Genomic DNA, 64032 nt, shown 5'->3' with positions numbered 1-64032 from the left:
TCCCACAGACATGAGCACGGTTTCAGGGGGTACCCACATGGATGACCTCAGTCTCCACATCCTCCAAGTCAGAATCAGGCCATGGAGGCCACTTGCCTAAAACCTGTTGCTGTTTGTTGTAAATGGGGCCGCATGGCCCTCAGCCCCAGCTGTGCGGAGACACTGCTATCAGCATGTTCCAGGCTCTCAGGCAAGGTCTCCCCACAGGCTGAGGGCACTCAACACTTGTCCTGGAATGTGCGGAACAGAACTGCGCCAGCTGAGGTCACTCTACTGCCCTAGCCACGCTTCTTGGCATGCAAGGCAAATTGAAACTGTTGTCTGTGCGTCTCTTTTGTTTTATTTTGGTTAAGCATCACTAATATTTACCAGCCTTACCATTCTATTTCTCATGGTGTTGGGAATTGACCCCCAGGCCTTATGCATGCTCAGCCAGCATGTTCCAGCATGCCACACCAGTGTTCATCCTCTCCATTTGCAGAGTACAGCTCAGGGGTATCAAGTCATCCCCACCACCACAATCCCTCCTCCGATCGCTTTATCTGCTAAAACTGAAGCTCTGCACCCCGGGACAGTAGCTCCCTATTCTCTCCTCTGCCCAGCCCCCGCACCCATCACTCTGCCTTCTATTTCTACGATTTGACAAGTGTAATCATGTACTGTTTGTGACTGACTTAAGTCTTCAAGGCTCCTTCGTGTTCAGCAGGCATCACACTAGCTCTTTTAAGCTGAACAATCGTCCACTGTACCAATTAACACTGTCCGAGTGCTCACCCAGAACTCATCTGTCTCTGGTGTCAATTACAGTAGATAACCACGGTCCAAAAACATTACCTGGAAAATTCCAGAAATGAGTAATTCTCAGATTTGGAATTGTGTGCGTTTCGGAGGAGTCTCACTAAATCGCTTCTTATATTCTTCACCATCCCACATATGTTGGGAACATAAGGGTGTCTTTGTCCTACATGTTCATGTTATTAGGGACATCGTAAGGGTTTGTGTTGTTGGATCTGCCTCTGTAATATCGCAGTTCTTGTGTTCAAGGAGGAAGGCGACAGTGTCCCAATGCTGTATCACAACACCCACGTTCTTCTCCTCAGTCCAGCTCACCTTCCTTGCATCATCCCGCAGCACCACACGTAGTATTGTGTGGGTGCAGAGAGATCTCTGAGAGATGGATTCCACATTTAAGAACTGTATTTTGTTATAATTGTCATTAGTTATTATTGTTAATCTCTTGCTGTGCCTGATCTATAAAACAAACATTGTATTTGTGTATACATTTTTTTTAAAGCTTATAGTGGCTGGGGAGATGGCTCAGGGGTTAAGAGCTATTGCTGTTCCTCCAGAGGACCTGGGTTCCATCCCCTACACCTACATTGGGGACTCATCAGTGCCTATAGCTCCAGCTCCAGGGGATCCAACATCCTTTTCTGGCCTTAGGCGACACTAGGCACCCACACACATGTGGCAGGCACACAGACACATGTCCCACAGACACATACAGGTATATATAAATTAAACTAAAATACATCTTTAAAAAAATAAGGAAAAATTGTATTTTATGATTTGGTTCTGGGAGCTCTGTAATCTAGAGATTACAGATCCTTTCTTTTGTAATAGACTCAACTATCAGTAGACACTGGGTTTACTCCTTCAGCTGCTATGAATGAAGCTGCTGTGATCATCACCTCGGGTTGCTGTCTGAGTGTATGTGCATTTTGACCCTCTGGCTGTTTGTGAAAATTGTTGCTAATATCCACATGCTTGTCCAGTTTCCATTTCACTGCTAATGTGTAGATTTATAGGCTCATTCCACAGCAGCAGGAAAGATCCTGTTTATGGCTGTGTGTGTGTGTGTGTGTGTGTGTGTGTGTGTGTGTGTGTGTGTGTGTGAGGGGGGGGGGGGATGTCTCACTATATAGCCCAGGGTGGCCTGAAATGTCACAAACTTGCAGCAATCCTTCTGTGGTAGATTTCCCACTGCTGGGATTTCAGGCATATGCCACTGTGCCCAGCCAGAAGACTCCAGTTTTTGTTTTGTTTTGTTGTTTTTGTTTTTGTTTTTTTTTAATTTATTTACTTTTATTTTATGTGCATTGGTGTTTTGCCTGCAGGTCAGATCTTTGAGTTACAGACAGTTGTGAGCTGCCATGTGGGTGCTGGGATTTGAACCCGGGTCTGTTGGGAGAGCAGCCAGGGCCCTTAACCACTGTGCCATCTTTCCAGCCCCAAGACTCCAGTTTTTGAAAGGGTATTGAACGTGAATTTGGCCTAACGTGTGATCGTCCAGGAGAATGATCCTGTGCTCTTGGCTGTGTGCACGTGCTGAGGCCACCGAGGGTCTCTCTGTGTCTAGCAGGTCCAGCTGATTCACAGTCCTGCGCTAACTGGTTCACATCCTGAGTTTCCTCAAGGAGCTCCTGGGTGGTGTTTCTATCCACTGTTGAGAGTCAGCCGTCAGACCCTCATCTATGACTATACGGCGATCTCTTCCTTCTGATCTTTCCCTTTCTCCCCATCTGCCTTGGTCTCTCTGGTTCCCTGCACACAGTCAGATGTCACTTACGGATGCAATTGGTCTGGGAACTGCATTATCTCTACATCACATTATTGTGCAGACACTGTAGTGTGTTTACAGAAACTAAGACGGCTGTGATGTCACCTGGTGATATAATCTTATAGGACCATAAGCCGCTATACCGTCTGTTCTGGACTATCATCAGTATGCAGTGTGTGACTGTGCATTTGTGATTTTTACATCTTCTTCCTGCCCTAAACTTTTAATCGTCTATTAGACTGCAATACAGCCACCTTGGTTTGGTTACTTTTTGCATAGAATATATTTTCCAATGTTTCTAATTTCAGCTTCTTTATTTCATTTTATCTGATGGCTCTCCTGAAACTGGCATGCACATGGATCTCATTTCTTAACCAATTTACCAATGTCTGCTTTCAATAAGAGGGTTTAACTCAGGTACACTTCAATTAATCCTCAATTAATTACTGAGAGGAAACCCTTGCTCTCTTAGCTTTAGCTGTCAACTTGATACAGTCTAGAGTCACCTGAGAAAGGAGTCTCAGCTGAGAGAAGTCTGGATCATATTGACCTGTAGGCTTGTGTGTGTGTGTGTGTGTGTGTGTGTGTGTGTGTGTGTGTGTGTGTGTTTATCTTCATTGTTAATTGATAAACGAAGGCCCAATCAACATAGGTGGCATCATTCCCTGGGCAGGAAGCCCTGGGCTGGATGAGAAAGCCAGCTAAGCAGGTGCCTGTGAGCAAGCTAGTGTGCAGCGTCCTCTGTGGTCTCTGCTTCAGCTACTGCCCCGACTCCCCTTATTGATGGCCTGTGACCTGGAAGTGTAAGCTGAAGTCAACCCTTTCCTCCCCAGAGTCTCTTCTGGTCCAAGGGTTCACATCACAGCAATAGAGAGCAAGCGAGGCCGCTGCCTCCTCCGCTTCACTTCTTTATTTCCGCGCTCCTTTTGTCTCCGCTTCACGGCCCCATCTCTGCCTTTCTGCACTGCTCAGTGTTCCTCTTTAATTCTCTTTACTTTCGTACATTTTATTTGCTTTTCATTCTTTACCTCGGGGATTAAGTCAACATCTTTTAAAGCTCGTTATTAGGATGTATACATGGGGTGGGGAGAGGACATGCCCCTGAGCGAATATAGAGGTCAGAGGATAACTTCTGGGGTTCGGGTCTCATCTTCCACCTTGTTGGGGGCAGAGTCTTGCTTGCTGTTTCTGCCACCATACACACTCCAGGAGAGCTGGCCAGGGAGCTTCCAGGTGTAATCAATGCCTAAAACTTACAAAAACCTTGTTTGAGTGGCAATTTACTTTCTGTGGTATACCAACTCTGTGCATTTGACCTCTGTGGGGGCCTCCCCTACTGTCCTGTTATTATTGCCACGGATAGCGTATCTGTACATCTTATATTGTGAACACAGATTTGTAATCATTGTTTCATGCATTGGCGTTTGCAGCCAGACAGGCAAAAAGAAAGGAATTACAATCCTGGAGCACACTAACACTTTTATTCATGGCGTTGTTACCGTGCCCTGTGCTCACCTCTCTGACTTTGAGTCAACAGCTCACATCATCTCTTTTCAGCCCGGGGAACTCCCTCTACCATGCCTTGTAAGGCAAGTCCACTGATAGTGATTCCCTTCAGCTTTTTTCTGGAAATGTCCTGCTTTTTCCTTAATTCCTGAAGGATAATTTTTCTTGACGAAATTTGGATGACATTCTTCAGGATTTGCATATGTATCTTCTGGTCTCCACAGTCTCTGATGGGAAGTTAACTGTTAATCTCATCATGGTTCCCTTGTGTGCAAAGGATGAATGCTTCGCTATACTTTTTTTTTTAATTCTCACTGCAGTTCCCTCTGTCTTCAGTGCCCCCAAGAACCACCTGTGGCCCACTGTAAGCCTGGAGCCCTCTGGGAGCACAAGCTAATAAGTCTCAAGCCGGCTCTGGGTGCTGGGAGAGACTGAGTGGGGGGGGCTCTTCCTTAGAGCTCCCCCTCATTTCGGATCCTCTTCCCTAGAAGGCGTCCTTCAAACTCCCTCCTCCTCCTCCTCCTCCTCCTCCTCCTCCTCCTCCTCCTCCTCCTCCTCCTCCTCCTCCTCCTCCGAGTGTCCCCTCCTCCCCGGGGTGGATCCTCCTCCTCAGAGTGTCCCCTCCTCCTCCAGTGCCCTCCTCTTCAGAGTTGCTGCTCCTCACAGCACCCCCTCCTCCTCCTCTGAGTGGATCCTGCCCAGAGCTCTTCTTCCTCAGAGCTCCTCCTCCGGTTCCTGCTGGGCTCCCGACACCTCTTGCCTCTCCTGGCTGGGCTTCAGAACACACCGGTAAAGGCGGAGCTTGCAAGTCTGCCCCTCTGCTGCAGGAGAGGTGCGAGGCGGGCCCCCACCCCAGCCCCTGAGCGGGGGCGACCCTGGAACTAGAGCGGGGGGGGGGGGGGGGGGGGGGGGCAGTCCCTCCCCTTTGGGCGGGGTGCTGCTCCCCGCTGGAGTGAGCAGATGGGAACCCCAGGGCCTCTTGTCCCCTGAGGGAGGATGGAGTAAGCAGTTTTGGTTGTCCCAAGCTGAGGCTAGGATGCCAGAACCACCCTGGGCCTAAGAAAGAGCAGGTTCCTGGGGCTCACCCAGGAAGTCACGGAGCCCGGGAATCCGCCTGTAGCCAGGCCTCAGGGCTGAGGACCTCTGTTCTGCAGCAAGCAGGGTGGAGACCTGACCCTGGGCCTTTGCATAACTTGCCCTTTGGAGTGTATTCTGGACCTTGTGAGCACAGGCAGTACCTAAGCAAACCAGCCCTCTCTCCACAGACTCTGCTTCTTGCCCTTTGGGGTGGAGGAAGGTTGAGAAGTTAGGATGGGGCTGGTGAGTGGACCCGTGCCAGCCCCGCTTGCACCCACTGCCCCTGAATGTTGTTGTCGGTGACTCTTAGAGGACCCACTCCCATTATAATTAATTAGGAAAAACTAAAAGAAATCTACGCTGAGCCAAAATCCCAGCACTCGGAGGCAGGAGCAAGAGGATCTCTGTGAGTTCCAGGACAGCCTGGTCTACATGTCTACATGTGAGTTCCAGGACAGCCAGAACTACATAGTGAGACCTTGTCTCAAAACAAACAAGAAAAGCAAAGAAAACAAGAAATTCTACACTGGACATACAAGGAGTTTTACAGTCCACGACCACAGACCACCAACTAGAATGCACAGTTAATATCCTGTTGTACTTTATCATGGTTACCTCCACCCAGGCGGCCCAGGCGGCCCATCCTGTTCCTGTTGGGGTGTCAAGTCAGCAGCACACACTGGTACATTCCCCCCTGAAACAGTCAAGCACGCATCTCATCTCTAGAGCCTTAGAATTCTTTTTTTTTTTTTTTTTGGTTTTTCGAGACAGGGTTTCTCTGTGTAGCTTTGCGGCCTTCCTGGGACTCACTTGGTAGCCCAGGCTGGCCTCGAACTCACAGAGATCCGCCTGGCTCTGCCTCCCGAGTGCTGGGATTAAAGGCGTGCGCCACCAACGCCCGGCAAGCCTTAGAATTCTTTCATCGGTTAGTGACAGAAGTCCTAGAGATTCAGTTTCCTTTCAATTGTTGGTTTTGTGTTATTGAGACAGATTTCATACTGCTGCCCAGGCTGGCCTCGAAATCCATACAATCCTCCTGCCTCAGGCTCCCAAATGCTGAGGTTACAAGCTACCTTGCGTATCTTAACCCTGAAGTTTTTCAAGTATTTCTGCCTCCCAGCCCCGAGGATGTGAAGGGGTTGGAGTCTTATTTTCTGTGGGGCTGTGTCTGTGGGATCTGGGAAGTTAGACTAGGACCCCGAGGAGGATGGAAAAGCAGCTGTCCACCATTTGGCTTGATCCTGAGAACAGACATGGAGTGTGCAGATGATGTTTCAAAGAACAAAACGTTGTGTAATAATTCTTACGGAACAAAATGTTTCAAGAGGGAGTGAATGGAGTGTTTTCCAAAAGCCCCAGCGGCCCATGTTGGCAGTGACTGAAGTGGGTCATCGGCCTGGGTGCTCTTTGTTAGGCCTTTCCACTGTTAGCTTGCCTGGTTTGAATCTGCTGGCTCCATGTGTGATTTCTAAGCTCTAGGGCACAGTTGGCAAGTTCACGCTGGTGATGAATTAGAGGTTACGGCTTTGAGACCGTTGGGTCCAAGTACTTTCGTGCTCAGCTACAAAACGCCGACCCCCTCACCCTATTCAGCTGTCTGAGAGGGAGAGAAGAGACATGCCCTGTGGAATGTGTCTCCACTGTCAGAAATACCGTTCAAAGGGCAGGGTCGTCTCTTTACTCATAGAAGATAGAGTTTGGGGATGTGACAGTTAGCGTCTGGACATTTTATGATGCTGCCTATGCCCTGAACATAGACAGGCTTGTGAGAAGGCAGCACTCAGGATGCTCAGTGGAAGACTGTGTCCTACCGTGGGGAGAAGAGGCCTGGCTGTCCAGTGGTTGTGCTGGGATATGTCTTGTGCCCCCACAAGGGTACTTGGAAATAGACTATTAAAATGGAAGTGCTCCAGTTTCTAGGACACCACACGGGCTTCTGTCCCTCTCTCTGCCCAGTCAGAGTTCTCCCATATGTAGTCTCTTTCGGGGGAGGGGGGATTGGTGGGAGCATTGGAGTATCGTGCTGCACAGTGGAAGAAGCCCTATATCCCCTCTGCTCCAGCAGGGTTGCCTACTCAGGGAAGACACTCATCCCAACCCCGAGCCTGGGACCCTGCTGGGTCTTGTCACTCACTGCCTATCCTGCTCTGTAACTCATCAGGCAACCCTCTGGGGTTTAAAAGTAGGATCCTGGGACCATGACGCCTAGATGCAGTGTTGACAGACCACACAGGAGGTCCCATTCTGTCATTTTAAAACTGGCTGACAAGGCAGGTGCCTTCCCAGAGCCTTGATGGCCACATCTGTGATAGGTGAAGAGCTACATTTAGGCCAGGCGAAGACCTGTGTCTGCTGGGTGCGAGGCATCCAATTTCCCTTGACTCTAGACATAGCAACATCAATGGGAAACCATGCAACGTGGCGAAGAGGGCCAACGACATTCTGATCCTTTCCATAAAAGCAGTTGTGATGCACTTTGGCAATATTGGATCATCTTCCCAAACACGTCTCTTGTCACCACCTTGGGGTTCTTGACCTGTGAGTGCTATAAGCCCGCTGGTCTACCTGTTGGGTGGGACAGCATGGCTACTGTAAGGAGGCACCGTGAGTGTTTGGTTAAAATTGTGTGTGTGGAGTAATGTATTCAATAACTGTTAATGCCCTCTGAATCCGGATCCAGTTCCTGGGTTTGGATTTTTCCTTCAAAGAGAAAGAGGCCGGGATAGTTGACATAGCTAGACTAGATACAGGGGTCACCTTGATTTTCGGATTTCAGAAGCATTCTAACCTGTTGGTATTTCAGGGGAGGGGCACTTAGTGAATTAAGAACAACAGCCTCACCATTTGCAGGGACAGACAGATTTGTGTGCAGTGTGTATGTGCTCAGTACCGACTCGGCCACCTTACTTGTCATCCAAGGCAACAACAGTACAGACCTGGTTCTCGCAGCCAGAGAAGCAGGCAGAGTTTCTAAGTGACTTCTTCAAGGTCGCCAAATAACTCAGCTGTTGGAAACAATAGAGGCGGGGTGCAGGGGGGGGGGGGGGACACATGGGGAGAGAAACTTGAGCAACTTGGGCTTTCTCCCTTGGCGCTGTGACTTCTACTCAGTGATGTTGATTGTAATTCAACAAAGGACGCTTTCTTCCTGTTTGGATCTTTGCCCATAAACAAGGAGTTTTCATAAAAGGCCAATGGAATGTATCTTGGTCGCAGACAGCCATGATCTAGTTTAGAGGCGGTGAGCTTTTTAGGTTAGGAGTATGGGAAGCTAATGTTAAACTCACTGACTTGCAAACTTGTACAGATGGTACAGAGAAATATGATCTTTATTCGAGTGGGGGCGGGGTGGGCAGTGATGGGTCTGGTTCACAGACTTTCCTCCAAATTTTGATGATTAACAGAGATAGTGGGCCTGGGAGCTTCCTGCAGCGTGCAATTACTAGTGTTTGCCAAGCGTTCAAGGTTTAAGGGGATGAGAGACGTCTGGACTGGCTTTTGGCCGTCCAGTTTGATGAGTAGCATGTAGGAAACTGAAACGGGGCCTGTGGGATAGGGAGACACCACTCGGGAGTCCAGCCAAGCTGTGGTGCTTGTCCACTGGCTCAGTTCATGGTACCTGTGCTCCTTGATTCTCTGGAGAACCTGCCTCTAAGTAATGTCACGGGCATCCATGCCCGGACGCTCCAGCTGGGAAGCAAGCCCTGAATCACGACTTCCTAATTCCCTATACCATCAGTGGCCATTGCCCTGGACCTACAGTTTGCTGCCATTCCTCCTGAAGAGCTGTTGTATAACAGTTTTCCTGGGGAGATGCAATTCAGACACACGCACACGCGCACGTGCACACGCACACACACACACACACACACACACACACACACACACACCTGCTCACCCCAGAAGCGGAGCGCACAACAGACCAAACTAACACCCCAGCATTAGTGATGAGCTAATGGGTTTCCACTGGAGTTACTAAGAGGAGTGTGGGGTGAGGGGTTACTTACAAGGAACAGGGTTGAGGTAAAAGCAGCCGCACCGCCTAAAAGTCCACCCCAACAAAGTAGTTCACGTTTTCTGGCCCAGTCTTGAACTTGTTGACCTGTGGGGGAGGGGAGCTACTGTCCAGAAGGAAAAACCTTCTAGGCCTCTGTCTCAAGTGGCTTTGTCTTGGCCTTTGTCTTGGGTCAGGAGGGTGAGACAGACAGAGAGCAGGAGTGTGCCATCTTTACCATCTGTCTCCTGTCTGTCAGGAGTCTAATTCTTAGTCCCTCACGTACATACACATGCACACATCTTCAGTTCAGGTAACACAGAAACCATACAGCTACAGGAGAAAACAACACATTTATCTTTTTTCTCCCCAAGATACAAGGGGTATATTGTAAATCGGTCCTTTCTAGAAATGCTTGGTTTCCCATATTTGAATTGTCTTGCAAGTCTATGGACTCTCTAGGGTCGCTCAGTCTCCTCACGTGGGGGATTTCTCACGTACCCATTCTGGGGTCACTCAACCTCCCCCTACCTAGAGGTTTCTCATGACCTCTTACCATCCCCAACCACAAAGGCTTACTGGGTTCCTTCATTGACTTTTCATTCTCTGACCCATATAGGAGACTTTTTTTGTTGCCATGGTTAAAGCAGAGGCCAGCGGATCTCTGTGAGTTCAAGGCCAGCCTGGTCTACAAATTGGGTTCCAGGACATCCAGGACTGTTACACAGAGAAACCCTGTGTGTGGGGGGGAAGCGGGGGTCCCCTTTCCTTCCTAGGTTTGCACATGAAGTATCCCCTAAAAGGCCTCCTGCCCTGAAGTCGTGGTCCCCTGGGCGGTGGTACTATTGGGAGGTGGCTGGCCCATGAGGGCTTCAGTCTAATCAATGGGTTAATCCATTGATGAGTTCATTGCTGAATGGACCACTGGGAAGAACGGCTGGGTTGGAGGTAGTCAGTTACTGAGGTTGCGTCTTTGAGAGGTACATCTTGTCCCTGGAGCTTCCCTTCTCTCCTTCCCACCGCCATGAGAGGCACTTTGCTCTGCCACGTGCTCTCCATACTGTACGTTCCGTCTAGCCACAGCCCCACAGCAGTGGAGCAGGTTGACATGGAGTGAGACAAACCGGGCGCCAAAATCAATCTTTTTAGGTTTTCCTCTTGGCATTTGTCACAGAAACAAAAAGCCAAGGAGCAATCATGTCTCCAGAGTAGCCACACGGTAGTGCTTGAAATGTCCAGTTTTAAAATCATGAGGCAGGCCAAAAAAAAGAGCCAGGACGGATAGTCCATATGTAGGGAAATAAGCAGTGAGGGTAAACTGTCCCTGATGTTGATGTCACTGGGCAAAGACTTTAGATCAGCTCACTGAATCTGTTCAAAATGCTTTAAAAAAAAAAAAAAAAAGTCTTCAAAAAGTCAAAGATTGGGGCTGGAGAGATGGCTCTGTGGTCAAAAGTACTGGCTGTTCTTCCAGAGGATCCAGGATCAATTCCCAGCACCCGCATGAAAGCTCACAACTATCTGTTAACTCCAGTTCCAGGGGATCCAATGTCTTCTTTAGGCCTTGGCAGGCACCAGGCACGTACATGGTGCACAGACATACCTGCCAGCATTCACCCATACTCCTACAAACAAATTTTTTTTTAAGACAAAAGTATTAAACAAATACCAGTCATGAGCAGAGACCAAAAGAAATTCTGTAGTTGAGAATGAATAACCAAAATGTAAATCCCTTCAGAGTCTCAAGAGCAGATACGGGGAGTCAGAAGTGAGAGTCAGTCAGTACAGAGACTGTCAACCAAGAGTCCACGCCCCGAGGGGCAGGAATTAACAATGAAGAGGAAACGTAGTGATCCGGAAACCTTTATAGACACTAACTTCCATACAGTGCAGGCCCAGTTAGAAATGTGATGGAGCAGCTGGCGCCTTAGAGGTGCACGCCTCTAGTCCCAGCACTCAGGAGGCAGAGGCAGGTGGATCTCTGTGAGTCTGGGCCAGCCTGGGCTACAAAGCAAGTTCCAGAACAGCCAGAGTTGTCACATAGAGAAACCCTGTCTCAAAAGAATTTGATGAAGCCATTAATCTGTGTGTATAAGAAGTTCCTCTATGGTGCTGAATTTAAATTTTCAGCTTGATCTCATCTATAATCTCTTCTTTTTTTTTTTTTTTTTTTTTGGTTTTTCGAGACAGGGTTTCTCTGTGTAGCTTTGTGCCTGTCCTGGAACTCACTTGGTAGCCCAGGCTGGCCTCGAACTCACAGAGATCCGCCTGGCTCTGCCTCCCGAGTGCTGGGATTAAAGGCGTGCGCCACCACCGCCCGGCCTCTCTTCTTTTTTTTTAAGATTTATTTATTATGTATACAGTATTCTGCCTACCTGCCAGAAGAGGGCACCAGATCTCATTACAGATGGTTGTGAGCCACCATGTTGTTGCTGGGAATTGAACTCAGGACCTCTGGTAGAACAGCCAGTGCTCTTAACCTCTGAGCCATCTCTCCAGCCCCCTATGATCTCTTAAGATGCACCTCTCTGAGTGTTTATATGAGGAGTTTCTAATGAGGTTTAACTAAGGCAAGACATCCACTACCCGGTTGTTGGTGGTACCATCCCGTGGGCTGGAGCTACAGACTGAATAAAAAGGATAAAAGCAAGCTGGGAATCCATATTCATCTCCTTCTGCTACCTGACTGTGTGACTCTCCTTCTGCCAACTGGCTGTTGGGGGCCAGCTGTCTCGGGCTCTGGCCACCACGACTTTGAGGTGCCCCGCCTCCAGGCTTTCCCATCATGATGGACTGTGCCCTCACATTGTGAACCAAAATGAACCCCGTTTCCCCTGTTGACTCTTGACAGGTATTTCCTTACAGATTTGAGAAAAGTAACTAATGGAAACTCCTAGGAGAGCTATGTCTGTAGAGTTTTAACCCAGCTATCTATCAAAAAAAAAAAAAAACAGAGGCGGGCAGTGGTGGCGCACGCCTTTAATCCCAGCACTCGGGAGGCAGAGGCAGGCAGATCTCTGTGAGTTCGAGGCCAGCCTGGTCTACAGAGCAAGATCCAGGAAAAGGTGCAAAGCTATACAGAGAAACCCTGTCTCAAAAAACCAAAAAAAAAAAAAAAAAAAAACAGAAATCTGAGAGCAAGAAAGAAGTGACTCCCCATGGCGAGGGCCATCAACAGCATTAGCATCTGGTTTGTAATGACAATTAGAGTCAGGTGTGACATTGTCCCTCCAGAAGTGGCTAGAGATGTCGTAGACTAGAGTGTGTAGAAGGGTCTTCTGGGTGCCACCAGCTGCTGCTTTCTGACACTCCGATGTGACTTGCTGGGACCAGCCGTGTGGAGCCATGTGCCTCGCTGGGAGCTGCCTCCCGACGAGAGGCAGCCTGGGCATCAGAAGCAGGGCTCTTGGGACCAGCTGTGCATCCCACAGATTTGATGGGGGTGTGTCTGAGCACGTGAGTGGGTGTGTGCCTGGAGTATGTCTGTGCTGCCTCAGGGTGGTGTTGGTGGGTGTGGGAGGGTGTGTTGTGCGTGTGGGAAGACCTGGGGAACTGAACCAGTAAGCAGACTTCGGTGATTAGGCACTTCAGGGAGTCTGTCTCACGTGTGCAGTCTGAGGCCAAGGAAAGAGATTCTAGCTTAAGGGGGACACTGAGCCAGAGGGGTTTTTTAGGTAAGAAATTTATTGGGTTATTAATGCCATAGACAGCTGCACAGTGGGGACTAGGAGGAGCGATCAGGGCCACATGGCAGAGTGACAGTCCCTTCTTACACATTTTAGAGAAAGGAGGAAGGATGGTAGATCTAAGTTAAATTAGGCTTGCAGCTGGCCATTGCCAGGGGTAACCAGTGAATGGTCAGTTCAGAAAGGTCAGGTGATCAATAAGCATGTTTCCTGGACAGCCATTCTTGGGGGGGGGGGGGCAGTAAAGCAGGAAGAATCTAGGCAAACAAGTTACTTAAGTTCTAAAAACCAAATTCCTGCAGTCACCCGAGTTGTCAGAGTTCAACCAATGTGGAGCTTTACAAAATGGCACAGCCCTATCAGAAGTAGCTGTCTATAGCTTGCGCTTGGCCGCGCGCATCCCCTAAAGCTTCATGTGTTATCATTTAATCCCTGCTGTGCGGTATTGAGATGGAAACTTTACATCTACGGTAGTTAAAGGTGGAAATAACTATTTGAAAATAGGTTTAGATGAGGCCATTAGGGTAGAGCCTGTGGTTGAATCCAGGTGGTCTAGGAGAGGAACAGTGCCCCCCACACACATAGGCTTCCTGTTCCTTTTTTTTTTTTTTTTCTTTTGGTTTTTTCGAGACAGGGTTTCTCTGTGTAGCTTTGCACCTTTCCTGGAACTCACTCTGTAGTCCAGGTGGGCCTCAAACTCACAGAGATCCGCCTGCCTCTACCTCCCGAGTGCTAGGATTAAAGGCGTGCCCCACCACCGCCACCACCGCCCGGCTGGCTTCCAGGCTGGCTTCCTGTTTCTTGTCATGTAATGCCGTCTGGACTTGACCACCAGGAGGGAGCCCTGGGGCCTCCAGAGCCATAAGCCAAAGTAAACCTAAGGTTTAATTACATTGTAGGTGTGTGCACATGCATGAACCCATGCAGAGGTCAGAGAACAATTTATGGGAGTCGATTATCTCCTTCCACTGTGTGGGTCCTGGGGTCAAACTCAGATTGTCAGCCTTAGAGGAAAGTGCCTTTGCCCACTAAGCCATCTTGCCAGCCTCCCTCTTGATAAAATAGCTTGCCTTAAGTATTTTCTCACAGTTTTATGAATGTGTTAATCCCCCTCATCTCCCGTGCTTCCTGTCACATGCTCCCTCAGATTACTAGGGCCTCCATGAGGCTCCATGCAAAAGTGGATGACACATGGTCAGACGAGGACCCGTCAGGGTTGGGCAAGTGCCTTGAGGGAAAACAAAGACATGCTGGGGACAGCCTGCACCATATTAGGGGTGTGAGTGAGCCAATGGGAAGAAGTCAGGGCTTGGTTTCAAACTCTTTTGTTGTTTGAGACCTGGTCTCACACCATAGCTCAGGCTAGACTCAAACAGCAATCCTCCTTGCCCCCGCCACCCAAATGCTGGAATTACAGAGGTGAGTCACCACACCCAGCTCCAGACCATGGTTCTGTGGGGAGCTGGGGCTAAGCTCAGGAGTATCAGAAAGTTGGAGAAGTTCTGTTACTTCACCTCCCTACCCTGGGAAAGTATCTGGGCAAGAAAGGGGAGGCCTGTGTCGCTGCCCCTGCCTCTGCCTGGTTCTTCTGGCTGCACAGAAGACATAGCGGCGTGGCTCAAAGCAGAGGGCAAAGGTCAGTCTCTGTTTCTTTAGAAGGGTATAGCCCTGAATGTTCAGACGCCCAGGATGTGATAAGTGCCCTCCTGTGCCAGGTATCTGGAGCGTGGAAGGCTGAATGTGTGCCCTGAGGTGCCTAGGGTCAGCATGGCATCCATAGGGTGGGCTGCTGGTCAGGGAAACACTGTCGGTAGCCTGGTCTTGACCATCTTCTGCCCCTAGAGTACCTGATGCACTGATACCAGTCATCAGCTACTGCCCTCCTCCCAGGGCCCCTCACTCACCTGCATGGTCCATTCCAGGCACCTGGCCCCACAGCCCAGTGTCCTGTGGTGTCATTCAGGCCCTCACTCACTACCAGCAAAGTCCTCCAATGAAGCCTCCAGGAAAGTCCCACTCCAGATGGAAGTATCCGCAAGCCTCTCTCTGAGTTCTGCTGTCTGTATACCTCCTCTCGACCAAGGGCTTGAGCAGGGGGTGCATCTGTCATCTGCCCATGGATCTCCCAGTACCCAGACAAGCACAACCAGTGTGCTAAGCTCCCATGGTTCCCCCAGGTTTCTGTCCCCTTCCCCTGCATCAGCTCCTGAGGACTTAGGGGACAGGGACATCTAAGGCTACCATTGCCCCTGGCCTGCCTTGCCCCTCCTTGTACTCTGCACTGGAAACACAGCAGCTTGGCTTTAAGGCAGAGGGCAAAGGGCAGCACTGGCTCCTTTCTAAGGAACTGGCCTGGGCCAGGTGAGTGCCTGGTGTGATAATACTGTTTTTCCCCGGTCCTAGGTGGCTGGAGTGAGGACCAAGAGGTGTTTCCCGAGAAACCCAGAGAGCAGCAGGACAGCCATGAGGCTGCTGACGGGGACTGAGCTGTGGTCCGTGGCCATATTCATGGTCATCTTCCTGCTTCTGGTGGACCTAATGCACCGGCGCCAGCGCTGGACTGCCCGCTACCCACCAGGCCCTGTGCCCCTGCCTGTGCTCGGGAACCTGATGCAGGTGGACTTCCAGAATATGCCAGCGGGCTTCCAAAAAGTAAGGGAATTGTTAGAGGTCAGGAGAGGCCATGGGGAACCCCCATCAGAACACAGTGGATGGTAGTGCAACCACATGCTGGACAGGAGCTGGCCCCCAGGAGAAAGCAAGTTGAGAGTCTCCCTTCCTTTGGGGAGAGTGGTGTAGGACCTGAGGATACCCTAAACTTCCCAAAGGCAATGGCCAGGAGGTGGGATGGGACTTAACAGCCAGTTTGAGATCCAGTCACATGACAAGATATAGTGGGTGGTGGTGCTGGAGTTGTGTCCTAATTCCAACATGCCTTTAATTGGGGATCTAAGGCAGGTGGGTTATAAATTCCAGGCCACCTTAAGGTACATAATGAATCTATCTCTAAAACCAAAATTTGAGAGCCAGGTGTCACGGTGATGCATGCCTCTGACCCCAGCCCTCGGGAGGCAGAGTCCCAGGCTAGCCCATGCTATATAATGAGACCATTTCAAAAACAAACTCTAAAATTTTTAAAGGAAAAAAAGCCCAATACAGTGGTACAGACCTTTAATCCCAGCACTCAGAGGAGGCAAAAGCAAGCAAATCTCTGTGCATTCAACACCAGCTTGGCATACATAGCTAGTTCCAAGCCAGCCCTGGCTACATACTGAGAGCTTGGCTCCAACACACACACACACACACACACACACACACACACACACACACACACACACACACACACACTAAAAATAAAAGGAAAATCAAGTTATGCAGACCTCACATTCCTTCTCATTCCACCAGAGGGAAATGTTTTGAGACTATGGGAGAGGCCGTGATCCTGAACCAGCGTTTCTGTCAGGAAATCAAAGTTGAGGAAGATGTGGCGGCTGGCTTCCACTCTTTTGCCAGCTCAGATTCTCAGACTCCCCACTTACACCCATGATCCTTAGTTTCCTCATCCAGACATGAGGATGCTAGTGTGACACCTGCAAGATCATGGCGGGGTGGCTGATAAGAGGCCAGGGCGGTTCCCCAGACAAATAATACCAGACTCCATCCTTCTGCGAGGCTCACGACTGGACCTCCCCTGCCAAGTCCCATACAGTCCAGCTAAGCACGGGACTCCAGGCTGGCCAGTAATGCGCTCACTCCTTGCCTACAGCTGCGATGCCGCTTTGGGGACCTGTTCAGCCTCCAGCTGGCCTTTGAGTCGGTGGTTGTGCTGAACGGGCTGACAGCCCTGCGTGAGGCGCTGGTGAGATACAGCGAGGACACCGCTGACCGGCCGCCGCTGCATACCAATGACCACTTGGGCTTTGGGCCGCGCTCTCAAGGCAAGTGCACAAAGTGACAGAAGTGGTGGGGAACGGGGGCTAGAGAGGGCTCAGGGACTAGAGACAGCCCGGGACCTAATTGCAGGGGAGGGACAGGCGCAGAGAAAAGACAACCGAGGCCGGTGGCTAAAAGGCGGACAAAGGATCTTTTTTTGTTTGTTTGTTTTTTTGTTTTTTGTTTTTCGAGACAGGGTTTCTCTGTGTAGCTTTGCGCCTTTCCTGGAACTCACTTGGTAGCCCAGGCTGGCCTCGAACTCACAGAGATCCACCTGGCTCTGCCTCCCGAGTGCTGGGATCTTATAGTAGTGATACAGTGGGACCTGAGCAGAAAAGAGGACTGGGTCTCAGGCCTAAGTTTGGTCCCCCAGGTGTGGTCCTAGCGCAGTACGGGTCTGCCTGGCGTCAGCAGCGGCGCTTCTCCGTGTCCACCTTCCGTCACTTTGGCCTGGGCAAGAAGTCACTGGAGCAGTGGGTGACTGAGGAGGCCAGATGCCTCTGTGCTGCCTTCACTGACTATTCCGGTAGGTGATGGATTGGTGGGTCCAAGTGGAGACAGACAGCACCCACCCTGACCGGCCTTTCCCCTCGCAGGACGCCCTTTCAGCCCCAACGCTCTCCTGGACAAAGCAGTGTGTAACGTGATCGCTTCCCTCCTCTACGCCTGCCGCTTTGAGTACGATGACCCGCGCTTCATCAGGCTACTGGACCTCCTGAAAGAGACTCTTAAGGAGGAAGCTGGCTTCCTGCCCATGGTGAGGGGATCAGGGGCGTCTGTACCCAGATAACTTCATACTGTGGGGCCTCTCAGGAAGATGATCCAGGAGAGGGCTTTCTGGGAGGAGCTGGACAAATGTCAATGGGCAGGGGCAGGATAGACTGAGGTCAAGTGCTTGGAAATGGTGAGTGCCTGTGGAGGCCACGCACGTCTGAAATTTCCACAGTATGATAGCCCTTGTGGAAACTCAGGGCAAAAAGGAAGGTTAGAGGCTGGGATTGGGAGGGGGACTATGTCACTAGTCTACCCTGGAGGAGGCTGGGACCCACAGCACAGGAAGCACCCAGGTCCCTCTCTTGGTCCCTCTCTGTTGGTCACAGTTCCTGAATGTGTTCCCGGTACTCCTGCACATCCCAGGGCTGCCTGGCAAGGTCTTCTCTGGGAAAAAGGCCTTCATGGCCATTCTGGATGAGCTGCTAACTGAGCACAAGACAACCCGGGACCCTGCCCAGCCACCCCGAGACCTGACTGATGCCTTCCTGGCAGAGGTGGAGAAGGTGAGGGGCAGCTGATAACATGGGGCCAGAGGCTGTGGGCTGCCATCCTGTGTATCACCAAGTGCCTCAGCCCCTGGGCTGCCTGGGGGACAATGGGAGGCCATTGAGGGACTTCCTCTCCCCACTGAATCTACCCTTTCTGCCTGGCCCCAGGCCAAGGGGAACCCTGAGAGCAGCTTCAATGATGAGAACCTGCGTATAGTGGTGGCTGACTTGTTCATGGCGGGGATGGTGACCTCTTCGACCACACTGGCCTGGGCCCTGCTGCTCATGATCCTGCACCCGGATGTGCAGCGTGAGTCTGGCTAGGGCTGGGAAGAAAGAAGAGGGAGGGGAGAGGCACCCTCCTTAAGCTTACTTGGGACACATGTGGCTTCCAGCACTGACTTGACCCAGACTCCAGCAAGGGTGATGGCCAACTTTCTCCCATGGACCCAGCCCTTAACACAGAAGTAGTAGAGGGATAAGAGGCAGCTGCCTGGGGCTCCTTAACTGAGGGGATGCTGTTTCTCCAGACCGCGTCCACCAGGAGATCGATGAAGTCATAGGGCAGGCACGGTGTCCAGAGATGGCAGACCAGGCCCGCATGCCCTACACCAATGCTGTCATTCATGAGGTGCAGCGATTTGGGGACATCCTTCCACTTGGTGTGCCTCACAAGACATCTCGTGACATTGAAATTCAGGGCTTCCTCATCCCGAAGGTAGGCCTGGGGCCCGCTAATATCCAGTCAGCGTTACCAGCCAGCTAGTGGCCTGAGCTGCCCAGTTAAGAAGGACTGGAATCTGGGCTATCCAATTCTCAACTCCACAGTACCAGCTTCCCCTGGGGAGTATGGGAAGCAGAACAAGAATTGCACACCAGAACCCCAGCTAGAAAACCATGCAAGCTAAAACATGGCTGGGGCGGTTGTAGCAGCCACTACCTACAAGTACAGGTGACGGTGTATATACCGATGTCACTTGTCACTTACCCCTGTCATAGCATCAAAGAGGGCTGAGAAGCTTCTAGGGCTGAGGTTACATGAAAGTGGGTGAGGGAGAGACTGTGCATGTGGTCATGGTGACCCCATTCCAGTCCATGTTCACACCATGTGCCTCCTGCCAGGGAACAACCCTCATCACCAACCTGTCCTCCGTGCTGAAGGATGAGACTGTCTGGGAGAAGCCCCTCCAGTTCCACCCTGAACACTTCCTGGATGCCCAGGGCCGCTTTGTGAAGCATGAGGCCTTCATGCCATTCTCAGCAGGTCCTGTGGGGTGCCTGGCTCCATGTCTCTTCCCAGGGGGCCTTGGAGGGTGGAGCATCCATCAGGCCCCAGACTGACTGAGCCCCTCTCCCACCCACAGGCCGCAGAGCATGCCTGGGGGAGCCTCTGGCCCGCATGGAGCTCTTCCTCTTCTTCACCTGCCTCCTGCAGCGCTTTAGCTTCTCGGTGCCTGATGGACAGCCCCGGCCCAGCGACCGTGGGGTCTTTGGTGCTCTGACAACCCCATCGCCCTACCAGCTCTGTGTTTTACCCCGCTAAGAGGGGGTACGAAATCTCATTCGCTACCCTGCTGGGGTCCTAATGTGCAATGTATCATTTTACTCTGAACTAAATCATCCCCGTGAGACCTCCAGGCTGTAATGGACCTCAGCAGCCTCCCCTTGGACCTTTCCAACCCCCTACTTATTCTTACAAGACCATTTGACCCCAATGGAAGGACTGGTCTGTTGAGCCTCAGAGAATGACAGCTGCCCTTGCCTTTTCCCCTGCCCTCACATTTCTCACCCAAATTGATCATGTTTATACACAGATGCCAACATCTGGAAGGAGGGCCAGAAAGGACTGCTGGTAGGTGACAGTGTAAGTCACATAGAAGGGAAGGGCAGGATTCCTCCTAGAAGCCCCCATTTCAGACTCACTTCCACCCGCCACACAGCTGGAGCTAACTGCTCAGTGAGCATCATCACATCTATTGCTGAACTTCTTCCATGACATCCCAGAGATGTAGAGAAGTCAGGGAGGCTGAAAGTGATATGCCAGGTTAAGTGCCCAAGGTTAGCCATTGGGTACCAGGCGCTTCCCTAAAAGGCTTTGTGGGAGTCCAGAAGGGGGTTACCTCCCAAGCTTCTTAGTCACCACTAATTCTCGGACCTGTCAGGGTTACTGCTGTTCAGGCCCCTGCATAGTGAGAAGGTGCTTCTGAAACCAGGCTTGGTAGAACCAGCAACTCAGTGTCATAACAGGCTCCCAGACCTTAGCAGGCCCCCAGACCTTAGCACAACCGTCTCCATGATGGAGACGCCGCCAGTTTATTCAGGCCATAAAACTCAACACACTGACTGCACCTCTTGCTGTAATGAAAACAAAGACCCAATCCTTCCAAGTCCATAGTTCTGGGGAAGTCTCTAATTGTCCTAACCTTGTTTTTTGGCTTCTGTAGCTCTGCTTCTGGCTAACTGTTCTTGTTAACTGATCTATATCAACCCACGATATAGCTTTTGTACTTAAAAGCTCACCCTGAAAAAGGCTCGGGACTGCACTGGGATCGTGAACGCCCAGTGTAGTCTCCAACCGGCTAACAAAGACTTTCTATTAGCTTAAACTTGTACCTGAGTAGTCTTCCCTAGTGGACACCCCACAGCGTTTCTGGAGGTTCCACCAAGATCCCCAGAGACCAGGCTTTGAGACATTGGGGGTCTCAGATCCCCTCAGAGCAGGGAAGAGTGCAGGGGTCAAGGAACTCCTAAGGGGTACACAACCTGAAGACAGTCCAGGGCCCTATGACTCCCTTTGATCGATCGCTGCCTAAAGTTTTGGAGGAGTCTGACACCTCCACCTCAAAAAGGAAACAAATTCTAAAGTCACCTGGTCTGGTACCTGCGGAGGTAAGTCTGGTTAAGGTGCTTTCTGTTAGAGTATAAAGAAGCATTGATGATCCAGTGTCTGGGACCCATGTGAGGTACCACCAGACTCCCCTGGGCTGCTCAGGTGGATGAATGTGTAGTGGCTACCCTGATTGTCTTTCTTTGTGTTTCTGTCAGGTCTGCTGACTGGAGAAACATCTAAAACGGAAGGGGAATGATGCTGCCCACGGCTACCCCAGTCCTCCTTCCATGGCCCACAACTTCCCGAAGGCTCCCAGGCAATGCTGGCAGTAATGGCGGCCATGAGGCCCACCTAAATCTAGGTTCCTGACCTCCCCATGAACAACAAGCTGTCCCCATTCCCCTCTTTGTGGGGGCAAGTACCACGGGCTCCCCTGTAATTGAAACTTCAGCCCTAGTTATGAGGAATGAAAACTTTTTAAAAACACAGTACTCAAGTAAACATAGACTTGGGCCACCTAAAAATTCTGCTTCCAGTGTGGAAACCCAGTTAGAGTCTTTAGCTGAGGTTGTTCTTCAGAATGAAGAGGAACCGGACCTCCTCTTTATGAGACAAGGAGGGTTCTATATAACACTAAAAAATAAATAAATAAAACAAAAAACTTGTTACTTCTCTGCCAGCCAATCAGAGATAAAAAGATTCAGCCACTGTCAAAAATAACCTTTAAAAAAAGAAACACAAGAAGAGAGACATCAACTGGTACCAGTATTTGTTCTCGACCCCTGGCTAACTACTACACTTAAGGTCATGGCTGGTCATTAATCCTTTTGCTCCTAGCTCTCACTATAAGATCCTGATTCTTCAACTGCCTACTTAGAAAACAAATTCTGTTAAACTATTAATGCTAATGAGACAATATAACCCCGATCTCCCAGATGAGTCCACGATTTGACTCATGCCTGTAGAACCAATGGGGAATGTAACAGGCTCCTAGGCCTTAGCACAACTGACACCATGATGGAAGTGCCATTCAGGAACCCAGCATGCAGACAGCAATCCCTGCCACAAAGACCATCCACAGTAGGAAACAGCTATAACACCTTGCCCTGCATTTTTTATATCCCCTCAGAGTTTGGAATGAAAGTTTCCTGCTGAAAGACTACACTTCCCAGCTCCCTTTGCAGACTACGGAAGTCATTTCCACCCCCATAAGAGACCAAATCCCATCTTCTGTAGACATTTTGGCCATCCACACATGTGGGTGACAAGATGCCCCCTCCCTGTGAATAAACACAGTCCCACCTAAGGTCAGACCAAGCTCGCCTGCCCGCCTTCCTTCCTTCCTTCCTTCCTTCCTTCCTTCCTTCCTTCCTTCCTTCCTTCCGCCCTTCTCTCTCCCTCCAGCTGTTTTTAAATAATCTAACACTTGGGAAGACAGGGATGAGCCCCGATACCTACAGGCCTGCCATAGGAAGAGAAGTCAAGCTTGGGGCCCATAGTCAATGAGATGGGCAGAGAACAAGGTGGTGGCGTGGGCATCGGAGAAAAAGAAACCGTTGGAACCTCACTGTGTGCCGTGGTATTACTGGCCTCGTCTTTGACTTTTCCCTCTTCTACTCAGAGGAAGCTACACCAGATTGCCTCCCTGCTCTGACTCCTGGGCTCTGACCCTTGCCAGTGTACCATCTCCCACTATGGGGGATGGTGTCAACTTGACAGGCTCTAGAATCACCCAGGAGACAAATCACGGGGCGTGTCTGAGGAGTTTCTAGATTAACTGAGGTGGGAGGGACCACCCTCAATGTGGTCCTCCCACGGGCTTGGGTGCAGGGCTGAATCAAAAGGAGAAAGGAAGTAGACAACCAACAATCCACCTCTTTCTGCTTCCTGATGATAGACGCAATGTGAGCCACCACTTCATGCTTCTGCTGCTGTGCCTTTCCCCACCACGTTGAACTACACCCTCAAACCGAGAGGCAAATAAACCCTTCCTTCCTGCAGTTTCTGTTGCCTGCCGGGTGTTTTGTCCCGGCACCACAGAGTAACTAGTGCACCTGCCGAGAGCTGGCATTGCTGTCTGTCACATCCCCTCATCGCACAGTACCTGAGCTGAGCTGAGCACAGGGATCGCGCCCAAGAGTGCCTAAGCATCATCTGCTTCCCTGACACGTTAGTGCAGTGGGTAACATTCTGAGACTTAGATGCATAAACACTTAGAGCAGAGAGCCTGAGGTATATTTCCCCCAGAGGGGTCAGCAGTACTGCAGCTAGGGTCCCTGCCACTGTTCCCCTTGGGGGCGGTGTAGCTCACATCTCAGCAACATCTGGACTCTAGCACTGTGTCAAAGGGCTGGCCTGGGCCCCTGTGGGTCACTGAAGAATGCCCGCTAGGTTAGAGAACAGGAGGTATGGCCCTGCAGCTGGTGGGGGAGAGCATGAATATCCCAAGGCAGCTTTGGGGCCCTGAAAATAAGACCGCTAGGCTTTCAGAAGGCGCAGATACGGGCTTTACTGGATCCTTTCTCATTTGTGGTTCTGCACTTTGGGGGTGTCAGAGGCTGCAAGCCACCCCACCCAGAACTTTCTCGGGAAATGCAAGACCCAGCCCCTGAACTTTTCATCCTTGCTCTCTACCACAGAAGCCTCTAAAGCACAAACAGGTGGGCCCTGTGGGTCACTTGCTGAGAGAAAAATTCACTCAGCACCAAGGACCCCCTAATGCCTGGGGACCATTCATTTGGTTCCAGTCAACACACAAGGAAGTAAGAGGTCACGGGAGGCTCACTCGGGTAGGTCAAGCCTTCTAGCTACCTGGTATTTCTCCCTCTCCTTGCCAGTTCAGGAGGGTCTGGGAGGGAAGGACCTGTATCCCTGACAGGTCTGACAGGTGTCACAGATGGGGAACAAGGACAGTCTTGTTACAACAGGATTGGGCGGCCATCTCGCCAGATAGATATACACCAACTTCCTGTTCCACATTTCCCCTTTCCTGCGATGGGGAAGAGAGGCCCAGCAATGGGAGGAGTCAGAGTTGGTACAGATGGGGGAACTGTAGCCTGGCTCCCAGAAATTTGGGGGAGCCAGGATTCAGACCCATTCCCTGATTGTGCCAGGTTTGCTACCTCTCGGCACCACACAGAGCTCCTTGACCTACCAGGATGACAACTCTAGCTAGTAGTTTTGGATTGAGCTGGTCCCCAGGGCCTCCTTGTCCCATAGCCCCCCATCTATATCCTGCAGTGGTCCATGGCATCTCAAGAGAATTCATGATGGTGATATTCTGGCATCTGATATCTCCTTATCTCCCAGCCTAGGGTCCCCGAAAACTGTTCTTCCTCAATAATAATGAGGCTAGTTCTTTGCTCACTAGAGGACCTCACTTGCCCTTCCTCCTGAGACATGATGCCGGTCTCCTTGGGGGTAGCATCACTCCATCCTCCCATTTCCCTTGTGGTCATGGCCTTCAAGGAGAATCAAGCAGGTAGAATATGATGAGCACCAAGGCCCTCAGGACACCTCATGCTTCCTGTTCTCACACTTGCAGTGTTAGCCTTTTGCTTTTCCTGAGATTTTCCTGTGGTAAATTGATGAGTTCTCCTCAATGGGACCTGCTCTTACTCCTGGGACCCTCTGCCAGCCATGATCTGTGCGCCACAGCCCAACTTTTCCAGAGAAGCCTCACATGCCCCTAATGCTTCTTTCTTCCCACCCCTGACCTTACATCTCTACAGAAGGAGAGATGATACAGAGCTGTGAATAGTCCCTCCCCCATACCTCCCCCTACCTCTCCTCTTCCCCAGATCCACTCCTCCTCCTTTCCCTTCAGAAAAGGGCAGGCCTCCCAGGGATATCAACCAAACATGGCATATCAAGTTATAATAAGACTGGGCTCATCCCCTCATATTAAGGCTGGATGAAACAACCCAGTAGGAGGAATAGGACCCCAAAAGCAGGAAAAAAAGTCAGAGACAGCCCCCATTCCCACTGCTAGTAGTCTCACATTACACCAAACACAACTATGAAATATATGCAGAGGACCTAGGTCAGACGGATACAGACTCCCTGGTTGTCCGTTCCGTCTCTGTGAGCCTCTGAGAGCCCTGGTTAGGAGACTCTGGGCTATTTTCTTATGGTGTCATTAACCCCTCTTGCTCCTACAATCCTTCCTCGGCCTCTTCCACAGGATTCCCTGAGCTCCACCTAATGTTTGGCTGTGGGTCTTTGCATCTGCTCCTGTCAGTTGCTGGATGAAACCTCTCTGATGAAAATTATGCTAGGCTCTACTCTACAAGTATAGCAGAGTATCTTTATTTTTTTTTTTTTCCTGATTGTGTTTGGTTCTATCCTAGGCCTCTGGGCTATCCAAGACTCTGGTTCCTGGCCCTCCAGGCAGTGTCAGACATGGGCTCCCTCTTGTGGAATGGGTCTCAAGTTAGACCAGGCATTGGTTGGCCACTCCCACAAGTTCTGTGCCATCTTTACCCCAGCACATCTTGCAGGCAGGACAAATTGTAGGTTGAAGGTTTTGTGGCTGAGTTGGTGCCCCAATCCCTCCACTGGAAGCCTTGCCTGGTTACAGAAGATGGCCAGTTAAGGCTTTGCATCCCCCATTACCAGGAGTCTTTCCTAGGATCACCCTTGTGGATTTCTGGGAGTTTCCATGGCACTAGGTTTCTGCCTCACCCTTGAAATGCCCCCCAATTCTAGTCATCTCTCCCAGTACTCTCTCCCTCCACCCCACCACCTGATCCCTCCAGTTCATATCCCCACCTGCCCCCAGTCCACCCTTGAAATCTATTCCATTTCCCCTTCCCAGGGAGATATATGCGCTGTACCCTCTTAAGCCTTCCTTGTTATTTAGTCTCTCTGGGTCTGAGTAGTACAGCATGATTGTCCTTTAGAATTTGGGGGATCACTTATGTAAAAATATAAAATGTTTCAGGGATTTGTGTGTCATCCTCGCACAGGGACCATGCCAATCTTCTCTGTATCGTTCCAATTTTACTTTATATGCTACTGAAGCAAGCACAAGTCTTGATAAATTTTAAAGATTTTTTTTTTAATTTGGGGGGTGGGGGGGGAACATGTGTTCAGATGCTCAACAGGGACCAGAAAAGAGTACTGGATCTCCTAGAGCTAGAGTTGAGTTATGGTGGTTTGTGAACCACCCAACATGGGACTCTACCGAAAGTTCCAGGTTAGCCAGGTTAAAAAATAAAGGAGGAGAAAGAAAAAAGAAGGAAAGAAAAAAATTCATAAAGCAAAGCTCATCAGTAATATGGTGGTTTGGCCCCCACAGTCTCATCCCTAGTTGGTGGAACTGTTCTGGAAAGGATTAGGAGGTGTGGCTTGTTGGAGAAGATGTGTTACTAGAGGCAGGCTTTGAGGTTTCAAAGTCCCAGGCCATGCCCAGTGTCTGTTTGTCTCCAACCTGTGGATAAGATGTAAGCTCTCAGCTACTGCTTCAGTGCCATGCTTGCCTGCCTGCTGCCATGCTCCCCGCCACAACGGTCATGAACTAACTCCCTGAAACTGTACGTAAGCTCCCAGCTAAATGCTTTCTTTTATAGGCTGCCTTGGTCATGGTGTCTTCACAGCAACAGAACAGTGACTAGGACAAGTAGTGAACAGACAAACCAATGATTATTAAATGCTGTGTGCTGAGCATAGTTGTGCGTGTTGTACTTTGACTGGACGTACTGTAAGTTTGTTTACACTACCACAAAGATATCCATAATGCATGGTGCAGTTACTAGATTAGAGTGTCATGAGGCAGTAATTTTCAACTCTATCATATAGCATAGGATTACAGCTGTATATATGGAACATTACTGTATAGATTTGTGTGCGTGTTTGTCCATATGAGGGTATGCATGAAAGCAAAGGTCAGTCTCTGATGTCCTTCCTTAGGAGCCATCCATTTTTTTTGAGACAGGGTCTCTCACTGGGACCTGAGACTTCCTGATTAGGCTCCATTGAACAACAATCAAACCCCATGGACCTACTTGTCTCCACATTCCCTGCAGACCATCAATTCCAGCCTTTTACACTGGGGAATGGATTTGAAATCAGTTCCTCATGCTTGCACAGTGTGCTGGCTGGTTTTATGTCAACTCGACACAGGCTAGAGTCATCAGAGAAGGAGCCTCCACTGAGAAAATGCCTCCGTAAGATCCAGTTGTAAGGAATTTTTTAATTCATCTATTTATTTTACATCCTGGCAGCATAAGGCATGTTTTAAATTAATGATCAATGGGAGAGGGCCCAGCCCATTCTGCGTGGTGCCATACCTGGGCTGCTGGTCCTGGGTTCTATAAGAAAGCAGGCTGAGCAAGCTATGGGAAGCAAGCCAGTAAGCAGCACCCCTCCATGGCCTCTGTATCAGCTCCTGCCTCCAGGTTCCTGCCCTGTTTGAGTTCCTGCCCTGACTTCCTTTGGTGATGAACAGCAGCAATGTGGAAGTGTAAGCTGAATAAACCCTTTCCTCCCCAGCTTGCTCTTTGGTCATGGTGTTTCACTGCAGCAATAAAAACCCTAACCGAGACACATAAGAAGTCCTCTGCTGACTGAACTATCTCCTCCAGTTCCTGTATACAGGGATTGTATACCCATTAAAATATACAAATACGGGCTGGCAGGATAGCTCCATGGGCAAAGGCATTTACCACCAAGCCTGATGACCTGAATTCAACCCCTGGGACCACATGGAAAACTCTTGAAAGTTGTCTTCACACACACACACACACACACACACACACACACACACACACACACACACACACAAATACAATATACAAATGTGTTTCAAAATAGTAAATGGAAGCCGGGCGGTGGTGGCACATGCCTTTAATCCCAGCACTCGGGAGGCAGAGCCAGGCGGATCTCTGTGAGTTCGAGGCCAGCCTGGGCTACCTAGTGAGTTCCAGGAAAGGCGCAAAGCTACACAGAGAAACCCTGTCTTGAAAAACCAAAAAAAAAAAAAAAAAAAATAGTAAATGGAAAATATCCCCTATCCCTTGACAAGCTAAAAACTGGGTGATACAGGGCCATACCTACACCAGCTGGAGTCACACTCAAGGTCAGCACCCATCTGCTTAACCTGTGCCTTGCTTTTCCTCAATGCTTTCCAAGTTCCTGTCAACTGAACTTTCAGGCAAAGACAGTGGCTTCTACTCAGGAGTCAGGCAGTGAGATGATCTGTGTGTCAAGTGACTGGGATTCTGTACCGTTTCCTTGCCTGGAAAATAAGAATGCTAACAACACCTACCTCCGCTATGAGATTAAACGCCATTACACACTTAGGGTACCACTTGTCGTGGTAGCCGTTTCTTTTTTCTTTACACTTGATGTGCAGTGATAACCTCAATGAGACATGCCAGCAAAGCCAGAGGTGCTCAGAATAGATGACTTAAGGATCCTTTGAGCTTCTACACTTTGGGATGGAAAATTCCTTGTCTAAAACAGAGCTGATTAAGCTAGGTGTAATGGCACCCAGTGCTAAGGAGGTTGAGCGGGCATCAGGAGTGTAAGCCAACCTGGGCTACATAGCGAGTTCCTGTCTCAAAAAATGCAACCACAGGGGCTGGAGAGAAGGCCCAGAGGTTAAGCACACTGGCTGCTTTTCCAGAGGATCTGGGTTCCATTCCCAGCTCCACAAAGTATCTCACAACCGTCAGTTCCAGGGGAGTCCATTGCCTTCTTCTGGCCTCCACGGGCACCAAAAACACACGTGGTGCACAGACATACAAGCATGCAAAACACCCATACACATTAAAAAAAAAAAAAAAAAAAAAGACAACCACAGCCAGGTGCAGTGGGCACAAACCTGCAGAGGCAGAGAAGTCACTGCAAGTTCTGAGGCCAGCGGCGAGTTCCAATCAGACAACAATGAAAAGCAATGACAATAAGTACAATTTAAAAATAAATAAATAACTAGAAATGGAGCTATTACTACAATCGGCCTCCCGGGGCTGAGAAACGCCAAAAAGTTCCATCGAGATGGCGCTTTTGCTACCTACAGCATGTCTGGAAGAAACAGTTTTTCGAAAACACATACACAGTCTATGCAGTAGTATATACTGTTACTGCGAGAAGACCGCCACGGCCGCCAGGCGCCGAAGGAGCAAACTTTTGGGAAGGCTTGGGCGTCGCGCATCAGACCGCCGACGGACGCCTCGACGCTGCGCCCCCTGGTGGCTCCGTGAGCCTTGCCGCGGAGGAGCACGCCCTTCGCAAGGCCCGTCTTTCGTAGAGGCTTCCAGCCAATCCGAGAGTCCCCGTCCAGCCAACCCCCCGCCCACTCGTACCGTAGAGGGCGGGGCGTCGCGTCACGTAGCACAGCGCATGCGCGCGCTGAGGGGGCGGGGCTCCCTCGGCAAGATGGCGGCCAGCGGCTTGCGGCAGGCTGCGGTTGCAGCCAGCACCACCGTGAAGCCTATTTTCAGTCGCGACCTGAACGAGGCCAAGCGGAGGGTGCGCGAGCTCTACCGCGCTTGGTATCGGGAGGTGCCGAACACTGGTGAGAGGCAGGGGTGCATCCAGGGCCCTGAGGCACCTGCCCAAGGTCTCACGGCCAAGCTGAGGTCACCGACTAGGGCAGAAACGATTCCTGGGCTTCGAGGGAAGAGGGTCACTCGTGGCAGAAGTGCCCCATACCGAGACAGAGCTTCCGAGCGATCTAGTCGCTTTGGTGGCTTTGGTTCCTGTATTTCTTACCAAGCCCCTGGGAGGGGAGAGCAGGGACTGTGAGTGACTCTTAATTGTAGCACACCGAGAGACAGATTGACGGGTCCGGCGTCCAGAGCTAGCCCCGAGAGCTTCTGGAACCCAGGGTCAACTTACAGTTCCAGAAAATGTCCCAGATGCTCATTGGATTTTGTAACCAAACGTTTTGACGAAGGACTTGAAGTTACCCAATCCCCATTCTGGAAAACAAACCTGGACCATAGGAGGGAAACGACATGGCCAAGGTCATCCAGTAGCTTCCTGGCGAAATGGCCTCTCAAGTCCCCTATCTTTCTCACTCAGCTTGCTCTAGTATTTTGAAGTCTAATCCCTACTGCTCCAGAACACTTTTCCCTTAGAGAGTCTCATCTGTTCACCTGATGTGGGGCCTTGAATGCAGACTGTTATCTTGATATCTCCGTCAGTGCTGTCACTGTGCTGGATTTTAAAAGGGGGCGAGAGTTCAGATGTCAGGGACATCTTTTGTTGTTGAGTAGACGTGTATTTAACTTGGACCACCACAGCTGATCTGAGGGGGAAGGCATTTTCCAGTGAGTGACAGACAGCACCATGGCACACCTCAGAGCTGCTGAGAGGCAGAGCAGCACTTTCCCCAGGTTCTGCCCTTTATTAGCTGTGTGACCTTGGGTAAGATTGTCCATTTGTGCTGTTTGCTCATCTGTGAAATGGGTATAATACTGTCTTCTTCAGGGAGTTACTTTATTAAATAGGTTACTATAGTAACTGACATAAAGTTTGGAGAAGGCACTCATGGGGGGCGGGGGTGTGGATTCCTCATAGTTCTTAGAACAGACTGGAATGAAACACCAAAACCAACCTCAGGCCCATGTTTACCTGAGAGCAGCTATACAACATTGAGCACTTCAGTCTCTCTAGGTCTGATGCTTCACAAACAGTAAGATTCTAAATTCCAGGTTCTGTATCAGTGTGCATTTGTTAAGTGTCATCTTACAGTCCCATTTTTTTGTTCTTTTCTGAAATTCCTGTGTAGACTGACCAGCTTGCTGAGAATCTGAATTTGTAGTGTTTACCATTTCTATGATCACTGAATTTGAGTATAATGAAGGACTTGAACTTGATTTAGACACAGCATGACCCTAATTAATGGTTTTCAGAGATTATGATGATGTTTTGGGGGGTTACTATTTTTTGGTGGTTTGTGTGTGTGTGTGTGTGTGTGTGTGTGTGTGTGTGTGTGTGTGTGTGTGTGTGTGACTTTTTGTTGTTTTGTTTTTCTGAGGCAGGGTCTCACTTTGTAGCCTTGGCTGTCCTGGAACTTGCTATGTAGACCAGGCAGGCCTTAAACTCATAGAGATCCATCTGCCTCTGTGTGCCACCACACTGGGCTTGTTTTTGTTTTTGTTAGGGTTTTCCCTAAACCATTGGTCCATCAGCCTGAGTTCCCAATGCTAGAATTACAGGCATGTGCCACCGTTGCTGGCTGGTTGCAGTTCTATAGATCAGGATGAACATGTCACAAGAATGCCAGAGCACAAGGTAACCTCATTAACTGAATATACTGATCTCCTTAACCATATGTCTGAAAACCCTTGATATTCTGTCTCTTAGTCTTGTATGCCTCGGTCACCCTGCCCTTCCATCCAACACTTAATAATCCTTTTGTATTCTTGATGACATCAGCAAATCTGCTAAAGGCAGCTAAAGGCTGCATGTCAGGGGATGAAAGTGACTCAAATCTGATTTTCTTTTGAAACAATATCTTTCTGTGTATCCATGGGACCATACAGGCCTACGCTAACCTCCAATTTATAGGCTGGGTATACAGGCATGTTACCACTCAGTAAGTCCAGTTTACAACCTGTTTTCCAAAGGACACCCATGTGGCACATTAAGTTCAGTCACTAAGTTTGTGCAGCTGTTTTAGGCACTGACGTAATGGATTGCTGAATATTGTGACTTATAAAATATCTATTATTATGTTTTAAAGTGTGTGTGTGCGCGCGCAGGTAAGTGCAGTATTGGCAGAGGCCAGAGGCATGTATCCCCTGAAGCTGGAGTTACAGGTGTTTTTGAGTTGCCTGATATGGGTGCTGGAAATTGGAACTCAGGTCCTCTGGAAAAGCAGTATGTGCTGTTAACAGCTGAGCCACCTCTTCAGGCCACCACCACCCCTTTTAAGGGGAGAAAAGTTTACTTTGCCATTTCAGTCCATTCTGTTGAGGGGTGGGGGTAGAGTGGTTCATGGCTCCATGATGGCAGCAGTGTATGGCAGAGCTGAGCATCTCTGCAGTCGGAGATGACTGTCTCAATCTCCACGAAGGCCTAGAGGTGTGAAGCTCAGATCTCCTCTTCCACATAGTCTAATTATTTGACTAAAGCCTTCCCTCCCTGCACAAACACTTAGCAATACCCCTCAACTCTCGAATTCATGTAGTACTTAAAACTACACTACATTATTTTATGTAAATTTCAACTCTGGCATCTTATTTTGCTGGTTATTCTATAAAATAATATGGCAGGAATATTCCTCAGTGATAGGGCTCTCACCTAACATGTGAGAGGCCCTAGATTCTGTCCCAACGCCCCACACACACACACACACACACACAGAGCACATGGGCACATCTGTACTCCCAGCTTCTCTGGAGGCGGAGTCAAGAGCACTGAGCTCCAGGTTGGGCAGTTTAGCCTGACCTGTCCAGGCTGAGGTTGGGCTGTGTGGGAGCCCCTTGGACATGTTCACTGAACATCTACTAAAAACATGTTTAAATGGTCTAATTTCTAGAGTCATCATGTGTTCTCTTTAGTGCACTGCTTCCAGCTGGACATCACCGTGAAACAGGGACGGGATAAAGTCCGAGAAATGTTCATGAAGAATGCGCATGTCACAGACCCCAGAGTGGTTGATCTCCTGGTCATTAAGGTAACTGACCCTCTCTGATGAACTTAAAAGATCCGCCAGGTTGTCTTGTACTTCTGAGTCTTCAAGTGAATACTGCCTCTATTAAAACACAGCTGCTGCCAGGCAGTGGTGGTGCACGCCTTTAATTCCAGCACTCATAGGCAGAGGCAGGTTGATCTCTGTGAGGACAGCCTGGTCTACAGAGAGTTCAGTACAGCCAGGGCTACAGAGAGAAACCCTGTCTTGAACCCCCAACTCAAAAAAAAGGACAGCTGCTGACTTAGCAGCCGTTGCTGGTTCCGGGTTCAATGGAGGTCACCATTTCTTTTCTTTTTAAAGCCACTGTAACTCTGGTTGGTCCTGAGATCCACCTGCCTCTGCCTCCCAAGTACCAGAATTAAAGCCATGGAGGTCTCCACTTTTGAGACATTCATTGTGTAGCCTGGGCTGGCATCAGACATCCTCTTGCCTCAGCCTCCAAATAAGCTTGTGAGATTGCTGAAGGGGAAATCCACCAGGGCCTTGCATTTTGTGACTTTAACGATGGCAAGCAGGAAGGATGCCACCCCTGGAAGTCACTGTCTCACCTGTATGCCAACCACCAGAAGAGGAAGGCAGGATGGCTTTGGGTATGGTACAAATGAAGTCGAATTGTGGCCCTTGTGTTTCCCAGGCCAGTCATGTTCCATCAGTAGTAGGAAATACCACAGAACTGTTACATAAAAGCATGAAGTTAAACCAATCATGTTGCACAGTCCTAGGGACCTGGAGTCTTCTGGAACCTGTAGTTACTTCCGACTGAAAGGCCTCGGGTCAGAGTCCCACTACCCTCCAAATACAGACACTTGCCTTAGAAGAGTTACTCATCTAAGGCAGTAAAAGTCCATACCACACAGAGTACTGACCTTCAGTGTTGTGCTCTTCATCTGACGGCTTGAACTGACCACTTTTCCTTCATATGCACAGGGAAAGATGGAGCTCCAGGAAACCATCAAGGTGTGGAAGCAGCGGACACACATTATGCGTTTTTTCCATGAAACAGAAACACCGAGGCCAAAGGACTTCCTGTCCAAGTTCTATGCTGGCCATGACCCATGAGGTCACCCCAGGGGAAGGTGCATGTTAATATTTAATTATTTTAGAGTACAAATAAACTCATTATTTGATGGCTGTTTTGTGACAACTTGCACTGGTAAACCCATTTCCTGTGGTCTCTCACTTGTTGCCTAAGTATGTGTGGCCTTAGTGTGCATGCCATGTTTACTCCCTTTTCCTGGAGTATGGTGCTTGCTGTCAACTGTATCAGATCCTTGCATGGGGAAGCAGGAAGGGATAAGGCTTCTTCTCTGTCCAGGTTCTGTCACAGTAGATACGAAGCTGGTGACTTAGTTACTGTAGTTGTACTTACTGTGTATGTACTTACTTATGTTATTGTAGTTGCACTTCCAAGATTGGGCATCTTGTCAAGGCTTTTCCTATCAGAGGCAACAGAGCCCACACTATGGAGATAGCCCACACTATGGATGCTCAAATACTTAGAAGCACTGGTCCTTAAAAATGCAATTAACTTCCTACTCATTGGACTCAATGCAAACAGAACAGAATCATCCTACTACTCTGCACTTTTTTCCCCAAACACGATCTCATGTAGCCAAGGAAAGCGGCATTCTCACTATAGCCAGGGATGACCTTGAACTACCAATGTTCTTGCTTCTTGCTTCTACCTCCTTCCCTGGACAGTCCTGAATGCTGGAGAAAGGTACTCAAGAGTCTTTAGATATAATTACTGAGTGATCCCACAGCACCAAGGATCCCTGCCCCCAGGGGCTCAAGTTTTACAAAATATTCTAACTATTAAGAAGTAACAAGCCGGGCGGGGTGGCGCACGCCTTTAATCCCAGCACTCGGGAGGCAGAGCCAGGTGGATCTCTGTGAGTTCAAGGCCAGCCTGGTCTACTGAGCGAGATCCAGGAAAGGCGCAAAGCTACACAGAGAAACCCTGTCTCGGAAAAACTAAAAAAAAAAAAAAAAAAAAAAAAAAAAAAAAAAACAAGTAACAAAACTACACATTTGGCACATGGCAACCCCTCCAGGCTTAAGGCTGTTGTTAGCCTAAGTGGCTTTGAGGAAAGTTTCTGCTGGACTTTTGTAAAGTAAAAAAATGTTTAAAAATCTCAGGGTAGAGGGTGGTTAAGAGCATTTGCTGCTCTTGCAGAGGACCAGAGTTGGTTCCCAGCACCTACATGAGGCAGCTCATAACCACCTTTAACTCCAGCTCCAGGAGGGCCATATGCCTTTGGCCTCCAAGAGCACCACAAACAGATATAGTTAAAAATAATTAGAAGAAAAAGGTTCTCGGTCCCCCTTGATGACGTCTGTGGTTGTGTAACAGCCAGGATGTCCTGACTCTTAATAAGTAAGAGGCTTCTTGGATATAGAAGAGAAACAACAAAGTGCAACTGAGCCTACTGGGAGCGAGAAACGGGAACAGCCATTCAGTCATACACAGCTCATATTTATTACGTTACTCGTAGTTGGCTTGCTTGTTATTTCCAGTGCTCTGTCTGTGGACAGCACACTTGAGGGAAGCTCCCAAAGCATAGGGTTCTGGGCTGTTGTCACAAACCGTGAGGTAAGGCTGAGGGCCTTCCTGACCCTTCTGCCAATAGGGAAGGAGCCGAGCATGCCACCACTTCGTCTGTTAGTGCTTTCTCCTTTCTGTACTTCTTCTCCATGCCCTGTAAGAAAGGCAAGCATCAGTCACTTTTTTTAAAAGACAGTCTCATGTAGCCCAGGGTAGACTCAAACTCACTGCAGCCAAGGATGACCTTGAACTTGTCCCTGCCTCCACCTCCCCAGAGCTGGGATTACTGGTGTGTGCCACTAGGCCTGAGGTATTTTCTCTTCTGCTTTCTGAGATAAGGTGGTCTTTTACCAAGGCTATCCTTGAGTTCTGCCTCCACTTCTTGGGACGGGGATCAGAAAAGCTGGCAATACCACACCAGGCTTTAGCAACAGTCACTTTCAAATAGGAGGTAAAGGGAGATGTAGCAAAGACAACGAAGAATGGGTGGAGTTAAGACAGAGTAGAACAATGGGCCTATACTTGGAGGTGGGTTAGAATGTGGGCAACTCAAGAAATGACTCCTGGGGCTGGAAAGATGGCTCATCCAATCAGCACATACTTATCTGGCAGAAGACCAGAGTTCAGTTCTACCTGAAATGGCTCACAGCTACCTGTAACTCCAGCTGCAAGGGACCTAACAGTCTCCTGGCCTCCATGAGTACTGTATTTGTACACATAGGCACATAAGTAAATGTTAATAATAATAAAACGATGACTCCTGCAGAGAGCCCACTCTGAAACAACCACAGAAGACATGGCCCTCAAGGTTACTTCCTCCTATGGTTGGGAATATGGAAGATAAAAATGACCTAGAAGGTATGACCAGATCACGACAAGAATGCCAGGCAGAGACACAGGAGTGTCCTTGCCTGTGACAGTCTAGCCATGCAGCACACATTACAGCACAGGAAAGCTGAATGGGAAGAGCACTGGGAGCCCTAAGGGTTTGTGAGCAGGACACTGGCTAGGCCAGAGCACAGTGGTAGAACTGTTACTGAACAGGGCGCACATCTTTAATCCCAGCGCTCAGGAGACAGGCAGGCCAATCTCTGTGAGTTTGAAGCCAGCCTGGTCTATATAGTGAGTTGTAGGACAGCCAGAGCTAACTATCTCAAACAAACAAACAAACCTGACAGCACTGAGGATTTGCTAGTTGCCTTTTAAAAATTACTTATATATGTGTTTGCCATGTGTGTGGGTGCCCACAGAGGCCAGAAGAAGGTGGTGTATCCCCTGCAGCTAGAGTTAGAGGTGGTTGTGAGCTGCCCAAAGTGGGTGCTGGGACTAGAACTCAGGTCCTCTGCAAGGGCTAATGGCTGAGCCATCTCTCCCACCCCCTGCCAGTTTCTAAATTTCAGTATGAAGCTGCTGGCCTCACTAACTTGGTCAAGAACCCTGGATGCCAAGACCTAACTTTGCTGTCAACCTCAGACACCAATTTCAGAGCTCTTGTCCTGATGCATCTGTAAAAATCCTATAAGATTCCCTGCATCCATCTCAGGACTGAAGGTCCTGCTCTGCATCCCTCCACCCTTTTCCCCATAGTCCCTTTTTATTTGTATTGCTTCATTCCCTTTACCCCCCTCATAATTTACTGTTTTACCCCTTCATCTCTGAGGCAGAGATTACATGACTTGTATAAAGTATAAAGCATATTAAGTCAAGAAAATGTTGGTTGACTGAATGAAGGTACATCAAGGACAACAGAAAAGCTAGCTAGGATCTTAACCTAGTTGTAAGAGATAAGAGTGAATCTGTTAGTCAAGTTACCGCCATCCAACATAGGAGAAAGACAAAAAGTCTGAAGTGGGTGAACTCATTGAGTCTTCTGCCCTGAATGTCCAAATGCTGCTGCAGGCCAGACTGCATCACAGATCAGACGCTCCACCCTACTCTTGTTCCTGTCCAATTAGGGGAAAGGCAGGTCTTACCTGTTAATCGTCATCGTCGTCATCCTCTGGAACAAAAATGTCATGCTCCTCAAGTAAAGCAGCAAAGTTCTTGCTAATGAGTGTCCCAACATAGAGAAAAGGGATCACAATGGAGAAGACACGGAGGAGACCAAAGGACATCTGCAGAGAGAGGTGTGCTGTAAGCACTGGAGACCAGCAGCTGCATCTCAAGCCCTAGACCTCAGGGGCATTCCTCCAATGACCCCAGATCCAGACAACAACTGATGGTTAAAGTCTTTGGAAAAATTCAGAGCAACAAAGAGACAAAGTGAGTTTTGTGGCCATCAAAATCGATACCAGAAAGAAAAGCATAAAGTTAAACTAAATTTAGGAAAATAAGTAACTAAAAATTAGGGCACAACCAATTCCTTGCAAAACCCATAAACAAGTGGGTGGAGCACTAGCATGGCTAGACTGTGATCAGATCTACACACATAAAAGTGAGTTTCAGGGGCTGGAGAGATGGCTCAGTGGTTAAGAGCACTGGCTGTTCCTCCAGAAGACCTGGGTTTGATTCTCAGCACCCACGTGGACTTTCATAAGCAAGTAACTCCAGTTCCATAGAACACCACACCCTCTTCCGGCCTCTGTGGACATCTGGCACTTAAGTGCTGCAGACATACATTCAGGCAAAACACCCACACACATAAAAAAAATGAGTTACAAAAGGATGTGCAGTGAAGGGTTCTTCCACACAGTTCTCTTTTGAGTAACTGGTTCCTGCTGCCTGAGAAACTGTCACATTAAACTTTAAAAACACGAAAAGACAGAGTGGCCTGGGGGAAGCCGGTGACATTTCACTGGCATTTGCTTTCTGGTTCCCTAGCTGTGCCTTTTTATAAAGCAGCTGCACCTTCCTACTTCTTGCTGTGAACCCTGACTGCCGTCAACTGTGAGTACAGGTCAGACTACCTCTAGATTTCGTTTTCCCTTCAACTCTACACAACCCTGCAGTCACCAAAGCACACCTTTGGTCTACGAGACTTTACATTTTCCTTAGGGGCACTGAGGGCAAATATCAGCGTTTGGTGGTGGAAAAAACAAAACAAAACAGGACGTGGCCCCTGGTTGTCAAGACCTAACTCTGCTACCAGCTTCGGACGCCAGCTGTGCCCCGATTCACCTGTTAAAAACCCTTCTGTAAGATTCTCTGCACACTTCTCAGGACAGAAGGGCCTGCTCCGCGTCTTTACTAAGTATATTACTTCCGCATTCCCTGCTCACTTCTTCAGGATTGTTTTATCCCATCACCTCTGAGGCAGAGATTGCATGACCTGTATAATTCGACACAGTCGACTCTTCTTCTGGCCCTAGAAGATGGGTCATTGCGCCCCTCAAGATAAGACGGTGCACGTCCCGCTGCTGCCTTCCAGCTTGTGTCCAGGAACCCAGCTTAACATTTTCCTCCACCTGTCAAAGTCCGCAACCCAACTGCGCACAATTGAGTCTTAGGTCCACAACCCAATCCATGTCAATACTGTGATTGGCCTGTGCGCCTGTCAATCAGCACAGACCACACTCATTTTTCCCCAGTGACTGGCCTCGATCCCTTTGCCCCGCCTCTAGTCAGACACTCACTTTCACCGGCTTGGGCAAAATGGCTCCGCTGCGAGTCACGATGACTGACCTCGACGGTACCAGGCTGCGACCTGAGCTACCCGGTACGGCGGAAACATCGCCACCTCTCGTCCCCCTCGGCCCGCTCCAGAGAGGCCCTGGTCGGACTGCTATCCGGGCCAGCCGGCAAGCCGCTGCGGACGCCATCTCCAGCTCCGCCCCTCGCAGGGATCCACACCCCGCACGTCCGGGGCAGCCCTCTCGCAGAAGACCCGCCTCCAAGCCTCGCGAGACTCTGGACATACACGGGAAACGCAGCCCTCACGCCTGCGCAGTGCCCGCGTTCCTGTCGCGGGGGGAAAGCCCTCGGCGCCCGCCCGGCGTGGTGACGTCAGAAGGACAACGACGCCCCTCCCGGGCTCCGGAGGGCGGGGCCGTCCGTCTGGGGCTCCCTTTGTAAAGGTGTTAGTGACCTTCACCACTTAAAGACTTGAATTAATTAAGAAACCGAAATGTATCATGAAAAACTTTACTTGGTATTTGAATTTATAAAAAGAAATTGTAACAATAAAAAGTTAACGAGAGCCCATAGCGTCTGTGAGCATTCGAACCACAGGTTCTGTGGGCAGCAAGCTTCTCATACAGGGCTAAGGAGCAAGCAAGCAGCGGGATTGGCCTGCTGGAGGTAGTACCAGCAAGGCAGGTTCCCGGACTCACTCGGTTGCTAGCCTCGGACACCGGCTTCGCAGCTCCGACTCCTGACTCTTCATTTGTAAACATAGATTATAATAACTAAAATGAATAATTTTATGAGAGGAGCCCAGTCTAGTAAAAAAAAAAAACCCACTATGTAGTCAAGGATGTCTTTGAATTCCTGGTCCTCCTCTACCTCCTTCGCTACCACACCCTGCAAACTTTGCTGTTCTGATTATAAGGAAAACAACAAAATTGAAGCCAGATGTGCTAGCACAAGGGGCTAGGCTGGCAGGCCTTCCCACCAGGTCCTGCTACAAAACAAATAACAAAAGCAAGGTGGGCGTGATGGCTCCTATCTAGAATCCCAGCACCTGCAAAGCTAAGAATGAGTTCCAGGCCTGTAAGGGCTACAGAGTGAGACCCAGTCTCCAAAAACCAAACTATTTAAAGAACGAACACTAACTACTGTAGTAATAAAGTTAGCAAAGGCGGAGTACCTGTGCGTACAATCAAGGGCAGTTGGCTATGATGCTACAAGCAGGCCTGAGAAACATGGCTGGCATCACAGGAACTGGCCCTGGCCAAGAAGACCATGGAACTCAGTCTCCTGGAGGCCAAAGTTTGGCCTTTAGGCCTGGATAAATTTTGATCAGGCTGCCCCAAGGCCCCAGATAGGGAAAGAAGGGAGGTCAGGAAGAGGCAGACTTTGTTTGGGAAGGGGGTATAGCTCTACAAGCCCCACATTTTCCCAGAGTCACTGTCACTGCACCTATATAAAGGGGACAGATGGGCCTGACTTTTGGCTCTGTAGGCCCAGCCATTTGGCCTCTCAGAACAGAAGAAAAGGATACTTGGCATGATACATGGGAGAGTAGCCATGAGGGTTCTTGGCAGACAAGCCTTGGGAAACAAGCGATCGGTGACAGGGTCTCTAGGAGTGGCCCTGAACAACGGATCGGGAAGGGTTGCTCCTGTATAAAGGCTGCCTGCCTCTCCCAGGGCAATGTCCATCCAGCACTCTACATTGACAAGGGGGAAGGGGAGAGAAGAAATCCCCCGTTAGCACCTGAAGAGCCTCTCCTACCGAGAGCCCTACCCAAACCATGTCAATTTCAGTCCTCAAGCAACTTCTGCAGTCACCTCTGGCATGTAGATGCCCAAGACTTCTTGTTTTGGAAATTACGGCTAGAGTGTCCTGCAGGGGCAGGGGAGCACAGCCCCCTTCCTGCATCACCTTATGTTCCCATCAGTCACCTGGCCTTTCCAGGCCTCAGAACACACACACACACACACACACACACACACACACACACACACACACACACAAAACATGGGAAATGAGTAAACATTTAACTCCTGAAGTACTGACCCCGGCATCCCAACCAGCAGGACAGGGCCACAGCTCAGAGGTCCTGGCTCAGGGGCTGTTCTGTTGCTTGCTCTCTGGCTGGCTCCCACTGGCCCTCTGCTGCCATCCTCGCCTCAGCTCCATAATCTCCTTCCCATACCAGTCATGCAGGGTAGAGAAACAGGAGGTCTCAGGGGACACAGGGCTCTGTCCCCTGCTTAGGAGGAGGCTGGCAGGGCCCTGTAACTCCCACTCAGTCAAATCCCGACCCACTGGCCTGCTCCCCTTTTCTTCCACAGAATCATTGGAGTTTCGGTCCCTGGGGAGAAAGTGGCCATTCTCAGGGCCTGGAGCCCGTCGGTCAGGTGGCTGAGGCTTACTGCAGCTGGCAACAGACTTCTGGGACACACAGCGATGCAAGGCCAGGCTCTGACGGGCATTCTGCAACTGGCTCTCCAGTTCTCGTACGACAAGTCGCATGTAGCCAAAGCTGGCTCGGGACAGTGCCTTCACCCAGGCCTCCTGGGCAACCTGCCCATCCGCGGCCAGCAGGTGTGGGCGCACTCCAGGGGCATCAAAGCGAATGGCGAAGGCAAATTCCTCGGGCACAGGAGCCTCAGCCAGCTCCACCGTGCAGCCCTCCAATACCACCAGGCTCAGAGGGGCCCGGCTTTCTCTACTCTCGAAACAGAATAGCAGGTTGCCCTTGAGAACAAACCAGCATCTTCGGCCAGCACCACTGGAAGTAGGGGGGGTCCCTGGTCCTCCCCAAGTACGAAGGAAGCCAGTGTGGTCTGCTGGAGAATCGCTCAGAGCATAGTGGGCCACACTCCTCTTGTTCAGCTTCATGGCTCCCACAAGAATGCTGAGATAGAGAGATGGTAGCTCAGAAGCCCTGCGGCCCAGTCCTGTGGCTCCTATTGCAGCTCTCAGACTTCATCTGTGAAGGAGACTGACTAGTCTTCCTTGCCATTCATCTCAAAGGTCATGTACGGGTCACAAAAAAAAAACAACAACTGGATATCAAAAAACTGTAATAGAAAAGACAGTAATTATATCAAAAGAACAAGAATGAAATATTGTTTCTGCTCTTTTGGGGGACCCACCACCCATCTCCCAAATAAATCACACATGGAGGCTTATTCTTACTTATAAATGCCCGACCTTAGCTTGGCTTGTTTCTTGCCAGCTTTCCTTAACTTAAATTACCCGTCCATCTTTTGCCTCTGGGCTTTTCCTGTTCTCTTATTTCTGTAAATCTTACTCCGTGGCTTGCTGGGTGGCTGGGTGGCTAGCCCCTGGAGTCCTCTTCCTTCTCTGGCTCCTAGATCTCTTCTCCTCCCAGATTCTCCTTCTATATATTCTCTCTGCCTGCTAGCCCTGCCCATTCTTTCTCCTGCCTTGCCATTGGCCATTCAGTTCTTTATTAGACCATCAAGTGTTCTAGACAGACAGAGTAACACAGCTTCACAGGGCTAAACAAATGCAACATAAACAAAAGAAGCACACCTTCAAATAATATTCTATACAATGGCAGAACATTGGCATGGTGGTTTTTTGTTTGCTTGTTTGTTTTTTAAAGACAGGGTTTCAGGTAGCCCAGGCTGCTCTCTAACTCACTATGTATCCAAGGATGCTCTTGAGCTGATCCAACTGTCTCCACCTTCCCAGTCCTGGGACTGCACACCTGCTGCCATGCTCAGGTCCCCTGACCTTCCTGGGCCCCTACCAGTCTCTCAGTGGTGTCCAGCCCACCTTAATAAGAACCTGTGATTTCAGAGCCACATGGAGGCAGAAGGGCCAGCCAGTGACGGGTCAAAGGCGACCTGCTCTATAAACTCCAGTGGCACTGGGGACACGGAAGACATACCCACCAAATTCTCTTTCGCCAAGGCTCCTTATAGAGCAGCTGAACCGGCAGGGGTCATATAATGAAGGAGGAGCTGCACACGGTCTCACACTTTCTAGGTGGGGTCTTGTTGGTGACACACTTATCAGAAAAGCCTACAGAGGGGACAGGGTGGCCTCTTATCTAACCACACAGCTCAGCCACATGTTTCCCACCCAGGGAGCTTGCAACACAGTTCTCAAAGAACGTGAGAATTGCTGTTCTAATGCCAGCACTCCTGCAGGAAGCCCTGCCTCTCTGTTTGAATGCCCCACTCATCCCCCAGGGCAACTGTCTCTTGACTGTAGCTATGAGCCCCCTGAGGCTAGGTAGGTCAGTGAAGTGCCAGCCAAGGCTTTTCCTTCTAGCACTTGTTATCACAGTATGGCAGAAACCTCTCCTGGTTGCTGCTTATCCACAGTGGCTTGTTCTAAGGTCAGCTGGCCAGCAGTCCTCCATTTGTGGCTTTGTCCCTTTCTCCAACTCCCCCCACCCCCTGCCGCCGTCGCCAATGTTTTCATTTATCACTGTCCCCATTTGCAGGACGTCTGTCACCATAGCTTAACTGCCCAGTCTATCACTTAAGCTTGATTGCCCAGTAACCTCCAATGATCAGCCCTGTGCAGACTTGTTGAATTCATGGGAATACATCAGTGGACAAAACTAGGTCCCCGTCCTCCTGAAATCTACTTGGCAGCTGGAGAGACACGCAGTAAGCAAATACAGTTAAATAAATAATGACTTAAGCAGTGAGTGATGAAATCGCAGCCAGGATGGGCGAGGGGAAGGAGAAGGGTTCCAAAGAGAAGCAAGCAGGCCCGGAATAGAGGAAGAGGCCGTTTTAGCCGCAGCCCTTCGTGGGCCCCACCGAGGGGCTGAGCCCACGGGCGCCTGGAGATGAGGCCTCGCCCTGGGACGGCCCTGGTGCCTGGGTCCCTGGATCCCGCCCGGGCTCTCCAGCCACGTCCACAGCCACGCCCTCCAGGTCACCTCCTCCCGGAGCCCGCCCGGCCCTCCTCTCTCACCTCCAGAACCCGAGCCTGGCTTGTCCGGTGTGATGCGGTCGCCCCCAGCTCCGAATCCCCAGCCTCCGCCCGGGCGGCGAACGTGGCCGAGGGAGCGGGGAGACCCCGCCCGTGAAGCTCGTGTTACCGCCCCGGCCTCTCCCCGCCCAGTACCCACCAGGCCTTGGGATCTGCAAAGTCGTCTCAGCACGCACACCGGAGGGAAACTGAGGCCCTGGAGGGTGGGGACCCGCCTGAGTCGCAGGACTTGTCGGTGAAGGATGGCCTCGAATCCCGAGCACAAACCTCAGGCTACCCACAGGCCTCCAGCCCACCACCGAAGGAGAATTCGGGTGTCCTATTTTTCCCACGAAAGTTCCCCCTTATCGGCCATCCAGTCCCACCCCACCCCGGCACAGCCAAGCCTGGCAAGTCATCTGATAGGGCGCTTCCTAGGGCGAGCTCCTATAGAGCCTGCAAAACCTGCCGAGTTTCTCAACCAAGTCCTTGGGTCAGCCCCATCTCTGCCTCTCGAAATTGGCCATTACGGCTTCTATCACCCGCCGGTGCGGGTCTGCAGTCCACTTGTGGTCCCGAGGCTCTACCTGGTGTCTGTCCATCCAAAGGCTTGCAGGGAGGACGGCGGGAGAGCAGGCAGGATTCCCAGAAGCCCTGAAGGCAAACGCGTTCAAATGCCTGCCCAGGAGCTTGTGGCTTCTCACCTCAACCTCTGCTTTGCAGTTCCTGAAGTCCAGAGGGCCCTTTCTTCTCACCCTACCCCCACCGCTAGCCTCAGGGCTCCTTGACATTTAGGTCTCAGCTCTGAGGTCCCCTGCCTGACCTCACAATGTAGAGAGAGAAGCATAGGCTACACCCTGCTTTGAGTTACGCTGGATGGTTTCTTGTGGGCTGCAGTGGGTGTTTGTTATTGTTGTTGTTTACGAACTTTTCTTCAATTAATAGTATCGTCTAGAGTGAAAAAAATGTTACAAGGTGAAAATTGCCTGGGGAAATGGAGCACGGGCTTCTCAGGGTGGGAAGCTTGTGGTTTAAATAGAATGGTCGGAGTAGACCTCACTTTGACAAATAATTAAGGGATATGAGGGTGTCAGCATTCTAGGCAGAGAGGACAGCTAGTCCAAAGGACCCCCACCCCACTCCAGGGCTGCTGTATTGGAAAAGCCACAAGGAGGGCAATGAGGAAAAGATGACAGCCGGAAACAGGACCAAAAGGTAGGGCTTCGAAAAGCCATTGCTCCAAACTAAGAGTGTAGACGAACCGGCTTGAGAGGCGTGGCCAGGACTGGCTGGGCTTCTCTTTAGGTTATTTTACTGTATGAGTGGTTTTGCCTGCATGGATGTCTGTGTGCACCGTGTGCATGCCCGGTGGCGTCGGAGTTCGGAAGAGGGTGTCAGTCAGATCCCCTGATCACCATGTGAGTCCAGACACCGAACCCATGTCCTCTGCAAGAGCGACAAGTGCTCTTAAGCACTGAGCCATCTCTCCAGCCCACAAAGCTGAGTTTTCAAGGTTTGCCTTGGCTGCTGTGGAGAAAGTAACCTTAGCTGGAAGCAGGAAGTCACTGAGGGGCTTCTGTGAATCATCCAGACAATATGTGATGAGCCCAGCCTTGCAGTGTGAGACAACTGAAGGTAGAGAGCACAGGATTTGGGGAGAATTATATGTGAAGGACAAGGAAAAAAGTAGAATGTACTGAGCATTGGGCTGCAGCACAGAGAAGTAAGTTTGCCTGAATTGTGGAAGATGGCATTGTTCGTTAGGGACCGGTTATGATTACCATCAGTGTGAAGGCATCCAGAAATAGCATAGGCACAGGCCTATGTTCCATAAATAACTGAATGAATGAATGAATTTGGGGAGCGGGTGGGCGAATAACCCCTTGAGTGTCAGATGGAGGGGAGGGGACAGCCTCCTAACTTTTCGAGGGCTGAAATCCCACCCAGCCTCCTCACTACCGGTTTTTGAGCAGTTAAGGGCCAGGTTTCTGGGCTGTCTCCTTTCGCCCGCAGTAGAAATTCACTGCACCGCCACTTACTGAGAGCAAGCAGTACGGGCCACCACCCGCGCCCTCTGGGGCGGAGCACGGAGGACACCAGTCAGACCCGCGCGTAGCCGAGCGCGCAGAGTCCTGCAGCCGATTCCCACAGGGACGCGCCTCGGGAGCGCGCAGAACGCGAACTTAAGTGGGCGGAGCTTATGGAGGCGGGGCTCTGGGGCATAGAGGGAGGGCACGGCGTTGCTAGGGGATTCTGATTGGTTGCTCCGGAAGGGTTGCCCCGCGATGCCCCGCCTCCGGGTCGCTATAGGTACGTGTGGCAGCGACGGGGGGATCTCCAAGGTGAGCGCACAGCGGACCGAGCGAGCAAGAGAGAAGGTAAGGACCAAGGGCGACCCTGGACCTGGGATCTTGAGGGCTGAGGCCGAGAACCCGGATCCCGCATGGGGATCCGGAGCCTGGTAGGGCCCAACGCCTCCGTTCTTCCGGAGCTTCCTGGAACCAGTCATGCCGCTTTTGGCACTGATCTGGTAAAAGGACGGCGCCCTAGTCTCAGTGTAGTTCTAAAAGGAGAGCCCAGACTCCGGGAAGTGATGGCTGGGGAAGGACTGACGGTGATGAAAGCGACTTGGTACCACGACTGTCCTAGAACTCGCTAGGCAGACAAGGTTATCCGCAAACTCACAGAGTGCTGAGATTAACAGTGTGCGCCTCGACACCCGGCCATAACGTCTTCTTTTTGAGGCAGTGTCGGTCTATGTAACTCTGGCTGGCCTGAAACTCGCTATGGGGACCAGGCTGGCCTGGAACTCACAGAGAGATCCTCTTGCCTCTACCTCCCGAGTGCCGAGATTAAAGGCACGCTGGCGCCCGATGAGACATGTAACATGTTGTCTTCCACAGTTCAACATATAAAGCTGATTTGAGCAGAGAAGATTCGGTTGGGTCCTGAGAGTTGATTCCAAAGCAATGTTGCAGAAGACAGGTACCCACAACCTACTGGGGTGGCTTTCGGGGGGAGAGTTGTGGAGGGGGAAGCTCAGGCCTCTGTCTGGTACTTATTCCTCTTTCTTGATGTAGGTATGTGGGGAGAACACTTCCTCTCTTCTTCTTGGAACTGGGTCAGGAAAAGCAAGGAGATGCTCCCCACCCAGGAATCATTTCCCCTCCAAAGAGGGGCACTTCCTTTCTCAGCCCTGCTCCAATGTAGAGGCCCATCCTACCGGGTACCAGCCTGCCATAGCATCCCTGTAAAGTGGGTACAGTAACTTACATGTAGGGATGGATACTGAACTCCCAAGAGGAAAGGGCTCATGTAGGTGAGCAGCTGGATGTGAGTCCATCCTGACGAACCTCTTCAGGCCCTTCCGAGGCTCTGTGAGGTGGAGAGCAAAGAGCCCCAAGGCCTCAGAAACCTAGAGTCTGTCCACAATGTACTGCCACTTCTGTGTAGGAGAGAAGGAGGGATCTGGTCTCACATATATCAAGGACATGACTTCAGGGGCCTGTTATGTTGATTCCCAGCCTGTGGCAACAGCAAGTGGGTCGCCCAACTTCTTGAGCACATTGCCCTGGCCCACATGCCTTCCCCACAACTGCGGCCTGACCCAACTCTAACCTGAACTGGGTAGTCTTAGTTCCCACTGGGCTGTGCAAGGTGGGAGTGGGGTGAGGTGATGACTAGGGTGAGAGACTGTGGGAGCCACTTACATACAAGCCACCGTCCACCTTCCCCCCCCCCCCCCCCCGCCCCCAGTGCTCTTACTGGCCCTGGTGACCCAGGTGCTGATGCTGGAGAATGGGCTCCTGCGAACGCCACCCATGGGCTGGCTGGCCTGGGAACGTTTCCGATGTAACATTGATTGTGACCAGGACCCAAAGAACTGCATCAGGTGAGTAAGATCTGTACACCTGGGGCAACAAAATGGGGGTCGGGGATGGAGGACACTCACTAGCAAAAAGTGCAAGGTCAGAATCACCAAGCCTTCAGAGACTGCAGGCTGATACCTAACCCCGTGACCTACCTGGGGCCTCAGTGGGGCCTCAGTAGGTAGGGACCCTGAGGTGGACCTGGCCCCTGAAGTAACTGAAAAGAGATAAAAGGCCAGTCAGGCCTCATATGCTTCCCTTGGTCTAGTCCTGCCCTTTGGCCTAGGGGCCAGACCACCCCTTTCACCCCACCCTGACACAATCCTGGGAGTCATTTACTCTTCTTATCTAGCCTAGTCCTCAGCTGATAGCAGAGACATGATTTTTTTTTTCCTTTTGGTTTTGCAAGACAGGGTTTCTCTTTGTAGTCCTGGCTGTTCTGGAACTCACTATGTAGACCAGGCTGGCCTCGAACTCACAGAGATTCACCTGCCTCTGCCTCCCAAGTGCTGGGAGTAAAGGCGTGAGCCACCACTGACTGGCTAGAGAGAGGTATGATTTTTATAACCAGAATTTACACTCAGAGCAGAGGAAAGAGCAGGCATGAGGGACAGCCTGGGCTATTGAGCAACAGCATCCTCTTATCCCTTGCTAGCGAACAGCTCTTCATGGAGATGGCTGACCGGCTGGCCCAGGATGGATGGCGGGACCTTGGTTATGTATACCTCAACATCGATGACTGCTGGATTGGTGGGCGTGATGCCAGCGGCCGCCTGATACCCGATCCCCAGCGCTTCCCTCATGGCATTGCCTTCCTGGCTGACTACGTAAGTCCCGCTCCAGCCCTGCTCCTTGGTATGAAGGCCACGCCTCTCCCTTCCCCTGGAGGAGGCATCGGGTTGAATTGATTCCAGAAATGAGGCTTCTGGGGCAGTAAAAAGCCTCAAGGCAAGAGACAGCTCGAAGAAAATGGCCACAACTGGCCTTTCAGTCCCAGGGTGTCTACTTTATTTCATTGAGGTAGGGTCTTGTGTAGCCCAGGATGACCTCCAACACTCTGTAGCTGGGGATAACCTTAAATGTCTGGTGCTAGCTGGGTGTGGTCGTACATGCCAGAGGCAGGCAGATCTGTGAGTTCAAGGTTAGCCTGGTCTACATAGAGAGGTCCGGGACAGCCAGGGCTACATAGAGAGGCCCTGTCTCAAACAAACAAACACAAATGTTTGATGCTGTAGGGTTTTAGGTGCATGCCACTATGCACAGTTCATTCAGTGTTTGGGACTAGAACCCAGGGCTTTGTGCACGTTAGGTATACACTCTGCCAGCTGAGCTACATCCCCAGCCCTGGGAGCCGTTGAAGTTTTTGTTTGTTTGTTTTGTTTTGTTTTTTAATTTAATTTCTTTATTGATTCTTTGAGAGTTTCACATCATGCACCCCAATTCCGCTCACCTCCCGGTCCCCTCATACTTTCCCCCAACCAAAGAGAACAAAACACATCAAGCAAGCAAGCAAACAAACAAAAATAAAAACAAAACGAATAAACAGAAAAGAAAACAACAACAACAAAGACCTCTTCACTTCTCCTTTTCTGCCTCTCCAACACTTCTTCATTGGTCCTGGTTGCACTGGGGGCCTCGGTGTGTCATACAGCATGCCCTTTTGTCCTATCAGCTTTAGTAGCAAGTGTGCATTGTAATGAGTCACGGGTCTGGTTCTAGGCCTCCTGTTTCTGGTACACCATCACCTCAATGCCATGGTGGCGTCTGGGCCAGAGCTGCAACTGAGGGCCATGTCTGGGTCTGTGGCCCTAAAGCAGCCAGGGTCCGTGCTGATGTCCGAGGCTCCTGTTACCATCAGAGGCCATTCAGACACCCAAGATCAGGGGCCATGTTGGTGTCTGAGGAGCCGTTGGAGGTTTGAATGGGCTCTGTCAAGATGCCTATGAAGAGGGCCTCACTTGAGCCTCTATGTGTCTCCCACCCCCACAGGCTCATTCCCTGGGTCTAAAGCTGGGCATCTATGAGGACATGGGCAAAATGACCTGCATGGGTTACCCCGGCACCACTCTAGACAAAGTGGAGCTGGATGCCGAAACCTTCGCCGAGTGGAAGGTGGACATGCTGAAGCTGGATGGCTGTTACTCCACAGACGCAGAGCGCGCAGAGGGTGAGTTCATGCCTGGCTGGACCATCATGTGGAGAGGAGCAGCCGCTGTGGAGCTCAGTCTGCCCCCACCCAGCAGTGGCAGTCTTCCCAAATCCCTCGCCCCCTGCTTGCAGCTCCCAGGCCCCCTAAAGATACAATGGCACTATAGTTACCGCCTAAAGTTTGGCACCCCAGAAGTAAATCTTTAGGTGCGGGGAGGCATTTCCTAGACTGTCTCCTGTGCCTGCTCAGTCACCAAATTGGGGTTTCTGCAGGGTATCCCAAGATGGCTGCTGCCCTGAATGCCACAGGCCGTCCCATTGCCTTTTCTTGTAGCTGGCCAGCCTACGAAGGGGGCCTACCCCCCAAGGTAAGCCATTCTGTGTGCCTGTCTGCCATGGCTTCCCCCTCCCAGGCCCCATCACCTCCTACACGCCAGGCCAAAGAGCTGTTCTCCTCATAGTTAGCCAACACACCCATTTGTAGGTGTCTAGAGATTGGGTTGTTGACCCATAGAGGAGGCCTCAGCCAGCTCATCAGGTAGGTTGTTGGTGCTGGCACCCAAGGCAGGCAAGCAAGCCACAGGTACAATGTTCAGCAAGTGATCAGAATCCTGGGGGGTTCCACGTGGGCCAGAAGACCCAGAAGGCTGCTGAGGCCAGGCAGAGCCTCAGAAGGGCTCAGACCTCCAAACCTGAAGGAGGCAAGTGGTGGCACTGCCACTGAAGAAATGGGAGTGCACATCATGTACATGGCACATGGTGGGGTGGGTGACGGCGCATCCCCTGCATGGAGGGAGGGCCTGGGCAGCCCCTGAGTGGGGCCGCCTTCCCCAACTACACACCCCTGAGGACCCACTCTGCCTCATTCAAAGCCTCCATCTGCTAGCTTCCCCAGCTGGTAGGTGGTCCCTGGGCATCAGGGTGACTTGTGCTGGCTTCCCCGACATCCAGGTGAACTACACTCTGATGGCCAACATCTGCAATCTCTGGCGCAACTATGACGATATCCAGGACTCCTGGAAGAGCGTGCTCTCCATTCTGGACTGGTTTGTGAAATACCAGGACATACTGCAGCCGGTGGCAGGTCCTGGACGCTGGAATGACCCAGACATGGTAACCAGCATGGGAGGGGAGGTCTCAAGCCACACCCTGCATTCCATCCCTGCATCCCACCACCGTGTGCTCTCTTCCTTATAGGGCAGTGGGTCTCATCCTTCCTAAGGTTTCGACCCTTCAATACAGTTCCTCATGTTGCGGGGACCCCCCCCAACACACCATATAATTTATTTCATTGCTACTTCACAACTGTAATTTTGCTACTGTTATGAATCATAATGTAAATATCTGATATGTGACCCCCCACCTTGGGGTCGCGACCCACAGATTGAGAACCGCTCTTCTAGGTAGGGCCCAACTCAACACTAAACTGGATTGGGTGTGTTGGGGTCTTCTAAGCCCCTCCCTGCACCCCTCTTTCACATCAGAACGTTCAAGAGCATAGTCTGGGAATACCTATTGTTAAGCACCTCCGGGACATTCCGATGTCTCAGAGAGCTCTGAGAGCCCAACTGTAGCATCCATCCAGCCTTCCTGTGCTCTGTGTTGCCCCTCTGCCTCTGGCTCCTTTGATGCTGTGCCCTCTCACCCTGCAAAGCCCCCAGCCCTGCCCCAGCCCCTCCCCCAGCACTGCTGTTTCTCCCCCCCCCCCCCCCCCAATCCTGCTTCTCGTTATTTGGACCTCAATCCTAGCCCTGGTGACTGGCACAGACACTTTCAGGATTGTCAGTCCAGTGAGTCAGGAAGCATCACCGATCAATGACAATGATGGATGAGGCAGGAGGGGGGCCAGCCTGGAGAGCTGAGCTCACCTGCCTTGGCACTCCTGCTCCAGCACTCAACAGCAGGTGGCCCGTTCCAGTTCCATGGTTCCTCTCTGTCTCTCTCTGTCTCTCTGTCTCTCTCTCTGTCTCTCTCTCTCTCTCTCTCTCTCTCTCTCTCTCTCTCTCTGTGTGTGTTTCTTCTCCCCCATCTCTCTCTTTTTTAAGGCAGGGTCTCACTGTGTCACCGTGGAATCCTGGTTGGCCTGGAAGTCACAGATCCTCCCGCCTCCAGCTCAAGTGCTGGAATTAAAGGCGTGTGCTAACCGTGGCTTGGATGGCCCAGATCCTCACTATCTTCCATGCCCCGGTCTTGTCACTGGGAAAGTGAGAATAATGGCAGTGACCACAGCATTAGCCATGAGTGTTTGCATCTTGACTGTGGACTGGTTGGTTGCCGTAGAGTCAGGAATCCCTGTGGTCCATCCAGCTGTGGCTGAGGGTGGCCAGCGGCAGTTATAGGCACTCTCCCCAAGCTGGTTCCTCTTCTCCCTAGCATTTCTTCCTTTCACTCCTCCCCCATCTGTCCTTCCTTCTCTTTCTCATTTTTGTTTTTCTGTTTGAGACAGAAATCTCTGGATAGCCCTGGTTGGCTATGTAGACCTTGCTGCCCTTGAACTCATGGAAATTTACCTCCCAAGTGCTACCTAAGATTACAGGCAGGAGCCACAGAGCCCAGCCTCTTTTCTGTTTGTTTGCTTGTTTGTTTGTTTTTCTTCTCCCAGTACTGAGGTTGAACCCAGGCCTTACACATCCTAAGCAAGCACCCTACACTGAGCTATATACTCGCCCTTTTTCTATTATTTACTTTGAGACAAACCTCACTGAATTGCTCAGGCTAACCCTGAACTCCCTCTGGCCCAGAGCAGGCCCTGAACTTGTATTTATTAACCTGCGTCTCCCCACTCACAAACTTTCTGGCCATAGGATCCCATTGTATCTATCATCTGAGCAGCTCCAAAAGACCATCACCCCCTCTACACAGGGGAAGCTGATGCCAGATGGGGTATGACTTGCCCTAGCGCCCCTTGGCTGTGTGTGCTGAGTCACGCCCCCACATGCATCTTTCTCCCTGGTCCCTGTCTGCTCTTGCCTTGGCCACATGCTTGGCAAAGGCCCTGGTGCCCACCTCCCTGAGGAGGCCTGCACTGATTACTCCTTTCCTCTGTCCCCAGCTGATCATCGGGAACTTCGGCCTCAGCTTTGAGGAATCCCGGGCCCAGATGGCCCTGTGGACAATACTGGCAGCCCCCCTCTTCATGTCCACGGACCTGCGTACCATCTCCCCTCAGAACATGGACATTCTTCAGAATCCACTCATGATCAAAATCAATCAGGACCCCTTAGGCATCCCAGGACTCAGGATCTTCAAGGTATTGGAATCAGGGTGAAAAGAAGAGGAGGCTAAGGAGCTGGGCTCCCCTGAGAGCAGCGGAGCTGGGGCTGGGTCTCCCTCCTGGTGGTGTGGGGTTAGGGATGCTGCTGGGAGCTGCTGGCTTCTTGCCTGGGTCAGAGCAGGACAATTCCTGAGAGTCAGGGTGGGGATACAGGACGAGCACAGAGGAGCAGTGAGTCACAGCAGCCGCACTCAGGTGATGTCCTGCAGAAAATGAGTACTTTTCTCCAGAGTCTCAAGAATGTTTTAGCCAAAGACTACTGTATACTGTTGCTACTGCAAGTGTCTACTGTATACTGTTGCTACTGTGTCTGCTGTCTACTGTTGCTACTACAAGTGTCTGTTGTATACTGTTGATACTGTGAATGTCTACTGTATACTGTTGATACTGCCAGTGCCTGCTGTATACTGTTGATACTGCCAGTGTCTACTGTATACTGTTACTCCTGCTGGTGTCTACTGTTGAGCACCACTGAGGGCTGGGCATCCTGCATGCATTTTCTCAGTAACTCTGTTTTACTGAAATTAGAACTTCCAGAATCTAAGCAACTTTCTCCCAAGGCCATGCATTTGTACTTGAATTCAACAGTGTCTCCCCAAAGCCTTAGTTCTGTGCATAAATCCCTGCCTCTAATGAAAAGAAATCTATCAAACTATAGAAGGGACTTGTAGAGACCCAGCAAGATGGCTCAGCTGGTAAAGCTGCAGACCCTGATGGCCTGGGTTCAGTCCTGAGACCCACAAAGTAGAAGGAGAGGACCAAATGCCACAAGATCTCTGATTTCCACATGTTCTCTGATGTACATACAGCGCGCACACACACACACACACACACACACACGTACACACACGTACGTACACACACGTACACATGTTAATAGTTAATAAAAGTTGGCACTGGAAAAATGGCTTAGTAGTTAAGAATACTTATCCTCTTCTGGAAGACTCAGTGTTCAATTCCCAGAATGCATGTGGTGTGTGTAACTCCAATTCCAGGAATCTGACACTCTTTTCTGGCCTCAGGCATCACATGCATGCAGTAAGTTTACATACATGCAGGCAAAACACTCGTACATATAAGTATAATAATCAGTCTTTAAAAAAGAAGAAGAAGCTGGGCAGTGGTGGTGGTGGTGGTGGTGGTGCACGCCTTTAATCACAGCACTCAGGAGGCAGAGGCGGGTGGATCTCCTGAGTTCAAGGCCAGCCTGGTCTACAGAGCAAGTTCCAGGACAGCCAGGACTGTTGTATAGTGAAACCTTGTGTCCGAAACCAAAAAGAAAAACAACAGAAGGCCCTTGTTGAGTTAGTGATGTCCCAAGGAGATAACTAGTCCCTGCCAGAGGTGCCAATGGTGGAGCTGTGCCTGAGGCTTGTTCTGGATAATGAAGCGCTCTCTACATGAGGCCAGCTGCATCCCTCCCCTCGTTCATTGTCCTCTCTTAGTAGTGCTCCCAACTGCAGCCCTGGAGTGCTCTTAGCAGTGCTCATAGGGTGTGCCCCCAGTTCTCGGTGTCTGTACCTCTTGCCATCCTGTTGCAGGACCTGGCACAGGATTAGTTAGCATCTGCTGAGTCAGGAAGGGAGGGAGAGAAAAGGGCTAAGATGGCTGTGATACCACATCGGCCTCAAGTCTCTGTGACACAGCTGTGGGCCGGGATTAAAGAGAGAGCCTGGCCGGGCGGTGGTGGCGCACTCCTTTAATCCCAGCACTCGGGAGGCAGAGCCAGGCGGATCTCTGTGAGTTCGAGGCCAGCCTGGGCTACCAAGTGAGTTCCAGGAAAGGCGCAAAGCTACACAGAGAAACCCTGTCTCGAAAAATCAAAAAAAAAAAAAAAAAACCAAGAGAGAGCCTGTAGGGGAGGGTATGGACGGCAGGGATGGCAGGACCAGACTGAACACGGGACTCTAGCCAGTGGTTCTCTTTCATGCCCAGAGTGAATCCCAAATCGAAGTGTACAAGCGGCACCTGTCCAATGAGGCCAGCGCCCTGGTCTTCTTCAGCCGCAGGACAGACATGCCTTACCACTTCCATTCCTCCCTCTTGGACCTGAAATACCCCAGATCCAGAGTATATGAGGTGAGTGCCCCGTCCCCTGCAGCCCCTGGCCCAGCCTTCTGGCATCCAGGTGGCCCTGGCTCACACGTGGTGGCCCCTATGCCTGAGAGCCCTGGAAAGTGCCGGGGGGTGGGGGGTGGGGGGGGTGGGGGACAACGACGAAGACACAGTGGGAGGCTGTGGCTGGCGCTGTTTTCTGTACTGTTTTAGCCATGTAGATGGAGCTGCTGGGTGTGAATGAGCACCCTTGCCATCCCAAGCCGGTCCTCACTCACTGGCAGCCTTCATGCTTTTCACTGTTCTTACAGTTTTCCACAGGGTGGGGCTTTTTCCTATTGTCTGCTTGGACATCTGTCAGCCTTGCTTAATAAGTGAGTGGGACATCCCCACTCCTATGGGGTGTCCTGGAGGCCTAGCACAGACAGGCGGAAGTACCAGCCTCTAGGCGTTCTGAGGGCGGCCTCTCTGTATGGCTGTTCTCATGTTAATCTTGATAATGATGTATACCTCCTCAATACAGGGCCAGAACGTCTTCACAGGGGACATCATCAGTGGCCTCAAGAGTGAAAGCAGCTTCAGCGTGGTCATCAATCCTTCGGGGGTTGTGATGTGGTACCTATATCCCATCAAGAGCCAGGGGCTCTCTTCGAAGATGTCCTGGTTGTGAGGACCCAAGAATGACAGGCTATGGCAGCCCCACTGAGCCTGGACCATGGAGCCTTGGCATGCCAAGGACATGGCAGGGTTCTGTCCTCCCCAGGCTGCTTGGCGACGTGACCCCCATCATACCCAAAGTGCATTTGCAGGGCAAGTTTCCATGCCCTGCCAGAGCAGGGGCCCTCTTGGAAACTAATCTTGGGTCGGTTTCCTATGGCCTTCTGGCCTCTGCCTCCACAGCTCTGCAGATATTGCTGAACAACTTGGCCAGCCTCCTGAGCTCCCACAGGCAGGGTACTAATGCCCATGGGACTCTAGCCTCTGACTTTGCTGACTCAGAAATCAGGATTTGCAGTTTTTCGAATTAAGAGTAGAGAGCTGACTCGGTGCCAGGAACTCTCACAAATCATGTGATTGGCCTCTGGAGAAGGCCTTTACAATTGACACCTTGGGGAGCGAGGGGTGGATTGGAGACCTTAGCTCCCTTGGGTCACCAATAAAGCTGTTTATTTTTTAACTATTCTCTAATCAAGTGGTGGTGTTATAGACTTGGGTGAAGGGGTTGGGAGGGGGTTGGGGCTCAGTGAGGAACTTTGGGTGGCACTTCCCAGATGTTGGCTTCCGGTCTCATCCCACATGGAAGATGGATAGCACCTTCTGGTCCATCGTTTTCCAGGGTGACATTTGGACCTGATTGCTTTTTAGATTCCTTTTCCTGCGTTTTCTGCTTCCTGGAGAGGCCAGGCTTGCCTCCCAACAGGGGGCCGTCCCTGGTGTGCTTGACAGTAGTGAGGTGGTGGCAACATAGTCAGGTGGCGTGGCAGTATGCCGAGGCCCTACAGCATAAGCTCTGCCCAGCGGTGTCCCTTGGTCCCCCAGCTCCTCAGCCTGGTGGCACTGCCACCCCCACTTTCTTTATCTCCCAGGCTGGCAGCAGAGATTCAGATTTCCCTGCTGTGTTCACAAGTCTGGGGGTTCTTTCTGTCCTGGGGCCTAGTGTCTCTTTCTTTGTCTAAGAAAGCAGCAGCAGTCAAAAGTGGTGAGCTCTGGACCGCCTGTTACTGCTTCTGATTTCCAAGCCCCATATCTTTATTTAGCTCAGGATATGGGACACCTCTTTACCTGGCAACTCTAGTTCTTTGCCATTCACAGGGCTGGTGGCAGAGCAGGCTAGCTAGGTCCTTCTCATGTCTTAAATGCAGGGGTGCCCTGTGCTTCAGGCCTCGTATTGGTCCTGCCAGCAAGATTTCCTCTGGGTAGATCTACACCCCACCTTCAGGGTTTGAGGTCCTTGAATTTACAGTAAGGTGTGAAAAACCTAGAACAACATATTTGACAGTGTCATGTGTGGGTTCTCTAGAGGAACTGGTGTGTGTGTGTGTGTGTGTGTGAGTGTGTGTGTGTGTGTGTTAAAAGGATCTATTAAGCTGGGCAGTGGTGGCGCACGCCTTTAATCCCAGCACTCCAGCACTCAGGAGGCAGAGCCAGGTGGATCTCCGAGTTCGAGGCCAGCCTGGGCTACAAAGTAAGTTGCAGGACAGGCTCTAAAGCTACACACAGAGAAACCCTGTCTCGAAAAACCAAAAAAAAAAAAAAAAGGATCTATCAAATTGGTTTAGGAAATATAGTCAAAATGGTCCCAACAGTAGCTGTCTCACATCTGGAATGTCAAGAATCCACAGTTGCTAGGTTCCTGAGGCTGGATGCTGGATGCCTCCACAGGCGTAGTCCAACAATGGCTGTCTCACATCCTAGAGGCTGACAGCCCTGCAGTTGCTCAGTCGGTGAGGCTGAGTGCCTAGGCAGTCCCAGCCTGGCATGAAAGGCCTGGGGGTTTCTGGAGAGCCACTCTAGTCTGTGTTGAAAGCCCAGAAAAGTTGATTCTGATATCAAAGAACTCATCAGCAGTAAATTAACTCAATATTGATAAGAAAAGCCAATCATCTTCTGTCCCTGTCCTATAACTGGGCTGCCTTCAAAAGGCGCTCTCCCTCTCTCCCTCTCTCCCGAATTTGGGTTGGGTTTTCCCATATGGATTAAGGCAATTGGCGTAGTCAGGATTTCTACTGCTGTGAAGAAACACCATGACCATGCAACTCTTAGAAAGGAAAACATTTAATTGGGGTGGCTGACAGTTTCAGAGGTTTTGTCCTTATCATGGTGGGACATGGCAGGCTGTAGGCAGACATGGTGCTGAGAGTTCTACATCCAGATCAGCAGGCAGCAGGAAAAGAATGCCACGTTGGGTGTGGCTTGAGCTTCTGAGACCTCAAAGCCCACCCCTAGTGACACACTTCCTCCAACAAAGCCACACCTACTCTAACAAGGCCACACCTGCTAATAGTGCCACTCCCTATGGCCAAACATTCAAACACGAGAGTCTATGGGAGCCATCCATTTCAAATCACTACAGCAATCAAGACAACGCCCCACAGACAAGCCCACAGGCCAAGCTGAATGTAAACAATCCCTCAGTTGAGGCCAGGTGATCAGATGACTCCAGATTCTGGCATGTCCACATTTAAAATGAACACGTAGCCGGGCAGTGGTGGCGCACGCCTTTAATCCCAGCACTCGGGAGGCAGAGCCAGGCGGATCTCTGTGAGTTCGAGGCCAGCCTGGGCTACCAAGTGAGTTCCAGGAAAAGGCACAAAGCTACACAGAGAAACCCTGTCTCGAAAAACCAAAAAAAAAAATAAATAAATAAAATGAACACGTCATGCTAAGGTGACTGGAACTTTGCTGAATGAGGCCACCATCTCTGACCAATCTGGCAGTTGAGTTACGAGAGAAAGCTGCTCTTTCCTCAAAGGCTCTACTAAGGACCAATTCGATTTTTGTTGGTCTGAGAAATTATGTCTCCTTTGTTTCAAGGATAAGATTTTACTGAGTATGGCATTTTAGCTACTTCACCGCACTCTGTGAGTGGTTTCTGGGGGCAGCTTGTGCTCTTACCCTTGTGCTAAGGGGACTTCATCCCACCCCTGAAAGATGCCCCTTTGTTCTGTGAGGGTCTCTTTCTTCCTTGTACTCCTATTATACGTGTCCTACATATTTTGTGACTCTTGCACATTTCCCTTTCATCTCCTCTTCACCTTTCAGTCTTGGTGGTTACTGTTGCGTGTATGTGTGCACTGGTGCACACTGTTATATTATTGGGGGGGGCAGAGGGTATCCTGGGTGCACAGGGAACCATGCTGGCGTGGCGTGCTGCACAGATGCAGCAGCGGTGGTGGGCTGGCGGGCATGGCGACGACCAGTGATACACAACCCAGATGATGCATCCATGTGAAGAGTTTATTCTAATAGAGAGATGAAGAGGCAGAAAAAAAGACAGAACGAGGGAGACAGAGGTGGGGGTCAAGGGATGCATACCTCATGGGAGTGAAGGGAGAGAGAGAGAAAGAAAGGGGCAGAGTTTTTCCTTAAGAAGAGGCTCATAAGTGGATACTAGATGTAAAGCAAAGGATAACCAGACTACAACCCACAGCTCCAGAAAGCTAGCCAGCAAGGAGAACCCTAAGAGGGGACACATGAATTGCCCTGGGAAGGGGAAATAGATGAGATCTCCATGAGTAAACTGGGGATGAAGTGGGTGGGGAATGGAGGGTAGGGGACGGGGGATGAGAGCATAAGGGAACAGGATGGTCGAGCTGGAACAGGGACAGAGTGGGAGAGCAAGGAAAGAGATACCATGATAGAGGGAGACATCATGGGGGCAGGGAGAAACCTGGTGCTAGGGAAGTTCCCAGGAATCGACAAGGATGACCCACCTTAGACTACTAGCAATAGTGGAGAGGGTGCCTGAACTGGCTTACCCTAGTAATCAGATCGGTGAATACCCTAGCTGTCATCATAGAGCCTTTCTCCGGTAACTGATGGAAGCAGATGCAGAGATCCACAGCCAAACACCAGACCGAGCTCCAGGAGTCCAGATGAAGGGAGGGACGAGGGATTCTATGAGCAAGGGGCATCAAGATCATGATGGGGAAACATACAGAGACGACCAGGCCAAACTAGTGGGAACTCATGATCTTTAGACCAACAGCTATGGAGCCTCCATGGGACTGGACTAGGCCCTCTGCATAAGCAAGACAGTTGTGTAGCATGATCTGCTTAAGGGGCCCCTGGCAGTGGGATCAGGATCCATCTCCTATGCATGAGCTGGCTTTTTGGAGCCCACTACCTATGGTGGGACACCTTACACAGCCTTGAGTCAGGGAGAGGGGCTTGGACCTGCTTCTACTGAGTGTACCAGATTCTGCTGACTCCCCATGGGAGGCCTTACCTTCTTGTAGGAGGGAATCGGGGGTGGGTTGAAGGGGAAAGCTGGAAGGGCGGGAGGAGGGAAGAGGGGGATCTGTGATTGGTATGTAAAATGAATAAAAATTTCTTAATAATTAAAAAAAGAAGAGGCTTCTACGTCAGGACACAGGGTGGCCCCAAGGGGCGGGATCAGAATATTAACATACACACTTTGTTAACCCCACCAGTTGAGAATATTTTAAGTTCATAAAATGTTTTATATTATATCTTTAGTAATATGTAATCTTAAAAAATAGCCAGGCAGTGGTGGCACATGCCTTTAATCCCAGCACTAAGGCAGAGGCAGGCAGCTCTCTGTAAATTCGAGGCCAGTCTGGTCTACAAAGAGAGTTCCAGGACAGCCAGGGCTGTTACACAGAGAAGCCCTGCCTTGAAAATCAAATAAATAAATAAATAAACAAACAAACAAACAAACAAATAAATAAATAAATACGTGGCTAAAGAGTTAGGGTCACAGCTATGAGCACCAAACACTAAACATCAGAAACTGGGATATCCCTGTCTTACGATGAAGCAAGACAATGACCTGAGCCATCTGGCAAAGAGCCTATACAATGTCTCTCCTTACCTAAGGTGTACTCAGGTTAACACAAACTGATATAGAGGTATGTGTCTAACTACTTATGCCAACTGTGTTCAACACCAGGCTTCTAGAAAATTTCAAATAAGGAACAACATAGATATGTTTGATAAATAAAATTTATAAATTCTTAAAGTCTACTCATGTTCACAGCAATATATGTCTAGCCTCTTTGTCTTTGCTAACTTTGTTACGGATAAACTGAGCCATATAAGAAACTGTAGTATTCTGTAATGGTACACTATAAAAGGACCAGGAAAGTTCCCAGTCTCTGTGGACTGTATTTATGGTTTAAAGCTTTATTTTGATGCTAAAAGAGCTCCAATTAAATTTTCAACCAAAATTAAGGCTCAAACTTAACAGAGATAAAGTTGTAAAATCCTAATCTTATAAAAGCTACTAACTTGTTGTAAATTGATACATATGAGTTAATACTCAGTCACCTGGTAAATAATCAGATTCTTTTGGATTTTTTGAGATAGGGTTTCACTGTGTAGCCCTGGCCGTCTTGGAACTCTCTCTGTAGACCAGGCTGACCTTGAACTCCCAGAGATCTGCCTGCCTCTGCCTTCCAAGGGCTGGGATTAAAGGTGTGCTCCACCACCGCCTCCTGGCACAATAATTAATTCTTTAATGTTCTCAGAACTATGCGTGCAGCCCTGCTAAGTTCAAATGTAATTCATTTACAATGAAAAGCATTATTCAGCCTCCCACGTGTGTTTTCAAGATTAAGCCTAAAGCCAGTGTCATGACACAGCACGTGGGAGGCCTTGGCGGGTGGGGCCAGGTGCCCCGTGGGTGAGGGAGACACGCCATGCGCGGTAGGTGGTGGCGTGGCGCAGTGGAAAGTCACCCATACCATGTAGACACAGCATCCACATGGAGAGTTTATAATGAGAGAGACAGAGAGACAGAGACAGAGAGAGAGAGAGAGGGAGGGAGGGAGGGGAAGTGGAGGTGTGCACACCTCACGACAAGAAGAAAGAGAGGAAGGGAAGAGGAAGAAGAAGGGAGGTGTTTTTCCTTGAAGGAGATTTTTACATCAGGATGAAGGGTGGGTCCCCAAGGGGTGGGCCAGAATGCCAACAGCCAGTAACTAAAAACAAAGTTTGTTTGGTTCCAATATATTTAACAGATTATGGTCCTCAAAGTCTTCATAGATCTAATGAATATGGCACTTAGAATGTTTAAAGAAAAAAGTTTTCCATGATAGACATAAATGCAAGCTCCTAGCAGCGACCCTAAGGTCTCCAAAGAAGGTTATGGGGCACGGACAACGCTACCTGAATTGTGGCAGCACTAACCACTGGACAAAACTGCCCATGCCCCACCCACTGCCAGGAACCTTGCCCAAACTGTGGACAAGCCAGACGCTGGAGAACTGATTACTCTCTCTGTAGACCAGGCTGCACAAGGCCGGCCAGATCCCCTAGTTCCTCCTCCATAGGAAAGTCTCTCAGATCTTCTGGGCCTGTGCTGGGCTGGGACATTTGCTCCTGAGGAAGCCATTGAGACCATGGGATCTTAGGGTAACTGTCTAGGTAGTGGGTTAGTCTCTGTCATTTTAACTGACGAGTACGTGTTTGGGTTACACTACCTGCTGTAATTTATCCGTCTCAGGACTCCGATGGCATTGATGGCCAGGCTAACCAGAGCTTTGTCAGTTTAACAGCAACAGGCAACCAGCTCCTTCCCCCAAGGCTGCAGCTGCCTCCTTAGTTCATTTCATATGTAAAAATCAGGCCTTGCTTTTTCTAGAGCTCCTAGGTATCCTGTTGAGAAAAGGCAGACAGGTTTGCCTTGCTAACAGGCTTCATATGGAATATGGAGGATGAGCATAAACAGGATAAACAGATTTCAGATATAACTTTTACTATTCCTTTATTTAAAAGAAAAAAAAACTTGCTTTGCAATGACTGCTTTCGGTAATAACTACTTGCATCTCTGGTAAATGACTAGATGGAAAGAAAAAGTTTAAAGTTTATGTATGTCCTGAGGGTCTAAGAAAGTGCTCTAAGGTAAATACAAGTTGTAAAGGTCTGAAGGATGGGAAAGCTTAAGTATTAGGGTCTAAAATGTATAAATGTAAGTGAGAAAGGTCTAAGGAAGTGATTTAAGGTATATTTTTAAAAATGAGAACTGTTTCAGATTTCTTTCCTCTATGCTGTTGTGATAATAAGATTTCAAAAGTTCAAGGTTTTAACATGGATTAATGGAACTAGGATAAACTGGTAAAGCACTGATTACTATTATTAGTCACAGTTCACAATTTCAGATTTGCTTTGGTTGTGTACTGGCTGGTTTTATGTCAACTTGACACAAGCTAGAGTCATCAGAGAGGAAGGAGCCTCAGCTGAGGAAATGCCTCCATGAGATCCAGCATCTTCTCAAGGCATCTTCTCAATTAGTGATCGATGGGGGAGGGCCCAGCCCATTGTGGGTGGTTCCATCTCTGGGCTGGTGGTCCTGGGTTCTGTAAGAAAGCAAGATGTGAAAGCTAGAGGAAGTAAGCAGCACCCCTCTGTGGCTTCTGCATCAACTCCTGCCTCCAGGTTCCTGCCCTGTTTCAGTTCCTGTCCTGACTTCCTTCAGTGATGAACAGCAATGTGGAAGGGTAAGCCAAATAAACCCTTTTCTCCTCAACTTGGTTTTTGGTCATGGTGTTTCATCAAAGCAGTAGAAATCCTAAGACAGTTGTCTTCTAAGTATAGACTTAAAGATCCTTCTCACTGGGCTAAAAAAATCTCTGTCCAGTCTATATGTCCAGCCCTCAGGACAGAGAAAAGAATGTTCATGCTTTTTAACCCAAAGCCACAGCTTCTGCTATAGCTCAAAGGTGAGTCTAATCCAGCTGTTGTACAGACACTTGTTGGCTGCTTTTTCTACAATGTGGATTTCAGTAAAGATTACAAACAAATGGTAATGCTAATATACCTAAAATTTTTATCTCTTTCTGTAAACTAAAAATAGTCACATACGCTTTAGGGAGTTGAGGAAGTCATAAGACTTGGATCCACTTCTCCAGATAAGTAGCCTAAGTGTTGTGGGACATTTGTACACTGTGTGAAAATGTATTGCTGTGATTGGTGAATGAAGAGCTGAACGGCCAGTGGCTAGGCATGCTGTATAGGTGGGGCTTCTGGGCAGAGAGAGGAAGTAGGAGGAGATAATTGAGGCACAGAGAAGAGGCCAAGGAGACATGGAGGGAGTCGGACATACAGGATGAAAGAAAGATAAAGAAAGCCACATGGTAAAACGTAGGCTAATAAAAGCACGTTAATTTAAGTTATAAGAGCTAGTGGGACAAGCCTAAGCTAAGGCCCAGCTTTCATAATTAATAATAAGTCTCCATGTTATTTGTGAGCTGGTGGCCCAAAGAAAAATCTGACTACATCTAAGTTTCACCCACCTGCCTATTCCTGAGGGTGAGCTCTCTCTGTCTGTCTCTCTCTGTCTCTGTCTCTGTCTCTGTCTGTCTCTCTCTCTCTTTCTCAGAACAGACTTAATCCCAGGATTCAGGAGGCAGAGACAGGTGAATCTCTGTGTGTTTGAAGCCAACCTGGTCTACAGAGCAA

The 64032-nt window shown here is 50.1% G+C and overlaps 4 protein-coding genes and 1 non-coding gene across 9 annotated transcripts; 3 read left to right on the top strand and 2 right to left on the bottom strand.

Annotated features, from left to right (window-relative positions):
• Positions 1-4690: 4690 nt before the first annotated feature.
• On the top strand, positions 4691-22848 carry LOC128116847 (cytochrome P450 2D4). 3 transcript variants are annotated; one of them, XR_008220600.1, is made up of 12 exons: positions 4691-4898; positions 15227-15475; positions 16590-16761; positions 17130-17282; positions 17353-17513; positions 17857-18033; positions 18187-18328; positions 18549-18736; positions 19141-19282; positions 19383-19567; positions 19833-19882; positions 21064-22848. XR_008220600.1 is itself a non-coding variant. In XM_052748461.1 (12 exons), exons 2-10 carry the CDS (start codon positions 15287-15289, stop codon positions 19559-19561), a joined length of 1503 nt encoding a protein of 500 aa, XP_052604421.1. In that variant the 5' UTR covers positions 4691-4898; positions 15227-15286; the 3' UTR covers positions 19562-19567; positions 19833-19870; positions 21064-22848. The 3 variants fall into 3 exon arrangements, 2 of the variants coding, with proteins under 2 accessions (XP_052604421.1, XP_052604420.1); XM_052748461.1 differs by having other exon boundaries at positions 19833-19870; XM_052748460.1 differs by lacking the exon at positions 19833-19882 and having other exon boundaries at positions 4692-4898.
• A 2922-nt stretch (positions 22849-25770) lies between these two features.
• On the bottom strand, positions 25771-25877 carry LOC128117275 (U6 spliceosomal RNA). The gene has a single exon (XR_008220759.1). It is a non-coding gene; the product is annotated as a U6 spliceosomal RNA (small nuclear RNA).
• A 3310-nt stretch (positions 25878-29187) lies between these two features.
• Ndufa6 (NADH:ubiquinone oxidoreductase subunit A6) lies at positions 29188-33626 on the top strand. Its single transcript, XM_052748456.1, has 3 exons — positions 29188-29366; positions 32362-32477; positions 33423-33626. Exons 1-3 carry the CDS (start codon positions 29192-29194, stop codon positions 33552-33554), a joined length of 423 nt encoding a protein of 140 aa, XP_052604416.1. The 5' UTR covers positions 29188-29191; the 3' UTR covers positions 33555-33626.
• A 1324-nt stretch (positions 33627-34950) lies between these two features.
• Positions 34951-45689, bottom strand: Pheta2 (PH domain containing endocytic trafficking adaptor 2). 2 transcript variants are annotated; one of them, XM_052748451.1, is made up of 4 exons: positions 43549-45689; positions 40657-41666; positions 38613-40306; positions 34951-35194 (listed from the first exon to the last, which is right to left on the bottom strand). In XM_052748451.1, the coding sequence occupies exon 2, from the start codon at positions 41482-41484 to the stop codon at positions 40705-40707; it is 780 nt and encodes a 259-aa protein (XP_052604411.1). In that variant the 5' UTR covers positions 41485-41666; positions 43549-45689; the 3' UTR covers positions 34951-35194; positions 38613-40306; positions 40657-40704. The 2 variants fall into 2 exon arrangements, with proteins under 2 accessions (XP_052604411.1, XP_052604410.1); XM_052748450.1 differs by having other exon boundaries at positions 38613-41666.
• Positions 45690-45812: 123 nt separating this feature from the next.
• Naga (alpha-N-acetylgalactosaminidase) lies at positions 45813-56071 on the top strand. Of its 2 annotated transcripts, XM_052748442.1 has the most exons (10): positions 45813-45923; positions 46449-46530; positions 47302-47437; positions 48070-48241; positions 49404-49581; positions 49836-49930; positions 50514-50675; positions 52615-52812; positions 54772-54915; positions 55415-56071. In XM_052748442.1, the coding sequence occupies exons 2-10, from the start codon at positions 46515-46517 to the stop codon at positions 55559-55561; spliced, it is 1248 nt and encodes a 415-aa protein (XP_052604402.1). In that variant the 5' UTR covers positions 45813-45923; positions 46449-46514; the 3' UTR covers positions 55562-56071. The 2 variants fall into 2 exon arrangements, with proteins under 2 accessions (XP_052604402.1, XP_052604403.1); XM_052748443.1 differs by lacking the exon at positions 45813-45923 and having other exon boundaries at positions 47328-47437.
• Positions 56072-64032: the final 7961 nt, after the last annotated feature.

Source organism: Peromyscus californicus, unplaced genomic scaffold, assembly GCF_007827085.1.
Source record: "Peromyscus californicus insignis strain IS unplaced genomic scaffold, ASM782708v3 Scaffold_20__1_contigs__length_68692818, whole genome shotgun sequence".
In the NCBI taxonomy this organism is placed as follows: domain Eukaryota; kingdom Metazoa; phylum Chordata; class Mammalia; order Rodentia; family Cricetidae; genus Peromyscus; species Peromyscus californicus.
This window is presented reverse-complemented; position numbering and strand designations above follow the sequence as displayed.

Bases quoted from the DNA above. Each gene is read 5' to 3' on its own strand.
- Ndufa6 (XM_052748456.1), top strand. From the start codon at position 29,192: ATGCGCGCGCTGAGGGGGCGGGGCTCCCTCGGCAAGATGGCGGCCAGC. The intron at 29,367-32,361 runs GTGAGAGGCAGG...TGTTCTCTTTAG, and splicing joins TCGGGAGGTGCCGAACACTG to TGCACTGCTTCCAGCTGGAC. The intron at 32,478-33,422 runs GTAACTGACCCT...TCATATGCACAG, and splicing joins TTGATCTCCTGGTCATTAAG to GGAAAGATGGAGCTCCAGGA.
- Naga (XM_052748442.1), top strand. The intron at 48,242-49,403 runs GTAAGTCCCGCT...CCACCCCCACAG, and splicing joins TTGCCTTCCTGGCTGACTAC to GCTCATTCCCTGGGTCTAAA. The intron at 50,676-52,614 runs GTAACCAGCATG...CTCTGTCCCCAG, and splicing joins GCTGGAATGACCCAGACATG to CTGATCATCGGGAACTTCGG.
- Pheta2 (XM_052748450.1), bottom strand. From the start codon at position 41,484: ATGAAGCTGAACAAGAGGAGTGTGGCCCACTATGCTCTGAGCGATTCT.
- LOC128116847 (XM_052748461.1), top strand. From the start codon at position 15,287: ATGAGGCTGCTGACGGGGACTGAGCTGTGGTCCGTGGCCATATTCATG. The intron at 15,476-16,589 runs GTAAGGGAATTG...CCTTGCCTACAG, and splicing joins TGCCAGCGGGCTTCCAAAAA to CTGCGATGCCGCTTTGGGGA. The intron at 19,283-19,382 runs GTCCTGTGGGGT...TCCCACCCACAG, and splicing joins CTTCATGCCATTCTCAGCAG to GCCGCAGAGCATGCCTGGGG.